The sequence below is a fragment of the Urocampus carinirostris genome, chromosome 6 (genome assembly GCF_059441175.1).
Source record: "Urocampus carinirostris isolate Australia breed hairy pipefish chromosome 6, RoL_Ucar_1.0, whole genome shotgun sequence".
Taxonomy (NCBI): domain Eukaryota; kingdom Metazoa; phylum Chordata; class Actinopteri; order Syngnathiformes; family Syngnathidae; genus Urocampus; species Urocampus carinirostris.
The window spans coordinates 425,417-497,505 of record NC_142354.1 but is presented as its reverse complement, the minus strand read 5'-3'; the positions used below and the strand labels follow the sequence as shown (position 1 = coordinate 497,505).

General features: G+C 42.6%; 2 protein-coding genes, 1 non-coding gene and 8 pseudogenes across 3 annotated transcripts; 1 reads left to right on the top strand and 10 right to left on the bottom strand.

Moving 5' to 3' along the window:
* Positions 1-13,528: 13,528 nt before the first annotated feature.
* Positions 13,529-13,717, top strand: LOC148363485 (U2 spliceosomal RNA). The gene has a single exon (XR_015850793.1). It is a non-coding gene; the product is annotated as a U2 spliceosomal RNA (small nuclear RNA).
* Positions 13,718-42,939: 29,222 nt separating this feature from the next.
* On the bottom strand, positions 42,940-50,519 carry LOC148363484 (zinc finger CCHC domain-containing protein 3-like). Its single transcript, XM_088337312.1, has 3 exons — positions 49,881-50,519; positions 47,665-48,048; positions 42,940-42,956 (listed from the first exon to the last, which is right to left on the bottom strand). Exons 1-3 carry the CDS (start codon positions 50,440-50,442, stop codon positions 42,940-42,942), a joined length of 963 nt encoding a protein of 320 aa, XP_088193438.1. The 5' UTR covers positions 50,443-50,519.
* Positions 50,520-51,252: 733 nt separating this feature from the next.
* LOC148363483 (U2 spliceosomal RNA) lies at positions 51,253-51,470 on the bottom strand (annotated as a pseudogene).
* A 28-nt stretch (positions 51,471-51,498) lies between these two features.
* On the bottom strand, positions 51,499-51,617 carry LOC148363482 (U2 spliceosomal RNA; annotated as a pseudogene).
* Positions 51,618-52,528: 911 nt separating this feature from the next.
* On the bottom strand, positions 52,529-52,662 carry LOC148363481 (U2 spliceosomal RNA; annotated as a pseudogene).
* A 662-nt stretch (positions 52,663-53,324) lies between these two features.
* LOC148363480 (U2 spliceosomal RNA) lies at positions 53,325-53,487 on the bottom strand (annotated as a pseudogene).
* Positions 53,488-54,071: 584 nt separating this feature from the next.
* On the bottom strand, positions 54,072-54,827 carry LOC148363479 (uncharacterized). Its single transcript, XM_088337311.1, is given in 2 exon segments — positions 54,072-54,401; positions 54,403-54,827. Coding segments are annotated over 2 exon segments (648 nt in total). The 3' UTR covers positions 54,072-54,178.
* A 357-nt stretch (positions 54,828-55,184) lies between these two features.
* On the bottom strand, positions 55,185-55,344 carry LOC148363478 (U2 spliceosomal RNA; annotated as a pseudogene).
* A 1,779-nt stretch (positions 55,345-57,123) lies between these two features.
* LOC148363477 (U2 spliceosomal RNA) lies at positions 57,124-57,279 on the bottom strand (annotated as a pseudogene).
* A 299-nt stretch (positions 57,280-57,578) lies between these two features.
* Positions 57,579-57,696, bottom strand: LOC148363476 (U2 spliceosomal RNA; annotated as a pseudogene).
* Positions 57,697-63,885: 6,189 nt separating this feature from the next.
* Positions 63,886-64,005, bottom strand: LOC148363475 (U2 spliceosomal RNA; annotated as a pseudogene).
* Positions 64,006-72,089: the final 8,084 nt, after the last annotated feature.

The following is a 72,089-nucleotide window of genomic DNA, read 5'->3' as shown; positions in this document are numbered from 1 at the left end:
ACCCAGATGTTACGTTGAGGAGGTGTACTACAACAAATCCGGCTAACACCATACCGTTTGAGTTTGAGGGTGAAGCACACGAATGCGTTGCAGACACGATGAAGTACACCAGGTTAAGACCAGATTTGGAGTCTACTCCGCTGCTGAATGCAGACCTGACATATTTCGTTGATGGATCGTGCTTCCGAGATTACCTAGGTAATCATGCTGGATACGCAGTTGTCAGGCAAGAAGCTGAGCGGTATGTGACGCAGAAAGCGGAGAAATGTGAACAGCCCTGTTCGGCTCAGCCTGCAGAACTTAAGGCCTTGACGGAGGCGTGTAAGCTAGCAAGAGGAAGGACTGCCAACATTTACACCGACTCGGCGTATGCACATGGAGTTTGCCACCATTTTGGAACTGTTTGGAAACAAAGAGGGTTCAAAAAATCGGATGGGAGCCCAATTCAACATCATCAACAAATCACGGAACTCATGTCTGCAATGATGTTACCATCGGAATTAGCCATCATCAAGTGCCAGGCACACAGAAGAGGGGATGATGCAGTGATACGTGGGAACAATGCGGCGGATGAAGCAGCCAAAGGGGTGTCAAAGAGCAAAGTTGCTGTCCTCGCACCTATGGTTTCACTGGAACCGGTAGCAACGCCAGAAGATATAATACTGATTCAAGGCAACGCTAGCCTGAACGAAAAGACACTGTGGAGAGAGAGGGGTGCTACCTGTGATGATAAGGGACTTTGGAGATCACATGAGGGACTGATTATTGCTCCAGTGTCTCTGCTGTCTATGTTTATATCAGAAGCGCACAATATAGATCATTGTGCAAGGGGGGAGGTTGTAAAAAAGCTGCAGAGACAAGGTTACTGGTCTCCATATTTACAGGCCACGGTAGACGAAGTGCTCAACCAATGTGAGATATGTGCAGAAAACAACATAAAGAAATGCGTACGGGCACCGATCTGTGCCAGCCCCACAGGGGCCTTTTAAGCATTTAGTTATTGATTATGTAGATATGATAAAGACAGTTCGAGGAAAAAGATACATGCTCGTCGATTTAGTCGTTGGGTTGAAGCTGTGCCATCAAAGAATCTAGGCGCAGAAACCGTAATTCAGTTTTTGATCAGAGAAGTTATTCCGCGATTTGGCATACCGTCAGAAATAAGCTCAGATAACGGTGCGGCGTTTGTTCAAAAGGTCGTGAAGGGCATCCTACGAAAATTACACATTAAACAATGGTTGGGTGCCGTGTATCACCCGCAGAGTCAGGGCATGGTGGAACGAGTAAATGGGACCTTAAAATCGAAGATAAACAAGATCTGTGCAAGTATTAAGCTAAACTGGGTGGATGCGCTACCGTTAGCACTGATGAGTTATTGTATGCAGACTAATAGTATCACGCATTTGACACCACATGAAATGCTGACGGGCAGGCCGATGCCCGCGCCGCATTTGAGGGGTCCGTATAAGGGGCCGCCGCTTGAGCAACTACAAACTAAACTGAGAGACTATATAAGACAATTGACGGCTATCCAGAAGGCCATCTACCTGCAGGTGGAGAGACGAGAGTCCGAAGTCGAACGACCATTCGGAGAGACGGTGGTCCCAGGTGATCTCGTCTACATCAAGGTATTTCGACGACATTGGTATCAACCGAGGCGTGAGGGGCCGTACACCGTCATGAGGGCGACGCCGACCGCAGTCCAGGTCGAGGGCAGCTCAACCTGGTACCATCTGCACCACTGCACCAAGGCTCACGCGGCCACCATCGAGGGGACCAACGGAATTCAACAGGGCAGTAACAAGCAGAGCTCGGAAAAATGCAGCGACGGATGGAAGTCGCGGGCCTGGGAGTGCAGCCGGAGATCCGACTAGCGGCGCTCACAGACCTTGACGCATCAAAGAGACAGCAGCCCGGTTAAGTGTGACACTACTGTACAACATACCAAAACGGTTGAAAATTTGGGAAGCTCAATTCGCAATGGAGAACGAATTGTTAATACTAGTATCCCGAGCGTTATGGGAATGATACGACGAAAGAGAAACGTGCGACCAGTCGGGGTGCCGACCGACGGTCAGCTAGACTTGGGTGTGTTTAGGCCAGGGAGTTTTGACCCGACGGGAGAACGTGGGTGGGAAACCGCAAAGTACAACACGTGGTATAGATGGTTATGGTATACCGCGAGGGACATGACGGATGAGGAATGTATAGCGTGCTCGACGGCGCCGCCAGGCGTTTCGATTGTGATTCCAGAAAAACATACGATGGAGTCATGTGCAAGGGAGCAGCGGCGGATATGCAAAGACCCGAGGTTTGCTTCGCAAGTCTTTGTGGTTAAACCTCCTCCGCTGCCGATGTGTACTATAGAATGTAGGTTTACTTCTGGTCATAAGGGTGGACATTATTATCCGAGGCTGACATCGACTCCTGAGAAGATTAGGTATAGGATGTGAAGGGAATTTCAACGAACGACGGACCCGAAGAGCCCTCCGAAAGTGTATAGGACTGATCGAACCGCTGAGTATGAATGTTATGCGAGTGGTGCGTATAGTTATAGTGGATTAGTTGGGCGTTGGGTGGGGAACACGACAGTGAAGTGTAAGACAACTTGGGTTATATCCTGGATCCTTATTTTCCAGAGAGTACGGTGTGGTTTGAGAATCCGGGTGTGCGTGATCAGACGTGCGAAAACGTAACTACTGTATGTCGATTCCGGACGTACATTATTTTAGGGATCAATCAGTCGCGGTGGCAGACAGTTACTGGATGTGTGGGGGTGACGCTTTGAGGAGCGGGATCCCCCGAAATTGGATTGGATTGTGTACGCTTGTGAGGATAAAAATACCTGTCCATATAATGTATAAGGGGGTTCATGAGGTGCTAGGGACTCATAAGGTGACCAGGGTTAGGAGAGCGTTTGTTCCTGATGGACGAGTGTATCTAGATGCCATCGGACAACCGAGGGGGATTCCGGATGAATTTAAGGCTAGGGATGAAGTTAAGTCTGGATTGGAATCGATATTCATCTGGATAACTCCGAATAAGAACGCGGAATGGATTAATTACGTTTATTACAACCAACAACGTTTTATTAATTACACAAACAAGGCCTTTAGTGCGTTGGGGGAACAATTGCATGAGACATCTAGGATGGCCTGGCAGAATCGTCAGGCCCTCGATTTTCTCTTAGCCAGTAAGGGAGGCGTGTGTCATATGATAAAGGAAGAGTGCTGTACTTATATACCTTTGAATACAGCCGAGACGGGTAGCTTCACGAAGGCGATGTCAAAGATCCGGGAGTTGAGCAGTGAAGTCACGGTAAATACTGAGAAGTACAGTATCTCTTTTGATTGGTTCTCGTCTACATTTGGGTACTGGGGTGGTCTATTGGCAAAGGGGGGTGTTCTTGTAATAACCGTCGTGGTGGTTGTGTGTTTGTTGTGTTTCTGTATCATACCTATTCTGAAAAGGGGGGTGCTTAAGACTTTTGGGGAACAGATGACGGTGTTGGCTGGTGCTAAGGCGGCGGAAGCTCAATTAGCACAGTTGGTGATTGAATACCCAGGTTTATTTCTGAGTGAGGAGGGACAGGTGACTCGCTTGGATTCGGCACCTTGAGTTTGTCGCGCGACGTCGCTAGGTGTGAAAGATAGGGGAACATCTGCGTGAAGGGGCACGTAGGGTGATCTGGTTTATATGCGGTATCCGATAGTGCTTTCATTAGTCACGGAACACACTTTAGCGCTAGGTATAATAGCTACGCATGTTTTGGTTTCTGATTGTGGTTCTCTTGTTGGTATGTCACACTGCCGGAGAGTAAGCTGCTGACTGGGATGCATCGTCGCTTCCGGGTTTTTGGCTGCATGGAAACTGCGCGTGATGCCTGCTGGGATGATCGCTCGCTCCAACATCTGACTTCACGGCACCCGATGAAGAATGCGGCGAAGCATTGTCTTCAAAATGTTCGCTCGTATTGAACTGTATCGACGGCTATTACCAAAAATTGTTGTCGCTTATCGGTTAATTTATTCGTTTACCTTTATCATGTACCGATCAACCGTCGACGGTCTACGTGTGTAATCCAGTGTGTGCGGATAAGGGTGTTTGGAGCGTTGGGGGTTTTTTGTTATCGAAACATTAATAACTGGAGTTGGGATGGTCGCAGCAGGCTGACCGCCAGAATTTATTTTTATTTTTATTCCGATAATGCTGTCCGTGTAGCTATGCTTTAAGATGTTTTACCACTACCCTGTATTGGTTTTTCGGTTTTAATTTCCATTCAAAGTGGGAGTTGTGGAAAATAGACTTGCTTTTGTAGAATAGAGTTGCATACATTTAGAAATGTAGAAAGACTTGCTTACAGTAGTGAGGGAATGTTGACATCATTCGAGAAGATCCTTGGCAAGACAGTTGAGTTTCCCTAAAAGGGCATGGGACCTGCAAGGTCCCGCTGTGCAAGGTCCCTCTGAGCAAACTGAGGCGAACAACATGTCCTAATAAGGGTACGACAACATCTTCTTTTTTGAGGCGTCAGATCTCCTCCGCCTCTTGGGTTGTACTTAAATTGAAGCTATAAAAGCTTTGTTATGTCTGGAGTTCCCTGAGTTTCTTTTGGATGACGAAATAAAAGGCTCCCCCTCATGGCAAGCTCCGGTGTACTTAATTAAATCACGAAAGAAGACTTAAAAGATTATCGAACCTACATTTTCTCCTACACCGGGAAAATATAAAGCCGCATAGCTTACCTAAGTTCTCACGTTCAATAATGATACGCAATCATGGTCTTCTTACAACCGTGAGTGAAGTAAATCCAGGAGAGTAGAATATTTACAAATACAGACTAATGAAACATGTTTCTTTATTGCGTACTTTAGCAAGCTTGCTAAGCTTGCTACGCCATTGCTAAACTCGGCCAATTGCAGGGTTTGTTTTGGCCATCTAGCCAATCCGAGGCTCCAAATAACTTCAGCCAATAGCGATCGATTTAACGGATGATTGACACATCTTTTTCGGCCAATTGCAGGGTTTGTTTTGGCGCTCTAGCCAATCCGAGGCTCCGAATAACTTCAGCCAATAGTGATGGATTTAACGGATGATTGACACATCTTTTTCGGCCAATTGCAGGGTTTGTTTCGGCCCTCTAGCCTATCCGAGGCTCCAAATAACTTTAGCCAATAGTGATCGATTCAAATGATGATTGACACATTGGTTAGCCAATGAAACGCCGGTATATAAATCCCAGCATACACCATGCTTTCATTAGTTGCAAGACTTTGCGACTTAATATTGATTCATATATAAGGCGCACTGTATTATAAGGCGCATGGTCAGCTTTTGAAAAAAATTAAGACTTTTAGGTGCGCATTATAGTGCAGAAAATACAGTAGTACGTCCACTGAATGGCTGACTAGCGGGGTCAGTGGGTGGAACAATACTACTTCTGCTGAGGCTCGTATAGCCATTGCTGCCGCACAGACTGATTGGACACAGTGTGGCAAGGCTTGAGCCACTATGTCCAACCTCTTGGAGTAGTATGCTACTGGGCGGAGCTGTCCGCCATATTGTTGCAGCAATACAGATGTCATAAATCCATTTTTGCAGTCTACTGTTTGAGTAAAGGGTTTCTCATAATTTGGGAAACCAATGGCTGCTGATGAAGTTATTTTCTGTTTTGTTTGGTCGAAGGCTTCTTCGGCTTTCTCTGTCCATATTAGAGAGGCATTCAGTGGTAGTTGTTCTGTGTGGATTAAATCCAGAAGTGGTTGGGTGGTTTCTGCATATTCTATGATCCATTGTCTGCAGAAGTTCACCAGGCCCAAAAATGCCATCATTTGCCTTTTGGTACGTGGTTTTGGGACTTGGAGGACAGCCATTTTTCTGTCAGCTGTAAGTTTTCTCCCTTCAACTGGAACCAGATGTCCCAAGAAAACTACTTCTTTTTGAACCCACTGAAGTTTCTTCAATGATGCTTTGTTTCCAGTTCTTGCTAGGTGCTTGCATAGATTCCGAAGCATTTTCTTCTTTTGTGGGACTAGCTATCAAAATGTCATCAACATAGATTAAAATTTGAGTGGACTCTTTGTGTTGGTGTTGACTAATGCAATTATTAATCTCTTTTGAGAAAATGGTTGGACTTTCTGCATACCCTTAAGGTAGTCTCGTATAGGCGTACTTTTTGTTGTTGAATGTGAAACCAAACCAATGTCTGGCTGAGGGATGCAGTGGTATTGAGAAAAATGTGTTGCTAAGATCAATTACTGCGAATAATCCGTGTGCGTTTTTTAATTCATTCATGAGTGTGTGTGGGTCTGGAACACATGGAGCTCTTTGCTTTACTGCTGAATTAACTGCTCTGAGGTCGTGTACCATTCCCCATGATTCTGAATCTGCTTTCCTTACTGGAAAAATTGGTGTGTTGCAAATGGCAGTTGGTGCTTCGATTGGAGTGCCTGCCGTTATCATGTTTTGAATGACTGGTCGTATGCCTTCTTTTGCGTCAGGTTTCAAAGCATACTGTCTAATTTGTGGGTGATTACTTCCTTTTGGCGCAATGGTGACCTCAGTTGCTGTAGTCATCAGCCCTACATCAGTCTTTGAAGTTGACCACAATGTTTCTGGAATGTCTGGAAAGTCACTAGATTGATAGTAGCCTTCTAGAAATTCATCGCTTAGTCATCCGCTCAAATGGACTTGGGAGTGAAAATTGTGGTCCATCTGAGTGGCTTGTAGAAAACTGATCCTAAATCAAGAATGTCACATGCAAATGAACCGTCCTCTTGTGGTTGCCAAGGTTCATTTTTGGTGATGAGAATTTTCATTTTTGGTGATGAGAATTTGGAGAACTATTCTTCTTAGCTGGAACCAATTCATGTCACCTGGCTCTGCCAGTGATATGTGCAGTAATTCTCCTGGAAAGGCTTGCCTTTTCAGTGGCTTAATGTCTCTTGGAAGTGGAACGGTGGCAAATATCCATCCGGACTCGTTGCTCCAATAGACTTTGTTTGTAGTTTTTGGTTGTTCATTCCAACGTCTCAGGAAGTCTGGCTTTGGTGGCCTTCTGGCATATTTGATTGTGCAATGCAAAGTTTACATTGTTTGAGGTTTCCACAATGTGTTTTTGAAGAGTTGTAGTGGAAGTGATTTCAGGTCTGTAGTGATTGAAGCTGGACCTTTGACTATCGGATCGAGTCTGTAGAATGTCGTTGGGGCTCCACTTCCCTCTAAGACCATCATTTGAAATTTATCTTCTTTTTTGACCACCATGTGGTGTCCTTCAACAGTCAATGTCAGCCCAAGCGTTTTTATCAAGTCTCTTCCCAACAAGTTTTCTGGACATTCGGGAACATAGACAAAACTGATTTCTCCGTGTTGAGCCCCATCCTCATCTACAGCTGTTGTTAGTTTTGTGAAATATCTTTTTGCTGGTCTTCCTCCCGCTCCAATTACTAACACAGATGTTTTGGCCAGTGTTACTCTAACCACCGATGATTGGGCTCCAGAGTCCACAATAAAATTAACTAGTCTTTCTCTTGGTCCTATTTGTAATCGTCTTTTTGGTGGGTTAACTGATGAAATGTTTCCAAATAATACGCTGAAGTCCAGAATGGGAGTTAGTTGTGAACATTCAGGCTCATCAGAGTTCTCCTCACCTTCTCCCTTATCCATTTCTCTGTCGGTTAGTCAATCTGTGGATGAATAAGGGTTGTTGTCGTTACGGTAATCTCTTGGTTTGGGCTTCGAAACTCCCTTGCGAAATGTCCAGTTTTCCCACAATTGTAGCAAATGTCATCTCTTCCAGGAAGTCTTCCTCTTCCTCTTCCTCTATTTGGTCGGCCGTGTCCTCCGCCACGACCTCGTCCTCCCCCCTGGTAGTACATTGGGGCAGACGGGATCACTCCAGCAGTAGAGAGACTTTAAAAGAGTGATGTCATAGTGAGTGCAGCTTTCTGATCTTGTTTCTTTCTTTTTAGGTCTTCAGCGTGAATGGCGTGTGTCACAAGGTCACCCATTGTGGCTGTTCTCCAGGTAATCAGATGCTTTCTTATGTTATTGACGATGCTGCTTTCCACACCATGCAGGAAAGCTGACTTGAGCATTATCTGGAAGGGTGTGTCGGGTGCCTCAGCATCCAGGACTCCACTGCAATTTCTCATTTTCTCTGTTAGTCAAGTCAAGTCAAGTCACATTTATTTATATAGCCCTTAATCACAAAAATGTCTCAGAGGACTGCACAGGGTTACAATTACAAAATTACACAATTACCTGATCTTAAACCAGCATGCGGGCAAGGAACAACTCAAAAACCTCAGTGTGAGGAGAAAAGAGAAACCTTGAGAAAGGACCGCACATGTGGTAATCCCCCTTCCAGGATTGACCAGGGTGAATTACAATTAGAATTACTGTACACATAATAGTAAACACTAGGTAATATGTTGAAGATGTCCGGAAAGAGCATGACACCAACGACGCCCCCAGCCTGTAAACTAGTCCAGAAAGTCTATGACGGCCACGACGCTGCTTCCCATCTCTGCCAGCTGGTAAATGCAGGGGTTGACATGCTGCAGGTTAGACGCTGGTCCGCTGACTCAACTCAAATCATCCTTCTCCTTCGTATCAGCCAGGCAGGCGTCGGAAAAAGACAGGATATGAGGTGGGCATCAATCATACGCTTTGGAATAGAAGTGTGTCTTAAGCCTTGGTTACTTCCGTTGAGGTTGCAGATCTTATCTCCAGAGGCAGGGCATTCCATAACACCGGGGCCCGGATGGAGAACGCTCTCGAGCCTGCAGACTTCTTGGCTCTCGGAGTCACAAGTAGACCGGCATTTTCCGAGCGCAGACTCCGTGCAGGAACATAGGGGGAAATCAAATCGGAGAGATAAGAGGGTGCAAGCCCATGCAAACATTTATATGTTAATAAGAGAACCTTAAAGTCACATCTTAAGTGGACTGGGAGCCAGTGCAAGTTGGCCAATATGGGAGTATTATGCTCAAACTTTTTGGTCTTAGTCAAAAGTTTAGCTGCCGCATTCTGAACCAGCTGCAAACTTTTAATGCTAGACATCGGGAGACCAGAAAGCAATACATTACAGTAATCAAGCCGAGAAGTAATAAACGCATGAATTAAAACCTCTGCATCTGATTGGGACAGCATCGAACTAATCTTCACAATATTACGGAGGTGGTAGAAAGCTATTCTAGTAATATTTTTCACGTGTAACTGAAACGATAGATTAGGATCAAATATAACACCTAGATTTTTGACCGAGTCACTATGGGTAATATTACATTTGTCTACGTTCAGGGTAGTGTTTGAAAACAACTGACGACAGTGAGCTGGACCAATAATCAACATTTCAGTTTTTCTGGGTTAAGGCGTAAAAAATTAAGTGACATCCATCTTTGAATCTCAGTAAGGCAAGCCTCCAGATTTCTACAACTTAAATGTCCATTTTTTTCCAGTGGCACATACAGTTGAGTGTCATCTGCATAGCAATGGAAACTAATATTACTGTATACTTGCGGATAATGTCACCAAGCGGGATCATATAAATACTAAAAAGAAGGGGGCCAAGTACAGAGCCTTGAGGAACACCACAGGGGACATCAGATTGTTTAGAGGTCAGATTGCCATAGTTAACACATTGCATTCTGTCTGACAGGTAGGACCTAAACCACGAGAGTACAGTTCCTGAGATACCAATGCGTTCTAGACGAGCCAATAATACGTTGTGGTCGACGGTATCAAAAGCAGCGCTGAGATCCAGCAGCAGTAACATTGATGAGGCACCGGAATCTATTGCTAAAAGGAGATCATTGGTTACTTTACCCAGGGCTGTCTCAGTAGAGTGATTTGCCCCAAATGCTGACTGGACAGTTTCAAAGAGGTTATTTTCTGGCATGAAGTCATCTAGCTGCTGTGCAACGAGAGTGATGACGAGGAAGATAAAGAAACAGATCCCTACTCTCCTGTGGGAGGTCGCACTAGAGGCAAGATTCTTTCAATGAAGGATGGAACTGCAAGTGCATCCACCTCAGGACAGCGAGTTGCGAGGATTAACATAACCACCACAAAACCTGCCAGCCTGTACCCCCTGCTACCAGAACCATCTGCACCAGCAACTCCCCTGTATCCAATGATAGCTGTTTGCAAACCCAGCATTTGGAGCCCAGGGCCAAGAAAGAGAAATTCACGTTTACCGTCCCTGGACCCAAGCTGAAATGAAAGAAGCCTGTGCTTCCATCCCTCCCCTAGAGCAAAATGTGGGAAGATGGACCGAAGCAGTAAGAGAGCTTGTCAACAGTTATAGATTGAATGGCCCAGAGATAATGACAGTCTCAGACATCTTCTGGGATACAGAGTAGGACGAATTGTAGGGAATTTCAACCCCCTCGACGCAAACCAAGTTGTACGTCCATATGGAGATGATCTGATTGCTGATTTCGTCCATGTCACGAACAGAGCAAGAGAAGCATTTACCAAACTACCCGATTTTAGCGCTGTCACCCAATGTCGCCAGGACCCAGGAGAGTCAGTTAGACAGTATGTTGAAAGACTAACTAATGATTTGTCCTTTGATAATCTAACACAGATGGTATTTCAAAAAGGTGGCTAACGCTAGAAAATAAACACCAGGCATTTGATTTTATTGCAACGGCTGTCGGAGAGGGGTTGCTTCTGTCTACACGGTCGCAGCTCGTCTGCCACTTTCCCGTTTGAGTTGCATTTTATTGATAGGACAAAGAAAGGAAAAGAAGCACCCCTTTTGGGCGGTATTTGAAACAAAGAAACATGATACCACCTAGTTGGATGCACACAGAGTCACGCACGCGCTTAACATAGTATGTGTGTGTATGTGTAAATGATGACTTGTTTAGAAAAGAAAAACAGGTTAATTTAATCATGTTAAATGTCTTGATTTCATCAAGTTAATTTGTAACATAGGTGGCTGAGAAATGCACAAATAACTAAATGTAATTTACCTTACAGATAACTAATTCGAACAATTTGGTAAACGGTACGTTTTAATAGTTTCATTCCTAACAACGCCTTATTAAATGCGTCACTCCCATTACAGACACACTTTTGAAGAACAAGCTGCCTTTGTTCAAATGTCCACCTGTGAAGATACAATCGAAGCACAAGGTCCAACTTGCTGCTTTGAGGAGTGATTGTAGCCTTTTTAAGGTATTTTTGTATCGTGTCAAACAAGAGAAGGTGATCTTCATCAGTTCTTCAGCCATGAGAACCAAACAGCACCACCATCTTTATCTCAAGAAGGAATGTTAAGAAGGGAACAAAGTCAGATTTGCTTCACTGTCTTACGTCAATGTATTCTGGTTTGTCAGAAACCACTGTTGGCTATGTATAAGCTGTGTTTATTGATGGTACAGTAAGACCTCAGTTATCGCGGTTAATGGGGACCAAAACCAACCGCGATACGTGAAAATCCGCGAAATAGCGGCGCACCTTCAAAAAGAAAAAAAAAAATTACGCTAGCTGCGTTCTCCATCGACGCACGAGCCGAGTGATCCACCGCCAAAAGTCGTACCGCTGGGCGATTTTACGTTAGCCCGGGACAATCGGAGCCAAATTCACGACAGGGTTTTTACTTGCGCACACCGCGGGTGCCGTTCGGTCGCTCCAGAACGGCACCCCTAAACCCTAACGCGCGGCGCGGGTGCTTTCGGGCGCGATACGCACACAGTTACGGGGGTCCCGTGCACGTCCGCCGCCTTTTCACCGCCACACGCGGACGGCCGCCTGTCGTCGCGCCGCGCTACTGGGGTCGTCGGACGAGCGGTCTTCCCCCAGTTACGCCGCCTTTCTCGCGCCGCGCCGTGACGTCTCGTGTGACGTCTCGTGTGACGACTCGTGTGACGTCTCGTGTGACGTCTCGTGTGACGTCTCGTGTGACGTCTCGCGTCGCGCCGTGTGACGCCGCGTCCGCCGAACTTGCTCCGTCGCGCGGCCCGGGAGTGACCTCGGCTCATGTTGAAACCAGGTACTACTAAAACCTTCCAGGTTAATGCTGATAATGTTTTCGTGCCGACACTTACATGTTTCTTCATGTGGCAGATGCAGCCAACAAGGGAGCCAAAAAGGTGATCGTGCAAACTGTTTACTCTGATGTGGTCATCTTGGGAATTAATGTCTTTCAGAAAGTTAGTCGTGAAGAAATGTTGGTTGCCTTTGGAGCCGGTTGCAATTTCTCTGATATAGCCATTCACAAAGTGGCTGCTGCTTTGGGTCCCACCACTTGTTCAACACTTCTGGCATTTCATTCTTTCACTGGTGGTAACACAACATCTTCATTCTGTGGTAGTGGTAAAAAGACTGCCTGGGATACATGGCGTGTATACCCAGAGGTCACAGAGGCTTTCCATGAAATGTTGCAGATGCCACAAGAGTTGAGTGACCACTCTTCATCTGCACTAGAACGATTTGTCGTGCTTATCTATGACTTTGCTGCCCTTGCTCGTAGGTTTCACTCATAACCAGACTTCTTTGATTTTGACTGCTGTTTATTTAGGCAATGGCCTCAACCACTACCCTTAAAAGGTTCCTGTAAAACTGGAACAAAAGTGCAAAAACGTGCCGTTAGCTTGCCAAAAAGAATAGAATAGAATATCCTTTATTGTGATTCTTTGTAACCATGCTCACAGAAAGAAATGTCGATACACCTGACCCGTACAGTTAAACTGTAGCGAGCTAAACAAGGGCGCAGCCATTTTAGTCATTAGGTGACCAAACCCCCCAGGAGGAGTTCAAGAATCTTTGGGTCACGTAAATGTGTACAATATCCTACATGGACAAAAAAGAGTATAGCCAGACAGTCATCACAATCATACTTAGGGGCCGGTCACACAGACATTTGCGGCTGAATCACGGCCAGAAATTTCTGACTTTGAGGCGGACGCTATAGGACGCATTGAGATCGCCATTCAGACGAGTTATGGCAGTGCATAACACGAGGTCGGAAATTCGCGCGCGGGTGGCAGCGCGAAAAAATTTTGCGCTGTGTTTAACGAGGCTGGACCGCGGCCGTAAACTTCTGGCCGTGAAGCAGATGTCATTGGGCGCTGTTGGACGTTTTGAGACCGCCATATAGACGAGATAGAGCAGTGCTTTACTCGCGGTCGGAAATTTTCACGTGGTTGGCCGCGTTCAAAACTTTTGAGCTGCTCAAAAGTTTGAGCACGTGTTAAACCGCGTGCCGCACACGTGGTCAACACGAGGTAATGACGCGGAAATGACGCGGAACGACGTGCTCTGGCCGCGGCCAGGGCGTAGTTACACATGGGTAGGACGGGAAATTTCAGCGGGTAATCGTGGGCGGAGCATGGTAATAGCATGTTCTGCGCCTGTATCGCGGTGTTATTACGTGAAATTAGCGTGTTACGCGTGTGACAGTCAAACGCCTTTCTCCGCGTATATACAGCGCGATTTGCCGAGCACACCATTGTGCTCCTGACGTCAAGGGGGTGAACATGGATCACCGTCAGCGTAGTTTCTCTTCATTTCGAATAAATCTTTCGGTGCTTTAACAATGGTCGTAGCAAGGCTTTGATGCTAGGTCCTTAGCTTGGCCCTGTCCAACCCACGGCCTTTGCCATGATCTTTGATTTTTGCAATCCGGAGATGGAATAAGAGCTTGCTCTGTCCACTCCACGCATCGGCCCGGTATTGCAGTAGCTCCGGGAACGGTGCATTCGCAATGATCACAGCAAGGCTTTAGGGCTAGGACATTAGCTTGGCCTTTTGGCTGAGAGTAAGTGTCCCGGCTCCTAGGCTTTGTAGCGTATTATGAACTGACCGATAACGGATAATGGATAATGAATAACGAAGATAGAACAATAACCCTTAAAAACCTCTAAAAACCCCCCTGTCCACTCCACGCATCGGCCCGGTATTGCAGTACCTCCGGGAACGGTGCATTCGCAATGATCGCAGCAAGGCTTTAGGGCTAGGACCTTAGCTTGGCCTTTTGGCTGAGAGTAAGTGTCCCGGCTCCTAGGCTTTGTAGCGTATTATGAACTGACCGATAACGGATAATGGATAATGAATAACGAAGATAGAACAATAACCCTTAAAAACCCCAAAACCCCCCTGACGGCTGTTGTATTTGAACTGTGAACTTCGTGTTCAGATTGAGATGGAATAAGAGCTTGCTCTGTCCACTCCACGCATCAGCCCGGTATTGCAGTACCTCCGGGAACTGTGCATTCGCAATGATCGCAGCAAGGCTTTAGGGCTAGGACCTTAGCTTGGCCTTTTGGCTGAGAGTAAATGTCCCGGCTCCTAGGCTTTGTAGCGTATTATGAACTGACCGATAACGGATAATGGATAATGAATAACGAAGATAGAACAATAACCCTTAAAAAACCCTTTGTTGCGTAGGAGTCGGATTTGGGCACAACACCGGCTCGGGAGCTTTTATACCCGTGGTCCACACGAGAAAATGACGCAGAAATGACGCGATGAGGAAGCGGAACAGTCGCCGGCGTCTTTTTTCCGGCCATACCACAGACGAACGGCGGGTTGTCAAATTTTGCGCATTTTCCATCCCGGGCAACCATGGGCAAAAAAAACCCGCAAAATTTTAGCCGTGATTCAGCCGCAAATGTCTGTGTGACCGGCCCCTTACAGACAGTTTGTCCAACGCAACAACAAATTTGAGGAATTTTCACAGAGCATCACACCGTGCTTCTGTAGTGCTTCAGTGTCTGTCTCTCTGCTGCTTTCACTTTCTCTTCCCAAAAAAATTATCATGTTGGACTTTAGTGGGCGCTTAAAACCACTCTATATTTTTTACCACAAGGCAGAACACTCGCCTGGTACAATACAGCTGTGCCACAATACAATCAGTAGTAACATGAAAATAAAATGTGCATTACACCATGTTAATAATCTCATAAGAGTAGCACCATATCAACAATGGGTCTCAAAAATACTTTCACATTTCCATCTGTAACAGTTTTCACTTCTGCCTTACAAAATTTTCCATATTTGTTCAGAATTGTTTTGACAATTCTTCCAATAGACCAATCTTTTCTCTGAGCAAAAACATCTTTCAACAAAACAATGTCACCCACATTTAAATTTGGTTTTACATCAGTTAATTTATTTCTTGGTTGCAGTGTTGCAAGATATTCACTTTTCCATTGCTACCAAAAAGAGTCCACAAGGCATTGAACCTGTTTCCACTGCTTGGTGGCTCGTCTGAATCTGTAAACCCTGACACTTATAGCTGCTCAAAGTCTTTAAAGGAGTTTTTCCACTCGCGTCTTTCAACCTTTTGTACGTGGAGTCGTTCAACCCAATCCATTTGCTTAGTTGTTTTCAGCAAAAAGGCTTTACTTTGTGGTGGTAGGTAACAATTTTCCTTGTTTGAGTCGAGGGTTGACGCCCTCTGCATGGTCGCTATCCAGCATGTTTTGAATGAATTCTGTGTACTGTCTTTTCATTTCAAGGTTTTGATCGAGTGTTCTTTTAAGTGTTTGAAAACTCTTGAGTACTTGTTCTTCGTTACTTGGAAGTTTTAGTCTAGATTTGCAAAATGGCAATGGTGCTACCCAACTGTTACAAAACACATGGAACACTTCTTTCTCCATGATGTCAATGAAGGCTCTATCTTCTACTGACAGAGCTGGTTAGTCGTCATCTTCTGTTTTTTCAAAAAGTGAGTGTCCCAATTTATCAGGGTATTTGTTTTCCTTTCCAATTTTGGATGTAGCTATGGTGATTGATTGACAGTTGAAATCACTTGACTGTTTGAGTTCAAAATAATCATTACATGGGCTCATGTAAGATGCACAATCATTCTGCAGTACCTGGGTTTTAGGACCTTTACTGTATCTTTTTCAAAGATGTTTCTGCGACAAATACCTACACCAAGTTTAATCTTTGGGCGTACAGTTTTCTGTGAGGTCCATTAATTACTAATCTTAATTTGTGTACCTGTATGAGATCTCTCCCTTACAGCAAGATGATAGGTATATGGTCTTCCGCTGGGGGAATTTTGTTTTCAATCTTTGGCAAGAGTGGGTACTGCATAGCCACTTGTGGACATGGGATTTCTCTCCTATCATCTGGAATCAAGTCACATTCCATGAAGTTTGGGACTGGGAGTTTTACACTGCCATTCACTGACTCAATCATAAAGTTTGCTGCGGTCCTGCCAATTATTATTTGAAACTCCTGAGCATGTTCTGAGCTTGTAAGAGTCTGAGTGTGCTTTGACGTTAAAATGCTCAAAAACTGTGACTTATTAAAGAACGGTTACTTTGTTCATCAAGCACTGCATACCATTTTTTGCCTGTCCTTTTTTGCCTCTTGGGTATACTAACACGGCTAATTTTTACGCATGAATGCAGGCTGCTTACATCTCCACATATTTCGGTGCATTTTGAGAAAACTGCTACCGCTTCAATAGGTTGATTCTCCTCGCCATCATCTTTGTCCGCTTCAAAACTTTCACCTGGAACTGGAACTGGATCTGGGTGTGACACTGACAAATGTCTGTCACTGCCACATACAGTACACTTTATTTTCACTGTGCAGTCTTTTGCAAAATGTTTTGTTTATCCACAACACTTGTTTGAAGCTTGTGTTGGCAGATGGTGTAATTGGGAAGCTGGGATTGTTCCTTAGTCTTGCTTGTTGTCTCACGAACGCTGAAAATACACCGAAAAGGGGAAATGAGACTTTATGTTTTTCCTGGTACTTAGAACCGGTTGTTACCAATTTTTTCTTGCAGTCCAGATGGAAGTTTTGCCACAATTGCATTTACTCCACGGGCTGTGTCCAGATATGCAAGGCCTGCAAAATATCCTCCATTTTTGGCACATTCTATTTCCTCAATTATTTCACTTCCCTCTTTGTGTTGTCTTTGTTGCTGAGATTTGGGACAACTTAATTTTTTTCAATAATGCATTTTCGATATTTTAAGGAAAGATTGTTCAAGTCTTTGCCGCACAAGTTCCAGACCTGCGACTGGATTAAAAATGTGTGCTGAATGTATCTTTTTGGCTTGTCTCTAAATCTTCTCCAAGCCATTTTATCAATAATTTTATCTCTTCCTGAGGAGTGGTATTTACAGTGAAGAAAATAAGTATTTGAACACCCTGCTATTCTGCTATTTCTCCCACTTAGAAATCATGGAGGGGTCTGAAATTTTCATCATAGGTCCACGTCCACTGTGAGAGAGATAAACTAAAAAGAAAAATCCAGAAATCACAATGCATGTTTTTTTTTTAACGATTAATTTGTGTGATAGAGCTGCAAATAAGTATTTGAACACCCGTGTATCACCAGAAAGACCTGTTAGTCCCCCCCATTAGAAGTCCACATGCACTCCATCTATCATCTTGAATCAGATGCACCTGTTTGAGGTCATTAGCTGCGTCTGCAATCTTTACAAAATGGAAGAAGCTAAACATGACGTCAATCTTAATTGGAGTGGAGCCCCATGCAAGATATCGATTCTTGGGGTCTCTAAGATTCTAAGAAAGGTGAGGAATCACCCTGGAACTACAGGACAGGAGTTGGTTAATGACCTGAAAAGAGCTGGGACCACCGTTTCCAAAGTTACTGTAGGTAATACACTAAGACGTCATGATCTGAAATCATGCATGGTGCGAAAGGTTCCCCTGCTTAAACCAGCCGTTTTAAGTTTGTATATGGCCATTTGGATGATACAGAGGAGTCATGGGAGAAGGTTTTGTGGTTGGATAAGAGTACAATCCTAAAAACACCATTCCTACAGTGAAGTGTGGGGGTGGTAGCATCATGCTTTGTGGGTGTTTTTTTGCCCATGGGACAGGACGAGTGCACTGCATTAAAGAGAGGATGACTGAGGCCGTGTATTGTGAGATTTTGGGTAACAACCTCCCACCCTCAGTTAGAGCATTGAAGATGGGTCGTGGCTGGGTCTTCCAACATGACAACAACCCGAAGCACACAGCCAGGTAAACGAAGGAGTGGCTCCGTAAAAAGCATATCAAGGTTCTAGCAAGGCCCAGCCAGTCTCCAGACCTGAACCTAACCGAAATTCTTTGGAGGGAGATCAAACTCTGTGTTTCTCAGCGACAGCCCAGAAACCTGACTGATCTAGAGAAGATCTGTGTTGAGGAGTGGGCCAAGATCCATCCTGCAGTGTGTGCAAACCTGGTGAAAGACTACAGGAAACGTTTGAACTCTCTAATAGCAAACAAAGACTACTGTACCAACTATTAACACAAACAAATTGTTAAAAAAATCATGTATTGTGATTTCTGGATTTTCCCTTTTAGTTTATCTCACACAGAGTGGATATGCACCTATGATAAAAATTTCAGACCCCTCCATGATTTCTAAGTGTGAGAAATAGCAATATAGCAGGGTGTTCAAATACTTAATTTCTTCACTGTGTATCTGCTAGGGCAGGGGTGGCGATCCCGGTCCTCAAGAGCCGCATGTCCTGCATATTTTTGGAATTTCTCTGCTCATTACAGGTGAGTCCAATCACCTGGGTCATTATCAATTTCCCACACCGCTTATTAACAAATTTGCATCACCTGAGTTGGGTAAGAGAAACCTCCAAAACATGCAGGACATGCAGCTCTTGAGGACTGGGTTGGCCACCCCTGGGCTAGGGTATTTTGGAATGATGCCTTCCATGCCCAATAATTTTCTGGCCGATCATCATATTAGCAAAGTCCTGTACTTAGTACTTCCCTGCAAGCCAACTATCTAGCTATGTCATGTAGACCATGGACACTCCTTCCTGGTGTGTAAAGAACACTGTATGGATTCAAATTTGAGGGAATTGATGTCACATCATTACTTCATTGTTGTTCTCTTTTGACCTTTGTTTTATCCATGCTATGTGTGCTTCTGTTTTCATTATCTGATTGCATAGGGTTTTCACATGCTTCTTGTGCATCTTCGTGGCAGCTGTGTGGGTCAACTGGCGTTGTGAACTCTTCATGTTCAATTACTGCATGTTTTTCAACATATTCTGTAATACGTTGCATATGATCAGCTGGTGGGCCCACTAACGATTGGCTTATAACATTTTTTGAGAAGTCTTCCTCCTCCTCATAAAACCTAGATTCTGCTTCAGCAATTGCAATTTCCTTTTAGTAAATGTAATGTGAGTTCCAACCAGACTTTTGTTTCATAATGGCCCCTTCTTTTTCTACGGCCTTCCCTTTGTATATTGGACCTGTTTACTTACTTACAAATGACTTTAATACTTCTTTGGTTAATTTTCTTAACTCTGTGGCACCTCTACGACATTAATTTTGACAAAAGAAGCTTACACCTCAGTTTACCGAAGATACCAGGTCACTCAAACAAGGTTGCAGGAAACTTGAACAAAAACGGTGCACTACAAAGCTTGCGGTTTTCCGACTGACCTGGTGTGACAGCTCGCTGAAATATAAAGTAGCTCTTGCCTCAAATTAAGCATAGTTTTCTCTAAGATTATTGCTGTACATAAATATAATCCAAAATTTCTGTTCAACACAATGGCAGCACTAACAAGACAGCAACTTGACCCGAATGGTTAGACTTTAAGGTCTTTTTTAATAAAAAGATTCAACTCATCCGGAATGAAATTTTAAATGAACATTCTGCAACCTTGTCCTACCTTAAAGATGTGTCAGCAGCTGTGCAGAAATGTTTTCCAGTTGTAGTGATTTGTCCCTTGATAGTCTCAGTAGGACCAAACGAACTACTTGCCTGCTTGACACGTTTCCGGCTTTACTGGAGAAAGATCTGTTTGGAATCTTAAGACCTTCAGTTTTAAGTATTATTAATATATTGCTATCCTCGGGTATTGTTCCGGTAGCCTTCAAGTCTTCTGACATTAAACCCATGCGTAAGCAACCTAACCTTGACCCAGAAAGCCCATGTAATTATAGGCCAGAATCAAATGTACCATTTTTTCGAAAATTACTTGAGATGGTTGTTGTACAGTAGCTAAACAACTTAATGTCTGAAAATAATCCTTTTGAATCTGTCCAGTCAGCATTCAGACAAAATCACTCTACTGAACCAGCGCTGGCTAAGGTAACCAATGATCTGCTCTTAGCAATAGATTCCGGTCTACTTGTGACTCCAAGGGCCAAGAAGAAGTCTGCAGGCTAGGGGGTGTTTGCCATCCGGGCCCCAGTGCTGTGGAAAGCTATGCCTCTGGAGATAAGATCTGCAACCTCAGAGGAGGTTTTTAAATCTAGACTTAAAACCCACTTCTTACGTTTTAAAAACAGTAAAGGTATAAGTAAATTTTAGCATACTTTCCAACATAAGAGCAATCTTTCTTGCACGGTCGTGCTAAATGCAAACTTACAAAGTTAGGAGGAGAAGCCTCATTTAACAATACAAACTAATTTGGTTGTAACCAGGTCACACGAAGGCCAATAAGGTAAAGATTGTGATCACTAAGAAGATCATTGACAAGTAAAGCTTTGGAGGAAAGTGATCTAATATACAGAAGACCAAGCTTCAGCACTGTGGACTGAGCTCAACCCTTTACGAAGATTTTGAACCTTAGTTGTAACCTTAGTGGTAACTTCCGCAAGATTTTGCTGTCAGTCACGGATCTTGTGTCTTGAATGGCGGCAGGTAGGCCTGGATTCCATATTACAGGAATATTGTAGACTAGTGGAATAACAGAATGAATAACTGTAGAAAATAGTATACATACATCCATCAATGGATGGACGACCTGAATGATTATATCGGTTTAGCTAGCCCTGTCCTGATGTCTCGGTTTGCATGTCAGCTCCCTCAAGTTAGCCTCAATGTCGGGTGCTCTGGCCCCAGAAATACACATAACGGTTGCTGGGTTGCTAGGCTTTATATTACAGGTGATAGAGTCACCTATAAATAGGGTGTAGGAGCCAGTACACCGGGGTGAAGTGGGACTAGCTAGGGTGAAGAACTTGTATTGCTTTTAAATTGGCTCACCGTGGTTAGCAAGCCGTTTGGGGCTAATACTAACCGGACTACCAGGTTCGCCACAACCCACGCTAGCAGTGGTGTCAGCGTCACCTAACATTTTCCTTTTAAACTGCTCTTGCTCTCTGACATGTCGCTCTAGAAGGGCTACCTGCCTACGGTAGCGGGAGCAACCTTTACAACAACCCATACTTACTTGTGAGCAGTCGGAAGCCGAGCAGCGCCTTCGAAGGGAAGGGGTTACTAATTGGGCTTGGCACTTACCTTACATCAATCGTCGAACATACCTACCTGAAACTTGTATCTGTTTAAGATAAAAAATGTCAGTCCGCAATTCTGATAAAGCAGGAATCTGAATTAATCTCGTAGTTGCATTACATTCTAAAAAAAATTGGGAATTTTTTTGAAAACTGTGAAGTATTGGAAAATTAGGACTTTGGGTGGAAAAATTAACACGCGTAAACACCGTAGGAATAGGCTAAAATTATTTTAGCTTTAAATTTGGATAGAGTGAACTGTATGTCAAATTTGGACAATACGAGAAAATAATATAAAATAATAAGAAAGCAATTTATGTTCACATAAGAAAGAAATCTTAGTTGTGTGAATCTCTTTTCCTCCACAATAATAATAATAAAGAAAACAATCTCAATAGTGAGGATTTTCACTTTCAAATTTATAAAGTCGTCAAATCATGTAAAGGACTTTTACACTAACAATATCAAGAAGATATAAAGAGAGCAACAAAAATAGTGTGAAAGTCTTCGGCCTCTATGTGATCAAGATAATTCTTTTTCTTTTTAGAGAAGTGGCTCCGCTAAATAAAAAGATTCAGAGCTATCTCGGATATTACGTCTATTATTTTATTTCGTATATTACCAAAAAAATCCTTGTTCTGTGAAATTATGAAAACACCCGCAGAATAAGACACATTTTAGCAGGGAAGATTCGGGGCTGGTGTGTAGTCATCTGCACTTGAATATTTTCCATTGCAAATGAGATTTCCATTGTCAAGTCGTGCTAATGAAACAGCAATAGCCCCAATTTGAAACAAATGGAACCTATTTCCTACCCACTGCTTTTTCTCATCAGTTGGATTATCTAGAGATATCTACTTTCTCTAGGCTGTAAATAGATACTCTCTAAATCATTAGGACTCATTCATTGCCATGTGCCATTCTTCAGCTCATGTTTTTGTGACCTGGAGGTCAAGCTGTTGAGGGTTCCCTGTCCTGCAGCACTTCCACCAAATATTAACAGGGTAGTTATGTTGTCAAAGGCCTAGATTTAAAACACTGCCTTGTATAGACCATAGTCAACCATGTGGAGCAGGACCAAATGCACTGATCGCCACCAGATGGCAGAAAAAGAAGGCAGAGGACAGCTAGGCCAATATGGAATGAGTTGTTTGTAAAGTCAAGTTTATTTGTATGGACCTTCACCACTAAAGTCTCATTGGGCTGCAAAACTCCACAAATAAAGTAATGACAACATCCCCTGGTCTCAAACGGGAGGTGGGTAAAGAAGCCAAAAATTTACCTCAACTACTGTGACCTCCGAATAATATGACTCAAATACTGAGGTGGGCAGTAACAAGTTACATTTACTCAGCTATATTTTACTTGAGTAAGTTTTGGGACATTTTGCATTCCTATGAGTATTTTCAAATTACTTTATTTTTTACTTTTACTTCAACAGATGTGTAAAGGAGAAACTGTACTCTTACTCCGCTAGGTTAGGCTACATTGAAGTGGTTATTTTAGCCCCCTCCGTGTGAGTACGTGGCTGTCTCTTCTAAGGTGCATTTATTTTTTACCCAACGACCTTGTTAGCAGTGTTAGGAATGTTTTTTCTTTCTTTTTTTAATGTCTTGTAGGCAAAGTGTATATTGCAGTACCCTCACTTTTATACATATATATTATATATCTATCTATCTCTCTACCTTGGTCATATCCCTCAAGAGGGGTGACCGACAGCATGACACACACATACAATAACAAAGAAAATAAAAGGGAAATAAATAGCAAAAAAACCACACACAAAAATTTTCGGACCATGGCCAACCCAATTGCCCAAACACCCAAACAAGTTAGGCATCCCGGCACCCAAGTTGGTCGTGTTTTCGTCCCTCCAGATGAAATGGGACACCAGAAAGTGGCCATGTCACTCGGGTCAGGGTGACACAACACACTCTTTTGTTCAACAGCAGGGCCCGACAGCTTTCACTGGTTTACCCCTGCCGCATCATACGGGTGCCCAGCCCATCCTCAAGAACGCGTTCACAATCCCACTATCCTCTCACAACACCTCTCCACTCCTTTCTATCACCAACAAGAGCTCTAGCTTCCATTATATTTAGACCTCTTTCCTGCAGTGCACTTATAACACCATCCATCCACGTCAATCGCGGCCTTCCTCTTGGTCTCCTTCCATTGACTTCTGCTCTGTAGATCCTTTTCAACATTCGCTCCTCATCCATCCCAACCTATTATATAGGTACTTTTAACTAAGACAAGAAAGTTTGATCACATTTCCCCGATTTTAGCTAAGCTGCATTGGCTCCCTGTTAGCTCAAGATGTGATTTTGAGGTTCTGTTGGTATGATACAAAATCATGCATGGACTTGCTCCCTCACATCTTTCTGATTTAATTTTCCCCTATGTTTCGGTCTGGAGCCTTCGCTCTAAAAATGCTGGTCTACTAGTGATCCCATGAGCCAAGAAGAGAACCGCAGGTTTGAGAGCGTTCTCCATTCTGGCCCCATTGTTGTGGAATGCTCTTCCCCCTGAGATTCGATCTACAATCTCAGTGGAACTGTTTAAATCTAGGCTTAAAACGCACTTCTATTCTATAGCTTAAGAATGACCCATATTTCCTGTTGATGATATCTGTGTCTTAATTTTTATTACAACATCCATTGCAGCCTTGTCATCCTGGAAGATGGATTACCTCATGTACGGTCCCTTCTCAAAGTTTCTTCAATTTCCTCATGTTGAGGTTTTAGAGTTTTTCCTTCCCTTTATGTATCACTTAGATCAGGGGATGGTGTAATAATAGTCTGTTTTTTTGCAATAATCTGTGGTCTCTGCAAGCCTTTGAGACTCTTTGTGATTAAGGGCTATACAAATAAACATGACTTACACTTATTAATAGTAGATTGTGATAATGCCCTGTCAATGTGAGTTGACAGCCACCATTTCCCACCATTTTAATGGGCAGTTCATGCTAGAAAGCCCTCCAATATGGCAGATTTGAAATACTTTTGCAGAGAAGAGTGGGTTGAAATTCTCCCACAGAATTATGAAAGACTTATTACCACTTACAGTATATTAAACGTTTAATTTCGGTCATCACTGCCAAATGTGGCCCACCTATTAGGTTTAGGGGGCAATTCCTTTTTCAGATGGGGCCCGATAGGTTTGATTTTTTTGTGTGCCTTAACAAATGGAATTAACATGTAAAAACTCCAAATTATATTTCTTTGGGTTGTCTCTGTGTGATATTGAAATTAGTTTGATGATCTGAAATATTGTGACTTATAAATATGCAAAATACACAGATTTTAGGAACCAGGCAAATAGTTTTTCACGGCATTGTGTGTGATCTTGAAGACAAAGCTACAGAAGTAAAGCGTTCTGGATTTCCTTAATAATGCAAATAATCAAACATTTGATTGAATATTATTACCGGTACATCAAGTTTATTTGGTTTTTCTGGTTCTTGTTGTTGTTGTTGTTTTTTGATGTGAAAATATTTTACTACCGCTGCACTTCTCTTTTATTTAATACATTTGAGAAGTAAAAAATATTTTCTTGAATTGGGTTACTGCTTTTAATTAGCGTGGGATGTTGGCTTCTATAATCAAACCAATTGAGAAGTTTAAAACAAACTAAATCACAATATACTATGAAAACAATCACAACAATATAGATCATAAGGAATTGCTACTTAGTGGGTGAAGTTATATCAATCAAATACATTTCAATATGTACAGATAGGCACAAGCAATTCAAGATTTATTAACATTATCCGTAAGGGTCTGTGTTAATACCGTTATTGTCTTTGTTGTATATAAAGGATTTGTGTAATGGATTATATTTGCTGACAACACCACAATCATATGCTCTGGTAAGAACTTACAAAAACTATAAGCCGAAATGGCAGTAGAAATAACCAACTCAAGGAAGGGATTTATAGAAACAAAATATCACTAAAGTCCCAATGTGTAATACTTGACAAATAGATGGCACTGTTGTTTAATGCGAACAAAAACCAGTACCACGGCGACCAACAAGACGATAAATAAACATGGTGAGACCATAGGTATGGATTCCACAATGTAAAAGAAATACACTTTTTTTTTTTACATAAAATTAACATTGATATGATAGTAATGTATGTTTGCACACTATTCAAATCAATGGTTTGTTTGATTTACTGAATGAAAGTTTATTGTACTAAATATTACATACTGTCCCTTCAAATTTGTCAAAGACAAAAGTTATGCTATCTTGGGAAATTAAATAAGGACACTAAAATCCAAAAGTAATACGTGATGTTAAAATGTAAAGCGTTTGCTTATAAATTACTCTGAGTGATTTTTAGCCATAATATTAGCTAGATTATGTAAGGGCTATACAAATAAAAATGACTTGACTTGACTTGACTAGTGAATGTGGGATGCAAATAAATCATTATAACAAACAATTTATTGACCAATTTAATCAAAGAGCTGAGTTTATTCATTTCAAAACTTGTTTCAAGCAGTAGTCGTCAGAAAATTTAGAACAGGGATAACTGGCTTGTTGAGTCCATGCCACGTCACGTTTTGATCCTTTGATAGTAGTTCCTCTTATCATTGTGATGCTGAATTCACCAAGCTTCGGATTGTTCACTTACTAATCGGGAACGTGAGCCGGGTTTAGACAGTCATGAGACAGGTTAGTTTAACCCAGTGCTTCTTAATTGCTTTCTGCCACGGCCCCCCTCAGAAGAAGAAATACCCCCCTTACCCACAACACACACACAAGGCTAATACAGGACCAGCCCTCTTTGGTAAAAATTTTCTATAAAATCTTTACAAATACACTGCTGTCCACTGCAAAACACAGTATCCTAATTAATGTATAAGAAATTTAAAAATAATGAAATATGTACTTTTAACAAACTAGAGTTAGCCTCCACTCTGCTGTTTGCAGTGCACTGCGTGGAGGATGCATGTAAACAAAAGACTCTGCCAATAAGAGCGCCACTACTCCCTTGTGTGGTGGAGGTGCAATTGCACTTGAAAAGTTAAAAAAACGAAAGTTGCCCGAGGTCAAATGCGCTTGCTCCCCCCTTGACAAAGTACTTTGAGAAGAAGTGTAGCGGCCAAATTTTGAACACAATATTTTATCATTGAGTTTTACATTTTAAAATTACTGGTACTGTATATCCCTTCACATTATTTTCACGCCTAACTGCAAGAGGGTGCTCTAGTACTGTGTTGATAATTCAAACCATGCTCTTTTGTGGTGGACAATTTGCAATTTCATCTTGGAGGAACGCTTACCGATAAAATTGACACAGAGGATAAATGTTTCATTAGATTTTGTGATTTTGAGTTAGGATGATGTGAATCTTTTTATGCTTGAGTTATTTAAATAAGTCTCATATGAGCGTTTCTAAGATATGCACGTATGTATTACATTACAAAATGCGACTATACTCCGATTGCAACTCATACATGTTTTTCCTTCTTAGTTATGGATTTTTTGGGCTGGTGCAACTTATACTCTGGAGAGACTTCGGAAAATACTGTCATTTCTATTTCAAGAGTTACAATTACATATACAAATATGTGGTTGTCGGTGCTGATTATCTCAATCCCCTGTTCAAAGTTCTTTGTGTGGATACAAATATAGGCAAGTCGTCTATTCATTATTAACCGTGGTAAACAAACCATTCAGTGACACCTGGTAGGGTTAATGCTTGGAACCTGTGTGCAATTACCTCCCCCTCACTGGTCTCACGCCAAAGCTTGTAATTATAAAGGAAATGGAAATTATCTGAAAGGTTTCAGAAAGGTGATCTCAAGTATGCTGGTATACAAAAACCTTGTAATAGAACAATGATGTTTGGGGGGGTTGGGTTACTCTTCTAGAGATACAGGTTGATTGGTGTTTTCCCTGTGGAGCAAGTCGGATGAGGGGCAAGGGTCAGACCTACACCAAATTAGTACTGTCTGTTATTTGAGAAGAAAATAGGAGGGAGCCAGAAGCAAATGATTTCCCCAGTGCTGCAAGTCTTTTTGGAGCCCTCTGTTGAAATTACCAGGAGGCCACACTGCAATTAGTGGTTTGTTTCTTTAAACTCAAATATGGCAATAATTCTTAACTTTTAACTCATTTCACCAGGAAGGCCTATTGACCAGCCAAACTAAGGTAATTGTAAGTGTGACCGTTGCAAAATTTAATCCAAAACCTGAGTAGACAAAAGTTGCACCTAAATAAAAGTATTGTTACTTCAGAGTGATACGACTCAAGTAGAAGTAAAAAGTAGTCATCCAACTACTTGAGTAAAAGTTAAAAAGTACTTGGTGAAAAAACTACTCAAGTACGGAGAAACTGTTGCAACGTCTTTTTTGATTATTTTTACATAACCATTCAATCAGATCATCAAATCATTAACGTCCATCCAATCAACCATAAATTACATTCAATTCAGATTCAGATTCAGATCTACTTTATTGTCATTCTAGTACACGTGTATACAGAACGAAATGTCGATACATCTGACCCACACAGTTTCCTTGAATGTACAGATATAAATAAAATGTTGTATTGAGTTGTAGTATTGAGTGCTAATAATATACTAAATAATTATGGCTATGTATAGTATTTTACAGTAGCGCAAATAGTGCAAGGGGAGTAGCCAACCAGATGTGCAAAATGGGCAGTCAGGTAAACAAGTCAGGTAAACAGAACAATAACACTGTAACAATAACGCTGTAAGTACAATAGTGCAGAGAAACAGATGTGCAAGGAGTGGCTAGCTATAAAGAACTGCCAGTAGTGCAAAAAGTCAAACAGAACCCACAGATGTACAGATTAGCAGCAGTTTAGATTTACTATGTGTTTGAGTGACCATTTAACAGTCTAATGGCCAGGGGGACAAGACTATTGTGGAACCTGGTGGTCCTGCACCGCACACTGCAGTACCTCTTCCCAGAGGCTAGCAGAGTGAACAGTCCATGATGGGGGTGAGAGGGGTCCCTGATAATGTTCTTAGCTTGGGATAGGCAGCGCTTCTGGCCAATGTCCTGAATGGAGGGAAGAGAAGTCCCGATGATTTTTTCTGCTGTCCTCGTCACCCTCCTCACACTACCCCAGTCGGTAGCGCTGCAGCCTCCACACCACACAGAGATACAGCTGGTCAGGATACTCTCTATGGTGCCCCTGTAGAATGTAATGAGGGAGGGTGGGGGCAGGCGGGCTCTCCTCATCCTCCGCAGGAAGTACAGGCGCTGCTGTGCCCTCTTAACCAGTGATGCAGTGTTCACGGACCAGGTGAGTTTGTTTGTGATGTGCACCCCTAGGAACTTGATACTGCTGACAACCTCCACAGCCTTGTTGTTGATGAAAAGTGGGGCATGGTTGGGCTGTTTTTTTCTGAAGTCGTCAATGATCTCTTTGAATTGAAAACTAGATTAAAATAATCAAGGTAAATTAAGGTAATTTTATAAACAATAGATTAATAATAGTATAGATCAAATAAATAAATAAAGCACAGGTAGCACATTTAAAGTCCAAGTACTTTTTTAAAACATGCTCTGCAGGCAGAACAATAAGATAGCCCAGGGGTCGGAAATCCCAAATGTTGAAAGAGCCGCCATATTGGACCCCCCAAAAAATAAACAACAAATTTGTCAGGAGCCGCAAACAAAATTAAAAGTCTTATCATGAACGCAACACATGCTATATGTATCTACATTACTCTCAAAATGACTAAGTTGGATTCAGCTCATGTGGATAATGATTCACCACGTGACTATTCTGTTGTAGTATACTGGCTCAAGTTTAACTTTACAATATTAATGAATTACAGAATGTTTAATTGGTTTGATACAATAAAGAAATGCAGTTAAGCAATATTATATATATATATATATATATATATATATATATAAATATATATATATATATGTATTCAGTGTCTGAAACTCATGACAAAAGGTTACAGGACACCAGGGCAGACAACTCTGAAAAGTTGCCTGCCCCGCCATAAAGTTGCCTGCCCCATTTTTCACAACTTGAAACACAAAAAGACGACTAATCACAAAAAAAAAACATTGTTGCAAAGTATTAAGGATTGATAATCGGAATATAAACAGAACAACACATTCACTGCGTGGATATGACAGCGCTGTTTTCCATCTGCCATCAGTAGGTACCTGTATTTACTCGTTTTCATTCATGCAATGTTTCTGTTGCGTCGTCTGCTACAAGCCACGTGAACTCCTCTTCTACAATGCTTTTAATGTTAGCTTCTTTTGAATCTTTCTTCTGGGGCTGAGATTTTGGCTTGATTCCCAACCACTTCTCCATTTTTCTTGTGTTCTCTTTGCGTCTGCTTTGGAAAATGATATGCAAATGCACACCCTTATAACGCTCGGGAGAGTCCGGAAGCACAAAGTTATTCGATACAGGCTTCTGATTGGCTGCCGAGTATGCAAATGGGCAAACGAACCTAAATTCCGAAATTACCAAACTGAACAAAAATTTCAAAAATGGAATAAAGCAATCATTTGATTTGAGAAAAAAAAACAAAAAATAAACGAAACATTTATTTTTTCCTCAAAAAAGTTGTAGGCCACCCGGGCGGAGACTTTTTGTAAGTTGCACGCCCCAGACGTTTTTTCAGACACTGTATATATCCATCCATCCATCCATTGTCTTCCGCTTATCCGAGGTCGGGTCGCGGGGGCAGCAGCCTTAAAAGGGAAGCCCAGACGTCCCGATCCCCAGCCACCTCCTCCAGCTTATCCGACGGGACCCCGAGGCTTTTCCAAGCCAGCTGAGAGACATAGTCTCCCCAACGTGTCCTGGGTCGCTCCCGGGGCCTCCTGCCGGTGGGACATGCCCGGAACACCTCCCGAGGGAGGTGTCCAGGAGGCATCCTTATCAGATGCCCGAGCCACTTCAACTGGCTCCTCTCAATGCGGAGGAGCAGTGGCTCTACACAGAGTCCCTCCCGGATGACTGAGCTTCTCACCTTATCTCTAAGGGAGAACCCAGCCACCCTGCGGAGGAAACTAATTTCGGCCACTTGTATCTGGGTTTTATATATATATATATATATATATATATATATATATATATATATATATATATATATATATATATATATATATATATATATATATATATATATATATATACACATATATACTCGGACATACACATACACACATGAATCTACCAAGATATAAAGTAGTGTCCCCATCAGTCAGAGGCTCATTTAGCTGTGTGTGTAACTGTCAGAAGGTCAGCACCTGGTTTACACCTCTTTTTTTTCTCTTCTAAGTCAACTGCATGCTGTGTTTCCTATTAAGTAGTGTGTTTAAATGGGAGCCCTTGACCTGCACCTCCATTCAAATTACACTAACGACACACCACCTCTCTACCCAGTTTAATGTTTTCCTCCAAAGTTCATTGGGAGTCAGAGGACGCCTGTTTTATGTCAATTTGCTTAGATGAAACCGACCAACTGAGCATCAACGATACGGCAAAGAGTTCACTCCAAGGCGACAGAACACAAAATCAATCTACCTGATGATTATAAATTACTTTATCAGAATAGTCGGGTTAAAAAAAGTGGCCCAGGAGCCGTTCCTGGAGACCGAACCCATCCATCCATTATCTGCACCGCTTATCCTATGTAGGGTCGCGGGGGGACTGGAGCCCATCCCAGCTATCTTCGGGCAGTGGGAAGGGGACACCCTGAGCTGGTTGCCAGCCAATCGCAGGTCACACAGGGACAGACAACCCATTCGCTCATTCAGTCCCAGGGACAATTTGGACCGGCCAATTAACCTGACAAGCACGTTTTTAGAATGTGGGAGGAAACCGGAGTGCCCGGAGGAAACCCACGCAAGCACGGGGAGAACATGCAAACTCCACACAGGAACTATGCCGCACACGCGCTTACCACTGCGCTGCCCTGCTGCCCTGGAAACCAAACTAATTTTTTAAAATTTATATATATATATATCCATGCAGACAACCAGACATGGGGACTTGAGACTTAGTGACTTGGACTCGAGTCGACTCGAGTCGCTGTTTTTATGACTTGTGACTTGACTTGGACTTGGCAATCTAAGACTCGGGACTTGACTTGACTTGAGCCACGATGACTTGAATGACTTGCGTGTTCATATATATATATATATTTCATTATTTAAATAATGTTGACAATTACAGTACGGGATGCGGGCTGAGAAACGCTCTCATGTCACGCCCACTCTGCCCATGCGCCACACACCTCCACGGCAACCACCTGAAGTCAGCATGTCTGCTCCGAGGGTAGTAACTTTTGGCTTCAAAAACTTCTGTGAAGAAGGTAAACGGCGAACAGCGCAGTGCAAATTTTGCAACGGGAAAATTTCGGACAGCCAGACCACCACCTCAAATTTCATCCGACATTTGAAGAGCCATTCTGCCCAGTAAGTGTTTGTCAGTGTTAATATCTGTTTGTCAATGTGTTAATATCTGGTGAGTTGGATGTTGGCTAATGTCTGTGAATATTGTCATTCACCCAGGTCATTTTATCCATACAGTTTAGTTGTAGGCAACTGGACTTCTAATTTGAGCTTGAGGAACTTCCATGAGGAACATCTACAGCTCAATCTCTAAAAAGTCCAGTTGCTTACTCTTTGGTTGTTAGCTAAGAGTGAGCGGCAGGGCGATTTAGCCGCTGCACAGGGGGGTTTCAGTTTATCATTGTGACATTCTTATGCAGAGACGAGAGGTTATCGTAACCTGCGTCAATGATGCTTCATTCATTTGCTTTTATAAACATTGCAGTATGTTTGAGTAAAACGAATGCATTTGTGCTCATAGTGCCTCGTCTATCCTACAACGGGTAACGCAAAAGACAAGCCAGGCATATTGAGCTAGGAGCTACGGATAAACGGGCTGTCTAATTGAGAAAATAGGGTAGGCTAAGCGGTGAAGTTGAGAAGGACACGTGCACTGTACATGATCAAAAATCAGGGATGTGATTTGACCAAAGTGAAATTATCTGAAAATTAGGCGGGGGTCTGGGGGCCGCGGGCACCCAGCTAGGTCCAGGGCAGTGCCCTGGTGGGGGGAGAAGTGGGGCGAAGCCCCCCGGAGGTCATGGGTTTTCCGTGTTTTTAAGTACTTTCAATGCACTCAGATGACAAAGAAATAGACAAAACAACAGCATACATTTTCAATGTATTTTGAACTATCCCATATAAAATTACAGTTTAAGTCAACTCAAAATCAGTCACATTAAAAAACATTGGACTGCCTTTGCTATTAAAAACTATCACTGAGAATATCATCATATCTAACTCATGTGATTACTAAGTTAACACATAAATCATGTTGAAGAGTTCAAATTTCATGAACAAATAATTGTATCATGACCAAATGAAAAGTAACTCATATTAGAACATACCATAAATGTCTTTGTTATAGAAGAAGATGTTATCTATAAATGAAAGTACTGTAGTGGGTTGTACATAATTCACCCACGGAACCATTGTTTAGTTAGCGAGTTCCTAGGGGGACTCTTAATTCGGCCGGTTCTAGCCACTCTCGTGTTTGTTTTGTTATCGCCAGTTTAAATGTCATTAAAGCAGCTTTCGTTGGCACCTTTGTTTGACACTCCGCTTACGACTCCCGTCTCTGCTCGCTACATTGGATCACGTCGGGGTCACCAACATTTGTAGATAATTCCTTCTCTAACCAGTCCGATCGAAACTTGTTTTTTTACGATCTTAGCAATTTCTTTAACTCGCGGAGCATCTTTGCGTTCGATCTCGGACATCTTTCTTTAAACACTCGGCAAAAACGTGTGAGAAATGAACAATGGCATACTCCTACGCCTTTATAAGGAGCGCGTTTATTGGTCAACACGGAGACTTCAACCAATCGCAAGTACGTTTCATTTCAGTTACGGAAACACTAAAATGGAACGCTGTCGAGACGAAATCGTTTTTTTTACCATTTAAAAGAATCGGAAATTTTAAAATTTTATTTTTGGAGCGAAAGCGGAATTCCGCGAATTAGCGGAAAAATCACATCCCTGAAAAATGTGTCTTTGCCTTAATGTTATAGTCTCAATCTGCATATAATTTGGAAGTGTTGGCAAAAGGGCACCTTCCACGATTGGGGAGAGTGTGGGGTTGGCGGCAGCTGCAGGGGGATCCGCTCTTTTTCACAGGCATGCTGATCGTACATAGTCAAGTCAAAGTCAGTTTTATTTGCCAGTTCCTTCAAATGTACTTGACATAAAACGGAATCGAAATTACGTTCCACACTGTCCTATGCGTAGACATTGACAACAATAAAGTGCAATAAAAGTGCAACAATAAAGCCTGGCTATCGCGACTATTAATAAACTGTGATAAACGTGTGATAAACTCATCACACGAGTTTAGTCTGGCCAACCATCCGAGAGGCTGCGTTGATCAAATGCCTCTGTGTACTACTGGACTATGCTACAACCAATCAGACTACAACGTCATCACGCTAAAACCGCCTCAATCGTGCAGGCTAGATCAAAAGTTATGCCAGTAGTCTCCAAATCAAATAGTGACAATAATGTTAATCCAATCTTATAATTAAGACCACTAAGTCGACAATTATGGAAGTTTTTTTTGTAGTTTTTTTTTAGTAACTTTTTAGTATAAAAATAAATATTAGCTCATTATTTTCTTTAAAAATTTTGATTTCATGGTTGGAAATGTTAAATAAATTGTTTTATTTATTAACTATCACATGGTTAAGATATACCAGCTTTATGAGCATAAAAAAGTAAAAAAATGTGGTAAAAGCTTCAGTTACAGTTGATTTGATATTAAGTAATATCATCCAGAAGATAGATAAAAAAAAATACAGAAAGTTTCAAACAACTGTTTTTTTAACCATATGTCATGATTTCATGTCTGCCCAACCATACAGGACATCTCATTCTTGTTTTTGCATCTGCTTCACAGATATGCAGAGTATGAAAGGACAAGAAACGCCTGCACTGATACTACACAGCCTGCAATATCACAGTTCATCCAGTCTCGTCCTCTGGAAGCATATTCAGCAAATCATCCCAAACAGAAGTCCATAACCAATGCTATTGTTACAGATCTTGTGATTGGATGTAGCATGCCCCTTTCAATGACGGAAAATAAACATTTCAGGCACTTCATGTCTGTGGTCGACTCCAAATACCAGCCTATCTGCCGCAGAACAATAACTTCAACAATAGAATCACTTGTTGCAGACATGCAAGAAAAGATCAAAGTGATTCTTGCTGGTGTAGACCATGTGTCGGTTACCATAGACATTTGGTCAGATAGGAGGATGCGCGGCTTTTTGGGAGTCACTGGCCATGTCTTAACAACCTCAGAAGGAGTCATGCTGAAGTCATACCTGCTGGCATGCAGCAGATTCAAGGGATCTCACACAGGAGAGCGCATTGCTGAAGCCTTTGATTCCCTGTGTGAGGATTATGGCATTCGGAAAAAACTCGACTTCATAATCTGTGATAATGCTGCGAATATGAAGCGAGCATTTTCAGTCTGTTTTCCGAAGGATCAAGATGACGAAGTAACCGATGATGACAATCTGGATGATGAAGAATTGTGGGAAGACCTCTCCAGAGGTGACTGGGAGACTGTGGACCGCACAATCAACAGAGGAAGCCCTAAACGTCAGCAATGCTTTGCGCATACTCTGCAGTTAGCTGTTGGTGATGGTCTCAAGGATGCACGGATCATGAACAGTTCCTTTGCAAAATGCTCCAAGCTTAGCTCTCTCTTGCATACATCCAGCACCTTTAAAGATGCGTTTGAGGAGAAGTTTGATCAGCGAGGGATACCCGCTGCTGTAAACACACGGTGGAATTCAACTTTCCGACAAGTCAAGGCAGTGCTCTCATTCAGTCACCAGGACTTGTGCAGTGTTGTTCAGAACACGGGACACAGTGAGCTGGTCTTCTCAATTAGGGAGTGGAACTTGATGAAGGAACTTTGTGATGTGCTACAGCCATTTGCAGAGGCCACTGATCTTACTCAGGGAGAGAAGATTGTGACGATTAGCTCTGTCCTCCCCTGTGTATTGTCTCTTAACCACCACTTGGAAAGACTCAAGCCGCAAGTGCGCTTCCTGGGAAGCATGATCCATAGCCTGCAATTCTCTTTGAAGAAACGGTTCCGGGGAATCTTCGTTAATGTGAAGATGTTGTCAGCTGCATCAGGGGAAGAGCTGCCATTTGCAGACCCAGTCTACATCAGGTCAGCTGTCCTGGACCCGGCTTTCTCCATGATGTGGCTTCAGCATGATGTGCTTGTCACCGATGATGTCAAGAATAACATTGTTGACATGGTAAAAGGTCAGTGGATTTTTTTTTTTTAACGTGATGTACACTTAGGCGTGTCACCATTATCAAATTATGGAAATGTAATTCAAAACAGTTATATGAGTATTATAATCCATTTTAGAGATGATTTTGCAAGCGTATCAAACTGTGGATGTTCAATTTTGAATAATGCTCATGAGATCTTACGCTTGCCCTTTTTTTTCTTTGTTTTAATTAGATCTGATTCTACGTGAGGTGCAACCTCACACAACATCCCAGAGTCCTGAATTCCTAGAGGAGGAAAGCGAAAGCCAGCAAGAAGACAGCACTGGCCTATTCTCAGGCTACAAAAAACGCCGCAAGCAGGACCCAACCACCAACCCAGAGACACAACTAAATAACTATTTTTCTCTTTGTTGTGGGCAGCCTTGTCTGTCCTTCTGGGACGCAAACAGGGCTGTCCTCCCTGCCCTTTTTCCTGTTGCAATGAAAGCTTTGTCAGTGCCAGCCTCAAGTTCCCCAGTGGAAAGAGTCTTCAGCCATGGTGGAATCATTATGAGACCCCATCGAGCTCGGCTTGCAGATAAGACCCTGTCTAATCTTCTATTTTGCAAATGCAATACCTTGTAAAAAGGGAATGACTGATGGATATACAGTGACTGAGTGAGTGAGTTAATTTGTGTCATTGTGAGTGAGTGAGTGAGTGAGTGAGTGAGTGAGTGAGTGAGTGAGTGAGTGAGTGAGTGAGTGAGTGAGTGAGTGAGTGAGTGAGAGTGTGTGAGTGTGTGTGAGTGTGTGAGTGAGAGAGAGAGGAGAAATGTAACAAAGTTTAATAATAATAAGCTATTTGTTTTAGCTGTTATTTGTTTCCTCATAAAAAGGGATTGACTTATGGATATACTGTTTGAGTGAGTGACAGAAAGCGTGTGAGAGAGAAATCTGCAAAGAAAAGAGCAAGAGAAATGTGACAGTTTAATCCTCTGTAAGTTAGTATTTGTTTTAGCTGTTATTGTTACTTTGTAAAAGTAAAAAAAAAGTAAAAGTTTGGGTTTCGATCTACAGATCACTTTTTCTGTCAATAAATACCAAATACTGACGATATCACTGTTTGTTTGAGTCTATGATGTATTTTACTGAACATGAGTATTTAGGATACAAATATTTTATTACAGGTTAGGCACATTAGCCAAGGATGATTACTTGATTTCTTATATATTGCCTTTCACTTTATTAAGATCAGATTCTGAAGCTAAAATTACAACAGTACGCCAAAGGTGACTTGACTTGGACTTGACTTGACCTATTACAGGACTTGACTTGACTTGACTTGACACAGCCTGTGACTTGACTTGACTTGACTTGCCCAAGAAAAAAATACTTGGGACTTACTTGAGACTTGCACATGTGTGACTTGGTCCCATGTCTGCAGACAACTAAGTGAAAGTGTTAGGTTCTTTTTTACATATGTTTTTGGTTAGATTAGTTTATTAAATTTGTTTTAAAACACTCACAATTGTAGCAAAGTGATATATAAAGTGCCTGATTTAAGCACTTCGTATTTAGTTTGGTAGTATTGCTATAGTTGTATATTTAAAGTATTTTTGTAGTATTTCTGCAGTATTTGTGCAGGCTTGGGGAGTAACGGAATACATGGAACGGCAAAAATGATGTTGGCAAGCTGTTTGGATTTATTTTCATTTTGTTTCTGTCGCATTTTATGTTAGTTTTGCCAGAGATCAAAGAGATCAAAGCAAGGAGAGAAAGCTTACCACGTGTTGTGAGTCATAATTTTATTCATATTTAGTTGATTTTGTCGTTTATTAGCACATTTGGAATTGGAGTAATCCAAAAGTAATTGAAAGTAATCAAGTTAAAATAACCCTACCCAACCCTGTATATATATACAGTGGAACCTCGGTTCTCGACCATAATCCGTTCCAGAACCCTGTTCGAAAACAGATTTGTTCAATCACCGAAATCGTTTTTCCCATTAAAAGTAATGTAAAATAGTTTTAATCCGTTCCAACACCCTGAATGTTTACCATGAACGTAAACATGAAGCTAACCCAGGCTAATCGTACGTTCGCGTTAGCGTAATCTTCCGTACGAAAGATTACGCTAACATGAATGTGTAAAAATTAAAAAAATCTGGTCGTTTACACATCATTTAGCACCCGGGTCTCCACAAAAAGTGGTGAGCGGTTAAAGGATAAAGAAAAGAATTATGAATAGGATTTCTTACCTTTGTGGTGGTCTGCAGAAGCCATGCTCTATTCCCTCGAAAGAAGGGAAACTCGCACACCTTCTTCATATTTTGCTATTATTTCTTTCTTAAATGCAATAGTTGTACGAACTACTCTTTTTTTTCACCTGTAGCAACTTTGCTGCTTGCACCAACCTTCTTCGGAGGCTTAATAAGGGGCTAGAACACTCCGTTCACCGATATTAAAAGCGAAAGCGAAAAGAAGCAAGTGCGCACGTAATAACAGTTGGTCACGAGGGGTGGGGGCAATCTACACCCGTACGCCGCTCAGCATTGCACCCTAGCGTTCGAACTCCGATTTTTGGAACGAAAAGCGAAGCAATAATTTCTCTAAATTTTTGGTCGAGAACCAATTTGTTCAAACTGAGAGGCGTTCGAGAACCGAGGTTCCACTGTGTATATATATATATATATATATATATATATATATATATATATATGTCATTTTATTTTGAACATGTTGATTTAGCGGGGAGGATAAAAAAGTCTGATGGACACCATGTGGCCCACAGGCCGTAGTTTGCCTACCTCTGTTCTAGACTACTCTACTATATTAATTGGACTAAATCAACAATAGTCCTGATTACCAAAATCTCAAGGAAACCTGCAAGACACACTCAACTTGTCTCCTCAGAGAAATGGAAAATATTCAGGTGTAAAAATCTTTGTTTGTCGCTTTTTATTTAGACACAGCAAAATATAACCCATCGATTATTGATTAACAAAAGGAAACATTAACGAAATTGCACAAAGAACAGCTGTACAATACAATTATACACTACATGCGCTCAAAGTGAGTAATCTCCCTATATCGCTTTTGGGAAGGAAAGCCACTGTTGTAAAAAGTTATGAAAGTTCCCTGAAAATAAAGTAATCAATTTCAATTATTCCACTCTAACCAACATCTGGTTTTGAGTGATATTGTCGGTAAGTTGAGAGAAAAAGTTCAACTCTCCAAGCACAGCCCAACAAATACATTTAATACATCTTACAGTAAAAAATACCTAAACTAGTACAACATGAGAAATTATGTTAAAGGTAACATGCTAAATGCGGTAAAATAAAGACGCTCCCCTACTTACGAACTTTCGGGTTACGAAAAAGGGTAGATACAAACATTTTTTTGGATGTCCACATTACTGTAAGTTAGATTTTGTATTACCTTTTTCCGAGTACAGGACAGTGTGCTTCATTCCGTCGCTACCGGCGTGTGGCGCTGTAAGAGCTCACACAGAAATCTGGGTTCCTTTTCCTAGTTCGCGTGTAAACATACTATACTGTATCTCCACCAGTACTTTGACATTCTTATTGTTTAATATCTCGTGTATCAATTCAATAATGTTGATGTAAAGTGTAAAGAAGAGGCGAGCCGATTCTTTTGAAGTGAAAGTGGAATGAGAAAGCTTAATGCGGTTGAGAAAATGGTTGGACCGCTTTTTTTTTGGGCTATTTTCTACCACAGAGGAGGAAGTCACCTAACTCTTAAAGCTCATCTTCCAAAAGTAAGTTAAACTTAACTTTATTTTTCTTTATAGAGCATATTGTTTTATTAAATGTTTATTTTTTTCAGTACAAAACCATACAGGTTAATTTTACAAGCCTTAAACATACTTATAGAAACCTAAACATACATTCCATACAAAATATAGCGCTGAAGCAAATTCAATTTACGAACGATCGTCCGGAAGGTATCTCATTTGTAAGTAGGGCAGCATCTGTAGCACAGAGATTTTGCATGAAATCTATATTTATTTAATTCGAGATACTGTATGTTAAAGATTGAGTGTCTCATCATTTCTTTTATTTAAGAGTTCTGTTGATTCACTTAGAAGTGTAAGTGTCGTGGACTCCAGTGCTTCATCACTGTACTGTTGCTGCTGGACCACAATTCCTCCTTTTGCACAATGGATCATATATCTTACTAGATCGGCTGGGAAAAGGAATTGGTCTCTCAGGAACTGTTCTTTCATGGTTCAATGTTCCAGCTCGGAGCCTTCGCTTGTAAAATGCTGGTCTACTAGTGATCCCAAGAGCCAAGAAGAGATCCACAAGTTCGAGAGCGTTCTCCATTTTGGCCCCAGTGCTGTGGAATGAATGCTCTTTCCCCTGAGATTCGATCTGCAACCTCAGTGGAACTGATTTGGCTTAAAACACACTTATATTCTATATCTTATGAATTACCTATATTTTATGTGTATTGCAAAATCCATTGCAGCCTGGTCACACTGGTAGGGGGATTACCACATGTGGTGTCCCTTTCAAGGTTTCCTTATTTTCCTCATGCAGAGGTTTGGAGTTTTGTCTTGCCGTCATGTAGGTTTTAGGCCAGTGGATGGTGTAATAATAGTCTGCAGTCTGTACAGCCCTTTGAGATTTCTTGTCATTAAGGGCTACACAAACAAACATGAATTGCCTTGACTTGACTTTGTGAGCTGTGACGTCATACGAAGAACACCAGCACCATAGCAAGCCAGTCACCATATTGGTTTACGTGATAATTAGTCAAAGTGTTTTGAGCAGTTTTTTACATTTTCAACTACAGGTATAGCGTGAGCAACCTGATTTTGGGTAACCTACCTGATTGCCTGTAAAATATGGAGTTGTTATTCAACGTTTTTCTAGCCTGGGAGTTTGGAATGTCTTTCGGAGAAAAAGAGTCAACAAAACCAAAAGTGTCAGCTTTTTCCTGCATTTTTCGAATGTAGTGTAACCTACCTGACTGTCTGTGAAGGATGGTGGTCAAGTGTAACAACGAATCGATAAAATTAATCAAAATCGATGATTAATAAAGTTGGCAAAGAATTAGTTCATTGATTCGATGTGTAGCGCAATTTATGCGCCACTCAGCACCTCATGGAGCCAGTGACGTCAAGCATGTTGGCAAGCATGACAGACTGAGCTGGAGTGCGAACTAAAGCGCTATTTTCAAAGGCTATGGTAAATTCAACTCATGAAACATGACGGACATGGAGAAAACGGTTCGACCAAAGTCTGTAAAAGTGTGGGAGTACTCCACACTTCGCAAAACAAATAATTGCGTTACTTGCAAGCTTTTGCGAAAGTGATTTGGCACGGGAGCACCATGGCAGCAATCAAAACCAAAACATGATGTAACCGACAAGGATAAAAGGAGCCCAGTAGAAGGGTAAGTCACGTAACCTTCGTTTCTGGTAGTTAGCTGATGTTAGCGTTCTCTTTGTAGCTGATTAATGACTGCGTGCGTATGTGTAAGAGATACTTTTTATTTCAGTAAAATCATCTTAAGTAGTGTTTAATTGTGCTTTATATAAAAACACTCAACTTTTAGGCATCAAGTTTTATTTATGTGCCGAAACATAATGTTAGTCTCTGGTCGCTCGCTTGATGTGCCAGCGTTTGCTCTTGTTAGTGGCTCTGTGTGTGTGTGTGTGTGTGTGTGTGTGTGTGTGTGTGTGTGTGTGTGTGTGTGTGTGTGTGTGTGTGTTTGCGCGTGCGCGCGTGTGGGTGTGTGTGTGTGTGAGAGCGAGATATTTTTTTAATCCAATTAAATGAAAGAATGAAGTTTATTTGAGTACAGCACAAAAAACAGTACCAACCATTAATTCACAAAAGGGAACAACAAATACTTTGCACCAAACACATGGAACAAAAAATCAGCTGAACAATGCAATATCATGATAAACATGCACCCAAAAGGAGTAGACATAAGCAGTGTTGAATTGTGCGGAAAAAAAAGCTCAACTTGCACACAATGGTGTTAATAAATTTGAAATTAAGCATCAAGTTTTATTTTTCTGGCAAAGTCTGAGTGATTGTTGTGTCCTTGTAAATTGTGCAATAATAATACTCATACTAGTTTTTGTCTGAACAGTAAACAGCAAACAATGACAAGCTTCATCATGAGAAAGAGACACCATGCACGCCACAGCAAGCAGCTGTCATCACTGAGATCCTTACTGACATGCTCACATTGCAATGCAAAGTTCTCAAAGAAGGAAGTGAGTGCGTTACTGAGCAAAGGCGATAGTGATCACTTTTTGCTTGTTATGTTTAAAACCACGTACTGAGTTTTCACATTTGCGTTATTTTCTTGTCATCTCCTTTAACAACAAAAATACCTATTTTTGCACTTTTTAAAACACTGTCTTATATGTTTGCAGGAGTATGCCAATGATTTATATGTGTTTTTGTTTATTGTTAAGTTATTTCACAAACACCTGTAATGTAAATGTTGATGCGTGTCACTGCTTTCAGATTTGCAATTGTTTCTTGTTCCAATAGCTCATGTCCCTTCAACAATAAGGATGCCTTTTTCCCCTTCTAGAAAAAAAGTACATATTTGCAGGTTTATAGCATATATTTGTATGTATTTTTTGTTATTTGACAAACACTGATTATTTTATTGTAGAATATTCAATTTTGTGCACAAAGGACTGCACAGGTTACAATTACACCATCCCCCGATCTTAAACCAACATGCGGGCAAGGAAAAACTCAAAACCTCAAGCCAGCTAAATAAGCAACCTTGAGAAGGGGCCTCACAAGTGGTAATCCACCTTCTGTCAGGTTCTGGACGGTTGCCATGGCGCCCAGCTGGCACCGCCCCTTGACACCAGCTGACTCGCATTTTCTGATTACTCCTGTGGGTACTTAAACGTTCTCTTTTGAACTGCGCTTGCCAGAAAATTGTTGGAAACTTGTTTATGCTTGGTTATACTTGTTGTGCTTGTTGGACTTTGTTGCACTTCGGTGTAACATTCTGAGAGATTCCTGCAAGTTCTGTTTAATTCTGAAAATGCCTAGTTTGTAGTTTTGCCTGTGTTCGACCCATTTTGTTTTTTGGTCTGGTCCGTTTGTGTTTTGGACAACTTTTCTTTCTCAATTAAAGTGTGAGGACGTCTACGCAAATAAATTCCTACTTCCTGCCTCCCGATCCGATCCGTGACACCTTCCAGGATGACCAGGGTGCAATAGATTTAGCATTGGGTAACAGTACACAAAATGGGGCCTCTTTGATCATCACATTTAAATAATTTGCAAATACATCATGTCAATCTTTTTGTCAACAGAGTTTCATTTCCGAACCAATGTGTCAATCATCATTTGAATCGGTCACTATTGGCTAAAGTTATTAGGAGGTAAAGGAGGCGGGTCCTTTTTAGCATTTACAGGCCCACATAGGCTAAAGAGCGGCAAAACAAAGCCTGCGATGGGCCGAAAAAGATGTGAATCACAAGTAAGGTTGTTCTACGGCCTGGAGAAAATAGTTTGTAATAGTCTGTATTTGTAACAGGAATTATGGGGGTAAAAGGACAGCTAGCTACAAGCAACGTCATCCATGCAGATTTTTTGGTTTGAACAAATTTATTGACACTAATAACAGTAAACAATCATGACAATCTCAACAGCAATTAAGCACATTCACAATATTATATTTCAATATGACATTTAACAGCAAACACAATGTGAGGTTTGAACAACAGTTCTCGAAAATCTTAATAGCAATCAAGCATATTCACAATTTCATTATATAACATCTTTGTTAGTGTTGATAGATCCGTCTAGGCCAAAGTCGATTGTTTTTGTTCTGAACAAATCCACCGACACCAACAGCAGCAAAACAAATACGACAATCTCAGCCATCAAGCATATTCACAATTTTGTTATATCTGACAATATGACGTGACGATATGACGTTTTAACATTCTTTCCTGAAATTTTGAACATCAATTAAACAATTTCAGAGTTATTATCTTTTAACAGTAGTTAACCAACGTGTAAAGGGTAATACTATTGTGCAAGGGCATAGCTCTGCCATCCCACCCTCCCAAGCAGCATCCTTCCAGTCCTCTGTGTGGGTCCTTTCCCTTCTTACTTCTACTTTCCACTACACAGGCCGTTGCTGCCGGGACCCCCACAGTGTAGCTCCAGTTCCCCCCTCCGGGTGGGTGCAGACGATTCTTCTTTATGGTTGCGTCCTAGACCCGCCGCTCCTAGGCCCGCCGCTCGCAGATTGTATGGTATCTGCAGCCATTTGGAGCACAGCCACGGCGTCCTTGATGGCGCGAGAGTGAGCCAGTCCCTGGCAAAGTCGTTCCGAGACCTACTCGACCGACTCACCCTGTAAAGCACGTACTGTGCATCAGGGACCTCCCCTGCTGGCAAGTCCGGGTAACTTTCCTAGTTGGTCGGCCATTGTCCACAAGTCCTCTGCAGCGTTGCACTCACAAAAAAGGTGCCTCACCGATTCCTGGGCGCCACAGCCAGGTCGAGGGCACGTCGAAGTCGCTGACATCCCTCGGTGGTGCATTACGGCTCTGACTGGGAGAACTTCATGAGCCACCATCCATGACAAGTCTCGTAGTCTGTTTGGGAGGGCAGGATGATTCACGTTGCTCCAAACCGTTGTAGGTTCGCCAAACGCAAGCCCCCGCACAGGGCTTACTGTTGCTCGCCCTTGCACAATAGCAATAAGGGCCCTGTGGTTTTGTAAAGTGTGACATTCTTGTGTTTCCAAATCAAACTTCTTTAAAAAATCCCGAATAAAGAGATGTGTTGGTGGCAAGTTAAATGAAACTGGAATCAAACGATTGTTTGGTACAAGCTTTAGCTTCCGCAAATATGAGCCGATCCAAAACCGGGTCATCGCTTGACTTTTCGGGTTGTTGGGTGGGCCCACAGCGCCTTGGAAGTGGAGAGAGACATATTTGCTTCCCAGGAAAAGCTGGAGGTCAGGCACTCCTTTCCCCCCTTTTTCCTTTTTCTTTTTCATTGTATCTCTTTTTATCCTTTCCCACTTTGAGCCCCAGACAAAGCGAAAGATGGCTCGGTCCAGTTGTAACAGCACGTTTCTTTTGGGCATAAAAACTAAACTGATTGACAAAAGCATTGGGAGGATGATCGCTTTGATGGTTAGGACCTTCCCCCTCTATTGTCAGTTTTCTTAGTGACCAAAAAACAAGTCTTTGCTTAACTTTCCTTGTCACGTCATCCCAGTTGGTCACGCCTCCTCCATCCGCATTGAATTTTATCCCTAGGATTTTCTGGTCTGTCTTTAACACCGTCAGCGGGAGTCCTGCCTTTTCTGTCTCTTTCCACATTCCATAAAACTTCACTTGTGATTTTTCTCTATTTAGCCTTGACCCAGACGCCCTCCCAAACAGGTCAGTCAAGTCAAGGGCTCTTCCAACAGATGCGCGGTCAGTACATAAAATATTAAAATCATCCATGTACAAAACACACTTGGTAATTTGTCCCCCACTTCCTGGGATATTGATCCCTTCGACAAATCTATCTTTTCTTAACATTTGTGCCAAAGGTTCAATGCAAAGAACATAGAGAAGGGGAGACATAGGGCAACCTTGACGTACACCGCAGTTGATCTCGATTGCTTCCGATAAATTCCCGTTAATCAGGAATTTGCTGTAGATGTCTCGGTATAGCAGTCCCACCCACTTGATGTATTTTTGGGGAAAACCACATTTTTGCAATACCCTGAACAGGTATTGGTGCGAGACTCGATCAAAGGCTTTTTCAAAGTCTAGGTTTAGGACCGCTAGTCGCATGTTTCTGTCTCTCGCATAACAAATGGTGTCACGGATCAGCATGAGACTGTCGCTGATCTTCCTTCCCACGATGGCACAGGTTTGGTCTGGATCAACCAAGTCTCCCAAGACTACAGACATTCGTGTTGCTAGAAGCTTGCTGAAAATTTTACAGTCCACGTTTAAAAGCGTTATGGGTCGCCAGTTTTTTAAGTCAATTTTGTCTCCTTTTTTGTGCAATAGAGTAACTATACCTATTCTGAAACTGTCTGGCATATTGTCTCGACTGGAAAATTCGTTGAAAACAGTAATCAGATCTGGTGCTAAAATATCCCAAAAAGTCCGGTAAAATTCGAGGTTGAGTCCGTCCTCCCCGGGTGATTTGCCTTTTTTCATAGTCTTTATGCAATCATTCAGTTGGTCTTGGGTAAAGTCCGATGTTAAAAAGGGGTCTTGACGCACTGATCTTGAAATACGATCTAATACATGCCCCGATTCATTCTCGTGTGTTTCTTTCTTTTCAAATAATTTTTTGTAGTAGTCTTCGACTAATTTGGTTATTTCACTACTTTCCTTTGTTATTTGCCCGTTTTCGTTTTGAAGTTTAAAAAGCCCCTCATTTTTGCTCATAATTTTTAAAAAAAAATAGCGTGTACTTTTTTTCCCCTTCTTCTATTTCTCTTTCTCTGCTTCTTATTATGATGGATTATTTAATGGTTATTGTTCTATTTTCTTTATTACTTATCCAATATCCGTTTCTTTTTGGTTTGAACAAATCCACCGACACTAACAGCAGCAAAACAAACACGACAATCTCAACAGCCATCAAGCATATTCACAATTTTTTTATATCTGACAATATGACGTGATATTATGATTTTTTTTGGTTTGAACAAATTTATTGACACTAATAACAGAAAACAATCATGACAATCTCAACAGCAATTAAGCACATTCACAATATTATATTCCAATATGACGTTTTTAACAGCAAACACAATGTGAGGTTTGAACAACCCTTCTCGAAAATCTTATTAGCAATCAAGCATATTCACAATTTCATTATATAACATATTTGTTAGTGTCAATAGATCCGTCCAGGCCAAAGTCGATTGTCCTCGGTCTGAACAAATCCACCGACACCAACAGCAGCAAAACAAACACGACAATCTCAACAGCCATCAAGCATATTCACAATTTTTTTATATCTGACAATATGACGTGACGATATGACGTTTTAACATTTTTTCCTGACATTTTCAACATCAATTAAACAATTTCAGAGTTATTTTCTTTTAACAGTAGTTAAGTAGCGTGTAAAAGGCAATACTATTGTGCAAGGGCATAGCTCTGACATCCCACCCTCCCAAGCAGCATTCTTCCTGTCCTCTGTGTGGGTCCTCTCCCTTCTGTGTGGGTCCTCTCCCTTCTGGGTTCCACAACCCAGGCCGTTGCTGCCGGGACTCCCACAGTGTAGCTCCAGTTCCCCCCTCCGGGTGGGTGCAGACGAGTCTTCTTTATGGCTTCGTCCTAGGCCCGCCGCTCGCAGATTGTATAGCATCTGCAGCCATTTGGAGCACAGCCACGGGGGGGATCTGCCTGCACCTCCATACCAGCAGGTTTCTGGAGGTCCAGATGGCGTCCTTGATGGCGGCGAGAGTGAGCCAGTCCCTGGCAAAATCGTTCCGAGACTTCCTCGACCGACTCACCCCGTAAAGCACGTACTGTGCATCAGGGACCTCCCCTGCTGGCAAGTCCGGGAACTTTCCTAGTTGGTCGGCCATTGTCCACAAGTCCTCGGCAGCGCTGCACTCACAAAAAAGGTGCCTCACCGACTCCTGGGCGCCACAGCCAGGTCGAGGGCACGTCGAAGTCGCTGACATCCCTCGGTGGTGCATTACGGCTCTGACTGGGAGAACTTCATGAGCCACCATCCATGACAAGTCTCGTAGTCTGTTTGGGAGGGCAGGATGATTCACGTTGCTCCAAACCGTTGTAGGTTCGCCAAACGCAAGCCCCCGCACAGGGCTTACTGTTGCTCGCCCTTGCACAATAGCAATAAGGGCCCTGTGGTTTTGTAAAGTGTGACATTCTTGTGTTTCCAAATCAAACTTCTTTAAAAAATCCAGAATAAAGAGATGTGTTGGTGGCAAGTTAAATGAAACTGGAATCAAACGATTGTTTGGTACAAGCTTTAGCTTCCGCAAATATGAGCCCATCCAAAACCGGGTCATTGCTTGACTTTTCGGGTTGTTGCTGTTTCCTTTGTTATTTGCCCGTTTTCGTTTTGAAGTTTAAAAAGCCCCTCATTTTTGCTCATAATTTTTAAAAAAAAATAGCGTGTACATTTTTCCCCTTCTTCTATTTCTCTTTCTCTGCTTCTTATTATGATGCCTTTGCTCTTTATTTCCGCCAAAGCGTTTAGTTCTTGTTTGGTCTCTTTGATTTCATCATTAAAGTCCATCCCCTTTTCTGTTAGGATGAAATAGCGTTGGAGTCTTCTTTGTAGTCCCGACATGCGTTTCATCTCTTTAAGTTTCTTGTTTTTCCCTGCATTTTTAAAAAAGGTCTGTGTTCGTTTCTTTGTCATTTCCCACCATTGTGCTCGTGAATCATACGAGTCTTGAAGGGTCTGCCAGTCTTTGTACAGCTCCCTGTATTGTGCGGCTAGAGCCTCATCCTCCAGCAGGGAGCAGTTTAACTTCCACAAACCCTTCCCAACAGTCATACCTGAAGGAAATGAGAAAGAGCAGACAGTAGCAAGTGATCCGAAAAAAAAACTGGAATTAATCTTGCATCACTCTGTGCTAAACCCCTTGTAAATATGTAGTCTATTCGAGAGGCTCTGGCATTGTCACTACTGAACCAGGTGAAGCCCTCCTCTCCTGGATGTATGGATTTGAAACAGTCCACCAGTTTAAATGTCCGGCACATGTCTTGTAATAAAGTTGATGTTTTATCTACTTTAAACTCCTCATCGGTCCTCTTTCTATCCTTCCTACTTAAGATGCAATTAAAATCTCCTCCCACGATTAGTGGTTGATGGCCTAGCATATGCGACTGTATGTCCTCTAAAAGTTCGTACCTGAGTTGTCTGTCGGCATGGCCGTATATGTTAAAATCATGAGGTTAAAATCATTCCCTATATAAGAAAGTCTTGCTAAGATTGCGCGTCCGTCTCTCATCACAGTACTCCCCTTTATGATGAGTTGAGGGTTGTTTATTAAAATGGCTACCCCATCGTTACGGTTTTCATTCGAGCCACTCCATAATGACGGATATGGCCAAATCTCTTCCTACTGTTTATAATTTTTTAGAAAGGGGATGCAGCATTCCTGTAGTAAAAACACATCTGTTCTGATAGTTTTTAAGAACGATAAAACACTGTGAGCCTTAACCTTTGATCTCACACTTCTCACATTGATAGTAGAGAATGTAATGTTCATAATTGTTGTTAAAGTATTTAAACTAGTTAGACAAAACCGGGGAATCTGAGTCCATTCTTTGGTGATCATCGAGATCATCGAGAGTGTCACCTGTGTCAGACACATCACTTAAGAGTAGTACCTCATTTTGAGACTCACCGGGGAAAACTCTGGGACCCACTGACTCTCTGTCTGTGGTTCCAGGTCTTCCCCTTTTTTCTGGGTTAGGGGGTGAGCCAGAGGACCTATCAAGGGGTCTCTTACTTCCCTGCCCACAAAGGGTCAGATTTTTTCCCTCTCCGACTTCCTCCGTCTCAACTTCATACAGTTCCCTTGTGGGCTTATTCACCGGCAATCGGCTTTCTTCTAAATCTCTTATCTTTGTTTCTGTTTTTTTCACCACTCCCAATTTTGTCTTACTTTTACCCCTCTTTCCAGTGCCCGTATGGCTTTTTGGAGAGTCATTCGCCTTTTCGATTTGTTTGTCTTCTCCAAATCCCGGCAATGGCGTAGCAAACAAATTTGCTAATTTGGACTCTCTTCCAGGCCCTTCCTGATTAATATGTGTTTTCGGAGTGGCATTTGCTTTTTCTATTCGTTTGTCATGTCCAAATTCAGGTATTTTATGAGAAATCGAATTAGAATTTCCAGGTTCTTCCTGTTTCAATTTTGATTCTCTGGTCTCTCCTCTGGTCTCTCCTCCAGGGGTTTTGGTAGGTACATCTGTTTTTTCAATTTGTTTGTCTTGTCCAATTTCTTTGTGCATTTCTTGATCAAATTCAATGGGTATTTCCATAACTTCATTCATTTCTTGTTCATTTTCATTTTGGATTTCCATGACTTTATTAATTTCATTGTCTTTGTTATCTTTATTCATTTCATTGTCTTTGTGACATTTATTCATTTCATTATCTATGTTGTCTGACATCATTTCATTGTCTTTGTTGTCTTTGTTAACTGCCTTCCTAGCTTTCAATTTGTTAGCAAACGAATTCGGGCAGTTTCTAAAGAGGTGATTCGTTTCTCCACAGAGATTGCATTTTCTGCTATTGATACATTCCTCAAAGGAATGTCCAATTGTTCTGCACTTTCCACAAAAAATTCGATCACATACCTCAGCCAGATGCCCATGCTCACCACATTTGCGACAGAGTTTCGGTTGCCCTTGATAGTGGATAAAGCCACGGTTTTCCCCCAGGAATATAGTCGACGGGAGTTGTTTCAGTCCCTGAAAGCTCTGAGGATCTTGCCGTAGTTGGACGGGTACCCTCCAGGCACCAGTCCAATAGCCTTTCTCACACCTCACCTTCATAGCCTGGCCTTTTACTGAGCAGTATCTACTCAACCAATAACAGACGTCATCAGCACTGATTATTTCACTAAACATTCTAACAATGACAATCTTGTTAGCATTATCAGTCAGCTTCTCCACTGTAAATCCAGAAAACTGGGACCTCACTCCCTCAAAGCGATTCCAAAACTCTTGATAAAGAGCTGCCGTTTCAAAACTCACATCAAAGCCTTTGCCAGAAGTCATTTTTATGACAGCATGTACCTCCTCCTTTTTAAACTTCAGAATCTTTTCAACAAACTTGTTAATAAAATCCATCCTTGACATTCCCTCCGAAATTGCCACAACATCTTTGAGCAAGAATCTCACGCAGTTACGTCTCCGCCCGCCGGTATAATGCCCGGCCATGGCAGGACTCGGCTGCTTTACTTCTAACTATGTTAAAATGGTTAGAATTGTAAAATTAATAATTAACAATACTCTTAAAACCGACGCCAATGACAGTATAAACGCATAGAACGAGCAGTGCTAACCTGATGCGTCCACCATCATAACCTCACGACACAGTTTTTTTCGCAAAATTCTCAGACTAGAGTTCTTAAAAACTATCAGAACAGATGTGTTTTTACTACAGGAATGCTGCATCCCCTTTCTAAAAAATTATAAACAGTGGGAAGAGATTTGGCCATATCCGTCATTATGGAGTGGCTCGAATGAAAACCGTAACGATGGGGTAGCCATTAGCAAATTCATGATTAACGGGAATTTATCGGAAGCAATCGAGATCAACTGCGGTGTACGTCAAGGTTGCCCTATGTCTCCCCTTCTCTATGTTCTTTGCATTGAACCTTTGGCACAAATGTTAAGAAAAGATAGATTTGTCGAAGGCATCAATATCCCAGGAAGTGGGGGACAAATTACATTTCATTTAACTTGCCACCAACACATCTCTTTATTCGGGATTTTTTGAAGTAGTTTGATTTGGAAACACAAGAATGTCACACTTTACAAAACCACAGGGCCCTTATTGCTATTGTGCAAGAGCGAGCCAATGGGGTTTTGGGGTTTTTAAGGGTTATTGTTCAATCTTTGTTATTCATTATCCATTATCCGTTATCGGTCAGTTCATTATACGCTACAAAGCCTAGGAGCCGGGACACTTACTCTCAGCCAAAAGGCTAAGCTAAGGTCCTAGCCCTAAAGCCTTGTTGCGATCATTGCGAATGCACCGTTCCCGGAGGTACTGCAATACCGGGCCGATGCGCGGAGTGGGCAGAGCAAGCTCTTATTCCATCTCCAATGGGGTTTGGGGTTTTTAAGGGTTATTGTTCCATCTTCTTATTCATTATCCATTATCCGTTATCGGTCAGTTCATAATACGCTACAAAGCCAAGGAACCGGGACTCTTACTCTCAGCCAAAAGGCCAAGCTAAGGTCCTAGCCCTAAAGCCTTGCTGCGATCATTGCGAATGCACCGTTCCCGGAGGTACTGCAATACCGGGCCGATGCGTGGAGTGGACAGAGCAAGCTCTTATTCCATCTCCAGATTGCAAAAATCTGTGCTCACTACAAGGCCAAGCTAAGGTCCTAGCATACAGTTCACTGATCCAGAACCACAGTCCTAGCATACAGTTCACTGATCAAAGGCCAAGCTAAGGTCCTAGCATCAGTACACAGACCTGGAATCACAGTCGGCATCCTTCAAGTACGGTATGTTTCCAATTTTTTTGTTTTTTTTTTGTTTGAACAAATTTATTGACACTAATAACAGAAAAAAAATCATGACAATCTCAACAGCAATTAAGCACATTCACAATATTATATTCCAATATGACGTTTTTAACAGCAAACACAAAGTGAGGTTTGAACAAACCTTCTCGAAAATCTTATTAGCAATCAAGCATATTCACAATTTCATTATATAACATCTTTGTTAGTGTCAATAGATCCGTCCAGGCCAAAGTCGATTGTCCTCGGTCTGAACAAATCCACCGACACCAACAGCAGCAAAACAAACACGACAATCTCAACAGCCATCAAGCATATTCACAATTTTTTTTTTTATCTGACAATATGACGTGACGATATGACGTTTCAACATTTTTTCCTGACATTTTCAACATCAATTAAACAAAGTTATTTTCTTTTAACAGTAGTTAACCAGCGTGTAAAAGTCAATACTATTGTGCAAGAGCATAGCTCTGCCATCCAACCCTCCCAAGCAGCATTCTTCCAGTCCTCTGTGTGGGTCCTCTCCCCTCTGGGTTCCACAACCCAGGCCGCTGCTGCCGGGACTCCCACAGTGTAGCTCCGGCTCCCCCCTCCGGGTGGGTGCAGAATGGGGTTTTAGGGTTTTTAAGGGTTATTGTTCTATCTTCGTTATTCATTATCCATTATCCGTCAGTTCATAATGCGCTACAAAGCCTAGGAGCCGGGACACTTACTCTCAGCCAAAAGGACAAGCTAAGGTCCTATAAAGCCTTGATGCGATCATTGCGAATGCACCGTTCCCGGAGGTACTGCAATACCGGGCCGATGCGAGGAGTGGACAGAGCAAGCTCTTATTCCATCTCCGAAATGCAAAAACCAAAGATCATGGCAAGAGGTGCGGCCAAAAGGCAAAGCTAGCCCTAAAGCCTGGCCAAGCTAAGGAACTAGCACCAAAGCCTATTCCGGGGGTTTTGGGGTTTTTAAGGGTTATTGATCTATCTTCGTTATTCATTATCCATTATCCGTTATCGGTCAGTTCATAATACGCTACAAAGCCTAGGAGCCGGGACACTTATTCTCAGCCAAAAGGCCAAGCTAAGGTCCTAGCCCTAAAGCCTTGCTGCGATCATTGCGAATGCACCGTTCCCGGAGGTACTGCAATACCGGGCCGATGCGGGGGGGTTTTGGGGTTTTTAAGGGTTATTGATCTATCTTCGTTATTCATTATCCGTTATCGGTCAGTTCATTATACGCTACAAAGCCTAGGAGCCGGGACACTTACTCTCAGCCAAAAGGCTAAGCTAAGGTCCTAGCCCTAAAGCCTTGTTGCGATCATTGCGAATGTCAAGGCCAAGCTAAGGACTTGGCATCAAAGCCCTTAAAAGGCCAAGCTAAGGACCTAGCATCAAAGCCGGGGGTTTTTGGGGTTTTTAAGGGTTATTGATCTATATTCGTTATTCATTATCCATTATCCGTTATCGGTCAGTTCATTATATGCTACAAAGCCTAGGAGCCGGGACACTTACTCTCAGCCAAAAGGCTAAGCTAAGGTCCTAGCCCTAAAGCCTTGTTGCGATCATTGCGAATGCACCGTTCCCGGAGGTACTGCAATACCGGGCCGATGCGTGGAGTGGACAGAGCAAGCTCTTATTCCATCTCCGGAATGCAAAAATCAAAAGGCCAAGCTAAGGACCTAGTGAGTCGCCTTGCTAGAATTGTACTCAGTTCAACAACCACAGCCATCACATGCCAACATACTTAGTTTCTCATTATTTTTTTTTGGTTTGAACAAATTTATTGACACTAATAACAGAAAAAACAATCATGACAATCTCAACAGCAATTAAGCACATTCACAATATCATATTTCAATATGACTTTTTTTAGCAGCAAGCACAATGTCACAATGTGAGGTTTGAACAACCCTTCTCGAAAATCTTAATAGCAATCAAGCATATTCACAATTTCATTATATAACATCTTTGTTAGTGTCAATAGATCCGTCCAGGCCAAAGTCGATTATTTTTGGTCTGTGGTCTGAACAAATTTATTGACACTAAGAACAGAAAACAATCATGACAATCTCAACAGCAATTAAGCACATTCACAATATTATATTCCAATATTACGTTTTTAACAGCAAACACAAAGTGAGGTTTGAACAAACCTTCTCGAAAATCTTATTAGCAATCAAGCATATTCACAATTTCATTATATAACATCTTTGTTAGTGTCAATAGATCCGTCCAGGCCAAAGTCGATTGTCCTCGGTCTGAACAAATCCACCGACACCAACAGCAGCAAAACAAACACGACAATCTCAACAGCCATCAAGCATATTCACATTTTTTTTATATCTGACAATATGACGTGACGATATGACGTTTTAACATTTTTTCCTGACATTTTCAACATCAATTAAACAATTTCAGAGTTATTTTCTTTTAACAGTAGTTAACCAGCGTGTAAAAGGCAATACTATTGTGCAAGGGCATAGCTCTGCCATCCCACCCTCCCAAGCAGCATTCTTCCAGTCCTCTGTGTGGGTCCTCTCCCTTCTTCGTGGGTCCTCTCCCTTCTGGGTTCCACAACCCAGGCCGTTGCTGCCGGGACTCCCACAGTGTAGCTCCGGCTCCCCCCTCCGGGTGGGTGCAGACGAGTCTTCTTTATGGCTGCGTCCTAGGCCCGCCGCTCGCAGATTGTATGGTATCTGCAGCCATTTGGAGCACAGCCACGGGGGGGATCTGCCTGCACCTCCATACCAGCAGGTTTCTGGAGGTCCAGATGGCGTCCTTGATGGCGGCGAGAGTGAGCCAGTCCCTGGCAAAGTCGTTCCGAGGCCTCCTCGACCGACTCACCCCGTAAAGCACGTACTGTGCATCAGGGACCTCCCCTGCTGGCAAGTCCGGGAACTTTCCTAGTTGGTCGGCCATTGTCCACAAGACCTGGGCAGCGCTGCACTCACAAAAAAGGTGCCTCACCGACTCCTGGGCACCACAGCCAGGTCGAGGGCACGTCGAAGTCGCTGACATTCCTCGGTGGTGCATTACGGCTCTGACTGGGAGAACTTCATGAGCCACCATCCATGACAAGTCTCGTAGTCTGTTTGGGAGGGAGGGAGGAGGGGGGGGGCTTATTAAGGGTTATTGTTCTATCTTCGCTATTCATTATAGATTATCCGTTATCGGTCAGTTCATAATACGCTACAAAGCCTAGGAGCCGGGACACTTACTCTCAGCCAAAAGGCCAAGCTAAGGTCCTAGCCCTAATGCCTTGGGGGGGGGGGAGTTTTAAGGGTTATTGATCTATCTTCGTTATTCATTATCCATTATCCGTTATCGGTCAGTTCATAATACGCTACAAAGCCTAGGAGCCGGGACACTTACTCTCAGCCAAAAGGCCAAGCTAAGGTCCTAGCCCTAAAGCATTGCTGCGATCATTGCGAATGCACCGTTCCCGGAAGTACTGCAATACCGGGCTGATGCGAGGAGTGGACAGAGCAAGCTCTTATTCCATCTCCGGATTGCAAAAATCTAAGGCCAAATTAAGGTCCTAGCATCATAAGCCGTAAACTCTCGGCCCAAAGGCCAAGCTAAGGACCTAGCATCAGTACACAAATTAGTGCACAGACCTGGAATCACAGTCGGCATCCTTCAAGTACGGTATGTTTCCAATTTTTTTTTTATTTTTTTTTGAACAAATTTATTGACACTAATAACAGAAAACAATCATGACAATCTCAACAGCAATTAAGCACATTCACAATATTATATTCCAATATGACGTTTTTAACAGCAAACACAAAGTGAGGTTTGAACAACCCTTCTCGAAAATCTTATTAGCAATCAAGCATATTCACAATTTCATTATATAACATCTTTGTTAGTGTCAATAGATCCGTCCAGGCCAAAGTCGATTGTCCTCGGTCTGAACAAATCCACTGACACCAACAGCAGCAAAACACAGCCATCAAGCATATTCACAATTTTTATATTTTGACAATATGACGTGACGATATGACGTTTTAACATTTTTTCCTGACATTTTCAACATCAATTAAACAATTTCAGAGTTATTTTCTTTTAACAGTAGTTAACCAGCGTGTAAAAAGCAATACTATTGTGCAAGGGCATAGCTCTGCCATCCCACCCTCCCAAGCAGCATTCTTCCAGTCCTCTGTGTGGGTCCTTTCCCTTCTGCGTGGGTCCTCTCCCTTCTGGGTTCCACAACCCAGGCCGTTGCTGCCGGGACTCCCACAGTGTAGCTCCGGCTCCCCCCTCCGGGTGGGTGCAGACGAGTCTTCTTTATGGCTGCGTCCTAGGCCCGCCGCTCGCAGATTGTATGGTATCTGCAGCCATTTGGAGCACAGCCACGGGGGGGATCTGCCTGCACCTCCATACCAGCAGGTTTCTGGAGGTCCAGATGGCATCCTTGATGGCGGCGAGAGTGAGCCAGTCCCTGGCAAAGTCGTTCCGAGGCCTCCTCGACCGACTCACCCCGTAAAGCATGTACTGTGCATCAGGGTCCTCTCCTGCTGGCAAGTCCGGGAACTTTCCTAGTTGTTTGGCCATTGTCCACTAGACCTACGGGGGTTTTTAAGGGTTATTGTTCTATCCTCGTTATTCATTATCCATTATCCATTATCGGTCAGTTCATAATACGCTACAAAGCCTAGGAGCCGGGACACTTACTCTCAGCCAAAAGGCCAAGCTAAGGTCCTAGCCCTAAAGCCTTGCTGCGATCATTGGTCGCCAACACTTCTTGATCATCACATGGGGTTTTTAAGGGTTATTGATCTATCTTCGTTATTCATTATCCATTATCCGTTATCAGTCAGTTCATTATATGCTACAAAGCCTGGGAGCCGGGACACTTACTCTCAGTCAAAAGGCTAAGCTAAGGTCCTAGCCCTAAAGCCTTGTTGCGATCATTGCGAATGCACCGTTCCCGGAGGTACTGCAATACCGGGCCGATGCATGGAGTGGACAGAGCAAGCTCTTAAGGCCAAGTTAAGGTCCTAGCAATCAGTTTTTGTTTGAACAAATTTATTGACACCAGAGTACTACAAAGAGATCAAAGGGTTCAGACCCAGCAGAAAAAGCTAATGTTGTGACTCATCCATTTGCAGAAACTGTAATAATAAAAACCTCATCATCCAGTCCAGCGTGAATGTGGATCTTTGGTGGGACACGTACACCGCGGACAAACAAAAATATGATGAGGGGGTTTTAAAGGGTTATTGATCTATCTTCGTTATTCATTATCCATTATCCGTTATCGGTCAGTTCATAATACGCTACAAAGCCTAGGAGCCGGGACACTTACTCTCAGCCAAAAGGCCAAGCTAAGATCCTAGCCCTAAAGCCTTGCTGCGGTCATTGCGAATGCACTGTTCCCGGAGGTACTGCAATACCGGGCCGATGCGTGGAGTGGACAGAACAAGCTCTTATTCCATCTCCAGAGTGCAAAAATCAAAAATCATGGCAAAGGGCCACTCGGCCAAGAAGGACCTAGCATCAAAGCCTTGCTAGCAAGAACTAACAGTCCATAATTGCACCGTTCTTAGAGGTACTGCAATTCCGGACCGATATATGGGGTTTTTAAGGGTTATTGATCTATCTTCGTTATTCATTATCTATTATCGGTCAGTTCATAATACGCTACAAAGCCTAGGGGGGGGGGTTTTAAGGGTTATTGATCTATCTTCGTTATTCATTATCCATTATCCGTTATCGGTCAGTTCATAATACGCTACAAAGCCTAGGAGCCGGGACACTTACTCTCAGCCAAAAGGCCAAGCTAAGGTCCTAGTCCTAAAGCCATGCTGCGATCATTGCGAATGCACCGTTCCCGGAGGTACTGCAATACCAGGCCGATGCGTGGAGTGGACAGAGCAAGCTCATATTCCATCTCCGAAATACAAAAATCAAAGGATGCTTTTGGCCAAGCTAAAGTACTCGGTCCAACGACATGGATAGTACACAATTCTTGAACCACAGTTGGCATCGTTCCCGGAGGTACTACTATACCGGGATTTTTTTGGTTTGAACAAATTTATTGACACTAAAAACAGAAAACAATCATGACAATCTCAACAGCAATTAAGCACATTCACAATATTATATTCCAATATTACGTTTTTAACAGCAAACACAAAGTGAGGTTTGAACAAACCTTCTCGAAAATCAAACATATTCACAATTTCATTATATAACATCTTTGTTAGTGTCAATAGATCCGTCCAGGCCAAAGTCGATTGTCCTCGGTCTGAACAAATCCACCGACACCAACAGCAGCAAAAACACAGCCATCAAGCATATTCACATTTTTTTTATATTTGACAATATGACGTGACGATATGACGTTTTAACATTTTTTCCTGACATTTTCAACATCAATTAAACAATTTCAGAGTTACAGTAGTTAACCAGCGTGTAAAAGGCAATACTATTGTGCAAGGGCATAGCTCTGCCATCCCACCCTCCCAAGCAGCATTCTTCCAGTCCTCTGTGTGGGTCCTTTCCATTCTGCGTGGGTCCTCTCCCTTCTGGGTTCCACAACCCAGGCCGTTGCTGCCGGGACTCCCACAGTGTAGCTCCGGCTCCCCCCTCCGGGTGGGTACAGACGAGTCTTCTTTATGGCTGCGTCCTAGGCCCGCCGCTCGCAGATTGTATGGTATCTGCAGCCATTTGGAGCACAGCCACGGGGGGGATCTGCCTGCACCTCCATACCAGCAGGTTTCTGGAGGTCCAGATGGCGTCCTTGATGGCGGCGAGAGTGAGCCAGTCCCTGGCAAAGTCGTTCCGATCCCTCCTCGACCGACTCACCCCGCAAAGCACGCACTGTGCATCAGTGACCCCTCCTGCCGGCAAGTCCGGGAACCCTCCTAGTTGTTCAGCCATTGTCCACAAGACCTTGGCAGCGCTGCACTCACAAAAAAGGTGCCTCACCGACTCCTGGGCGCCACAGCCAGGTCGAGGGCACGTCGAAGTCGCCGACATTCCTCGGCGGTGCACCACAGCCCCGACTGGGAGAACCTCACGAGCCACCATCCATGACAAGTCCCGCAGTCTGCCTGGGAGGGCAGGACGATTGACGCCGCTCCAAACCGCTGTGGATTCGCCAAACGCAAGCCCCCGCACAGGGCTTACTGTAGCTCGCTCTTGCACAATAGCAATAAGGGCCCTGTGGTTTTGCAAAGTGCGACACTCCTGTGTTTCCAAATCAAACTTCTTCAAAAAATCCCGGATAAAGAGATGTGTTGGTGGCAAGTTAAACGAAACTGGAATCAAACGATTGTCTGGTACAAGCTTTAGCTTCCGCAAATATGAGCCCATCCAAAAACGGGTCATTGCTTGACTTTTCGGGTTGTTGGGTGGGCCCACAGCGTTTTGGAAGTGGAGAGAGACATATTTGCTTCCCAGGAAAAGCTGGAGGTCAGGCACTCCTTTCCCCCCTTTTTCCTTTTTCTTTTTCATTGTATCTCTTTTTATCCTTTCCCACTTTGAGCCCCAGACAAAGCGAAAGATGGCTCGGTCCATTTGTAACAGCACGTTTCTTTTAGGCATAAAAATTAAACTGATTGACAAAAGCATTGGGAGGATGATCGCTTTGATGATTAGGACCTTCCCCTCTATTGTCAGTTTTCTTAGTGACCAAAAAACAAGTTTTTGCTTAACTTTCCTTGTCACGTCATCCCAGTTGGTCTCGCCTCCTCCATCCGCATTGAACTTTATCCCTAGGATTTTCTGGTCTGTCTTTAACACCGTCAGCGGGAGTCCTGCCTTTTCTGTCTCTTTCCACATTCCATAAAACTTCACTTGTGATTTTTCTCTATTTAGCCTTGACCCAGACGCCCTCCCAAACAGGTCAGTCAAGTCAAGGGCTCTTTCAACAGATGCGCGGTCAGTACACAAAATATTAAAATCATCCATGTACAAAACACACTTGGTAATTTGTCCCCCACTTCCTGGGATATTGATGCCTTCGACAAATCTATCTTTTCTTAACATTTGTGCCAAAGGTTCAATGCAAAGAACATAGAGAAGGGGAGACATAGGGCAACCTTGACGTACACCGCAGTTGATCTCGATTGCTTCCGATAAATTCCCGTTAATCATGAATTTGCTGTAGATGTCTCGGTATAGCAGTCCTACCCAATTGATGTATTTTTGGGGAAAACCACATTTTTGCAATACCCTGAAGAGGTATTGGTGCGAGACTCGATCAAAGGCTTTTTCAAAGTCTAGGTTTAGGACCGCTAGTCGCATGTTTCTGTCTCTTGCATAACAAATGGTGTCACGGATCAGCATGAGACTGTCGCTGATCTTCCTTCCCACAATGGCACAGGTTTGGTCTGGATCAACCAAGTCTCCCAAGACAACAGACATTCGTGTTGCTAGAAGCTTGCTGAAAATTTTACAGTCCACGTTTAAAAGCGTTATGGGTCGCCAGTTTTTTAAGTCAATTTTGTCTCCTTTTTTGTGCAATAGAGTAACTATCCCGATTCTGAAACTGTCTGGCATATGGTCTCGACTGGAAAATTCGTTAAAAACAGTTAACAGATCTGGTGCTAAAATATCCCAAAAAGTCCGGTAAAATTCGAGGTTGAGTCCGTCCTCCCCGGGTGATTTGCCTTTTTTCATAGTCTTTATGCAATCATTCAGTTGGTCTTGGGTAAAGTCCGATGTTAAAAAGGGGTCTTGACGCACTGATCTTGAAATATGATCTAATACATGCCCCATTTCATTCTCATATGTTTCTTTCTTTTCAAATAATTTTTTGTAGTAGTCTTCGACCAATCTGGTTATTTCACTACATTCCTTTGTTATTTGCCCGTTTTCGTTTTGAAGTTTAAAAATCCCCTCATTTTTGCCCATAATTTTTTTAAAAAAGTAGCGTGTACATTTTTCCCCTTCTTCTATTTCTCTTTCTCTGCTTCTTATTATGATGCCTTTGCTCTTTATTTCCGCCAAAGCGTTTAGTTCTTGTTTGATCTCTTTGATTTCATCATTAAAGTCCATCCCCTTTTCTGTTAGGATGAAATAGCGTTGGAGTCTTCTTTGTAGTCCCGACATGCGTTTCATCTCTTTGAGTTTCTTGTTTTTCCCTGCATTTTTAAAAAAGGTCTGTGTTCGTTTCTTTGTCATTTCCCACCATTGTGCTCGTGAATCATACGAGTCTTGAAGGGTCTGCCAGTCTTTGTACAGCTCCCTGTATTGTGCGGCTAGAGCCTCATCCTCCAGCAGGGAGCAGTTTAACTTCCACAAACCCTTCCCAACAGTCATACCTGAAGGAAATGAGAAAGAGCAGGACAGTAGCAAGTGATCCGAAAAAAAAACTGGAATTAATCTTGCATCACTCTGTGCTAAACCCCTCGTAAATATGTAGTCTATTCGAGAGGCTCTGGCATTGTCACTACTGAACCAGGTGAAGCCCTCCTCTCCTGGATGTATGGATTTGAAACAGTCCACCAGTTTAAATGTCCGGCACATGTCTTGTAATAAAGTTGATGTTTTATCTACTTTAAACTCCTCATCATTCCTCTTTCTATCCTTCCTACTTAGGATGCAATTAAAATCTCCTCCCACGATTAGTGGTTGATGGCCTAGCATATGCGACTGGATGTCCTCTAAAAGTTCGTACCTGAGTTGTCTGTCGGCATGGCCGTATATGTTAATGAGGTTAAAATCATTCCCTATATAAGAAAGTCTTGCTAAGATTGCGCGTCCGTCTCTTATCACAGTACTCCCCTTTATGATGAGTTGAGGGTTGTTTATTAAAATGGCTACCCCATCGTTACGGTTTTCATTCGAGCCACTCCATAATGACGGATATGGCCAAATCTCTTCCCACTGTTTATAATTTTTTAGAAAGGGGATGCAGCATTCCTGTAGTAAAAACACATCCGTTCTGATAGTTTTTAAGAACGATAAAACACTGTGAGCCTTAACCTTTGATCTCACACTTCTCACATTGATAGTAGAGAATGTAATGTTCATAATTGTTGTTAAAGTATTTAAACTAGTTAGACAAAACCGGGGGATCTGAGTCCATTCTTTGGTGATCATCGAGATCATCGAGAGTGTCACCTGTGTCAGACACATCACTTAAGAGTAGTACCTCATTTTGAGACTCACCGGGGAAAACTCTGGGACCCTCTGACTCTCTGTCTGTGGTTCCAGGTCTTCCCCTTTTTTCTGGGTTAGGGGGTGAGCCAGAGGACCTATCAAAGGGTCTCTTACTTCCTTGCCCACTAAGGGTCAGATTTTTTCCCTCCCCGACTTCCTCCGTCTCAACTTCATACAGTTCCCTTGTGGGCTTATTCACCGGCAATCGGCTTTCTTCTAAATCTCTTATCTTTGTTTCTGGTTTTTTCACCACTCCCAATTTTGTCTTACTTTTACTCCTCTTTCCAGTGCCCGTATGGGTTTTTGGAGAGTCATTCGCCTTTTCGATTTGTTTGACTTCTCCAAATCCCGGCAATGGCGTAGCAAACAAATTTGCTAATTTGAACTCTCTTCCAGGCCCTTCCTGATTAATATGTGTTTTCGGAGTGGCAGTTGCTTTTTCTATTCGTTTGTCATGTCCAAATTCAGGTATTTTATGAGAAATCGAATCAGAATTTCCAGGTTCTTCCTGTTTCAATTTTGATTCTCTGGTCTCTGCTCCAGGGGGTTTGGTAGGTACATCTGTTTTTTCAATTTGTTTGTCTTGTCCAATTTCTTTGTGCATTTCTTGATCAATTTCATTGGGTATTTCCATAACTTTATTCATTTCCTGTTCATCTTCATTGGGTATTTCTATAACTTCATTAATTTCTTGTTCATTTTCATTTTGTATTTCCATGACTTTATTAATTTCATTGTCTTTGTTATCTTTATTCACTTCATTGTCTTTGTGACATTTAATCATTTCATTATCTATGTTGTCTGACATCATTTCATTGTCTTTGTTGTCTTTGTTAACTGCCTTCCTAGCTTTCAATTTGTTAGCAAACGAATTCGGGCAGTTTCTAAAGAGGTGATTCGTTTCTCCACAGAGATTGCATTTTCTGCTATTGCTACATTCCTCAAAGGAATGTCCAATTGTTCTGCACTTTCCACAAAAAATTCGATCACATACCTCAGCCAGATGCCCATGCTCACCACATTTGCGACAGAGTTTCGGTTGCCCTTGATAGTGGATAAAGCCACGGTTTTCCCCCAGGAATATAGTCGACGGAATTTGTTTCATTCCCTGAAAGCCCTGAGGATCTTGCCGTAGTTGGACTGGTACCCTCCAGGCACCATTCCAATAGCCTTTCTCACACCTCACCTTCATAGCCTGGCATTTTACTGAGCAGTATCTACTCAACCAATAACAGACGTCATCAGCACTGATCATTTCACTAAACATTCTAACAACGACAATCTTGTTAGTATTATCAGTCAGCTTCTCCACTGTAAATCCTGAAAACTGGGACCTCACTCCCTCAAAGCGATTCCAAAACTCTTGATAAAGAGCTGCCGTTTCAAAACTCACATCAAAGCCTTTGCCAGAAGTCATTTTTATGACAGCATGTACCTCCTCCTTTTTAAACTTCAGAATCTTTTCAACAAACTTGTTAATAAAATCCGTCCTTGACATTCCTTCCGAAATTGCCACAACATCTTTGAGCAAGAATCTCACGCAGTTACGTCTCCGCCCGCCGGTATAATGCCCGGCCATGGCAGGACTCGGCTGCTTTACTTCTAACTATGTTAAAATGGTTAGAATTGTAAAATTAATAATTAACAATACTCTTAAAACCGACGCCAATGACAGTATAAACGCATAGAACGAGCAGTGCTAACCTGATGCGTCCACCATCAACCGCAAACCGGGGGGGGGGGGTTTTAAGGGTTATTGATCTATCTTCGTTATTCATTATCCATTATCCGTTATCGGTCAGTTCATAATACGCTACAAAGCCTAGGAGCCGGGACACTTACTCTCAGCCAAAAGGGGTTTTTAAGGGTTATTGTTCTATCTTCGTTATTCATTATCCATTATCCGTTATCGGTCAGTTCATAATACGCTACAAAGCCTAGGAGCCGGGACACTTACTCTCAGCCAAAAGGCCAAGCTAAGGTCCTAGCCCTAAAGCCTTGCTGCGATCATTGCGAATGCACCGTTCCCGGAGGTACTGCAATACCGGGCCGATGCGTGGAGTGGACAGAGCAAGCTCTTATTCCATCTCTGGATTGCAAAAATCAAAGATCATGGCAAAGGCCAAGCTAAGGACTGACATAGCATCAAAGCCACAGTCCAAAAACAACAAGGCCAAGCTAAGGACCTAGCATCAAAGTCTTGCTAAGGGGGCTCACAAGAAACCACCTAATACGCCATTATAGTCTAGTTACACATGGCCAACCTTACAAATATCGGTATACTCCAGGGGGTTTAGGGGTTTTAAGGGTTATTTAGCTTGTTCATAAATCATTATCCATTATCCGTTATCGGTCAGTTCATAATACGCTACAAAGGTCCGGGACACTTACTCTCAGCCAAAAGGCCATGATCACATGGAAAACGATACCGGTTCTTATTATTTGATGCAGACCTGCAAAGTCCAGGTACCAGTTCAAAGTAATCCAAGGAAAAAAAGTGTATATTTCCAAATGTAAGGGTGGGAAAAATATCTATGCACCTTTGTCTGCGGTGTCCACAAACACTCACCTTTACTGGTTGCTAATTCCCATAGTCCCCCGTGTCTGTTACGCCCCTTCTTTTTAATTGGTCAGTGCAAGACCAATCAGAACATGTGTCCAAAATAAATACAAATAAATACATGACAAAAATATACAGTTGCAAATACATATTATACATGGTTACACATATTTACGAAGAAAGACGGTACACCGAGAACGTTTTCAAAGCTTTAATAATAACTTTCATCCCAAACCGTGCCTGTGAAAGGTACCACCACGCTACTCATAACACGCTTGCAGGGCTCAGAGCGTAGATGTCAAAACAAAGCTGTGTACTACACTTGGTTGGATCGACGTGCCCTCGACCTGGCTGTGGCGCCCAGGAGTCGGTGAGGCACCTTTTTTGTGAGTGCAGCGCTGCCAAGGTCTTGTGGACAATGGCCGAACAACTAGGAAAGTTCCCGGACTTGCCAGCATGAGAGGTCCCTGATGCACAGTACGTGCTTTACGGGGTGAGTCGGTCGAGGAGGCATCGGAACGACTTTGCCAGGGACTGGCTCACTCTCGCCGCCATCAAGGACGCCATCTGGACCTCCAGAAACCTGCTGGTATGGAGGTGCAGGCAGATCCCCCCCGTGGCTGTGCTCCAAATGGCTGCAGATACCATACAATCTGCGAGCGGCGGGCCTAGGACGCAGCCATAAAGAAGACTCGTCTGTACCCACCCGGAGGGGGGAGCCGGAGCTACACTGTGGGAGTCCCGGCAGCAACGGCCTGGGTTGTGGAACCCAGAAGGGAGAGGAACCACGCAGAATGGAAAGGACCCACACAGAGGACTGGAAGAATGCTGCTTGGGAGGGTGGGATGGCAGAGCTATGCCCTTGCACAATAGTATTGCCTTTTACACGCTGGTTTACTACTGTTAAAAGAAAATAACTCTGAAATTGTTTAATTGATGTTGAAAATGTCAGGAAAAAATGTTAAAACGTCATATCGTCACGTCATATTGTCAAATATAAAAAAAATGTGAATATGCTTGATGGATGTGTTTTGCTGCTGTTGGTGTCGGTGGATTTGTTCAGACCGAGGACAATCGACTTTGGCCTGGACGGATCTATTGACACTAACAAAGATGTTATATAATAAAATTGTGAATATGTTTGATTTTCGAGAAGGTTTGTTCAAACCTCACTTTGTGTTTGCTGTTAAAAACGTAATATTGGAATATAATATTGTGAATGTGCTTAATTGCTGTTGAGATTGTCATGATTGTTTTCTGTTCTTAGTGTCAATAAATTTGTTCAAACCTTAAGGTTTGCCTCGCAAATTTTGCAGGTTCTAGCTGCGGTTGATGGTGGACGCATCAGGTTAGCACTGCTCGTTCTATGCGTTTATACTGTCATTGGCGTCGGTTTTAAGAGTATTGTTAATTATTAATTTTACAATTCTAACCATTTTAACATAGTTAGAAGTAAAGCAGCCGAGTCCTGCCATGGCCGGGCATTATACCGGCGGGCGGAGACGTAACTGCGTGAGATTCTTGCTCAAAGATGTTGTGGCAATTTCGGAGGGAATGTCAAGGACGGATTTTATTAACAAGTTTGTTGAAAAGATTCTGAAGTTTAAAAAGGAGGAGGTACATGCTGTCATAAAAATGACTTCTGGCAAAGGCTTTGATGTGAGTTTTGAAACGGCAGCTCTTTATCAAGAGTTTTGGAATCGCTTTGAGGGAGTGAGGTCCCAGTTTTCAGGATTTACAGTGGAGAAGCTGACTGATAATACTAACAAGATTGTCGTTGTTAGAATGTTTAGTGAAATGATCAGTGCTGATGACGTCTGTTATTGGTTGAGTAGATACTGCTCAGTAAAAGGCCAGGCTATGAAGGTGAGGTGTGAGAAAGGCTATTGGAATGGTGCCTGGAGGGTACCAGTCCAACTACGGCAAGATCCTCAGGGCTTTCAGGGAATGAAACAAATTCCGTCGACTATATTCCTGGGGGAAAACCAAAGTGCAGAACAATTGGACATTCCTTTGAGGAATGTAGCAATAGCAGAAAATGCAATCTCTGTGGAGAAACGAATCACCTCTTTAGAAACTGCCCGAATTCGTTTGCTAACAAATTGAAAGCTAGGAAGGCAGTTAACAAAGACAACAAAGACAATGAAATGATGTCAGACAACATAGATAATGAAATGAATAAATGTCACAAAGACAATGAAGTGAATAAAGATAACAAAGACAATGAAATTAATAAAGTCATGGAAATACAAAATGAAAATGAACAAGAAATTAATGAAGTTATAGAAATACCCAATGAAGATGAACAGGAAATGAATAAAGTTATGGAAATACCCAATGAAATTGATCAAGAAATGCACAAAGAAATTGGACAAGACAAACAAATTGAAAAAACAGATGTACCTACCAAAACCCCTGGAGCAGAGACCAGAGAATCAAAATTGAAACAGGAAGAACCTGGAAATTCTGATTCGATTTCTCATAAAATACCTGAATTTGGACATGACAAACGAATAGAAAAAGCAACTGCCACTCCGAAAACACATACTAATCAGGAAGGGCCTGGAAGAGAGTTCAAATTAGCAAATTTGTTTGCTACGCCATTGCCGGGATTTGGAGAAGTCAAACAAATCGAAAAGGCGAATGACTCTCCAAAAACCCATACGGGCACTGGAAAGAGGAGTAAAAGTAAGACAAAATTGGGAGTGGTGAAAAAACCAGAAACAAAGATAAGAGATTTCGAAGAAAGCCGATTGCCGGTGAATAAGCCCACAAGGGAACTGTATGAAGTTGAGACGGAGGAAGTCGGGGAGGGAAAAAATCTGACCCTTAGTGGGCAAGGAAGTAAGAGACCCTTTGATAGGTCCTCTGGCTCACCCCCTAACCCAGAAAAAAGGGGAAGACCTGGAACCACAGACAGAGAGTCAGAGGGTCCCAGAGTTTTCCCCGGTGAGTCTCAAAATGAGGTACTACTCTTAAGTGATGTGTCTGACACAGGTGACACTCTCGATGATCTCGATGATCACCAAAGAATGGACTCAGATCCCCCGGTTTTGTCTAACTAGTTTAAATACTTTAACAACAATTATGAACATTACATTCTCTACTATCAATGTGAGAAGTGTGAGATCAAAGGTTAAGGCTCACAGTGTTTTATCGTTCTTAAAAACTATCAGAACGGATGTGTTTTTACTACAGGAATGCTGCATCCCCTTTCTAAAAAATTATAAACAGTGGGAAGAGATTTGGCCATATCCGTCATTATGGAGTGGCTCGAATGAAAACCGTAACGATGGGGTAGCCATTTTAATAAACAACCCTCAACTCATCATAAAGGGGAGTACTGTGATGAGAGACGGACGCGCAATCTTAGCAAGACTTTCTTATATAGGGAATGATTTTAACCTCATTAACATATACGGCCATGCCGACAGACAACTCAGGTACGAACTTTTAGAGGACATCCAGTCGCATATGCTAGGCCATCAACCACTAATCGTGGGAGGAGATTTTAATTGCATCCTAAGTAGGAAGGATAGAAAGAGGAATGATGAGGAGTTTAAAGTAGATAAAACATCAACTTTATTACAAGACATGTGCCGGACATTTAAACTGGTGGACTGTTTCAAATCCATACATCCAGGAGAGGAGGGCTTCACCTGGTTCAGTAGTGACAATGCCAGAGCCTCTCGAATAGACTACATATTTACGAGGGGTTTAGCACAGAGTGATGCAAGATTAATTCCAGTTTTTTTTTCGGATCACTTGCTACTGTCCTGCTCTTTCTCATTTCCTTCAGGTATGACTGTTGGGAAGGGTTTGTGGAAGTTAAACTGCTCCCTGCTGGAGGATGAGGCTCTAGCCGCACAATACAGGGAGCTGTACAAAGACTGGCAGACCCTTCAAGACTCGTATGATTCACGAGCACAATGGTGGGAAATGACAAAGAAACGAACACAGACCTTTTTTAAAAATGCAGGGAAAAACAAGAAACTCAAAGAGATGAAACGCATGTCGGGACTACAAAGAAGACTCCAACGCTATTTCATCCTAACAGAAAAGGGGATGGACTTTAATGATGAAATCAAAGAGATCAAACAAGAACTAAACGCTTTGGCGGAAATAAAGAGCAAAGGCATCATAATAAGAAGCAGAGAAAGAGAAATAGAAGAAGGGGAAAAATGTACACGCTACTTTTTAAAAAAAATTATGGGCAAAAATGAGGGGATTTTTAAACTTCAAAACGAAAACGGGCAAATAACAAAGGAAAGTAGTGAAATAACCAGATTGGTCGAAGACTACTACAAAAAATTATTTGAAAAGAAAGAAACATATGAGAATGAAATGGGGCATGTATTAGATCATATTTCAAGATCAGTGCGTCAAGACCCCTTTTTAACATCGGACTTTACCCAAGACCAACTGAATGATTGCATAAAGACTATGAAAAAAGGCAAATCACCCGGGGAGGACGGACTCAACCTCGAATTTTACCGGACTTTTTGGGATATTTTAGCACCAGATCTGTTAACTGTTTTTAACGAATTTTCCAGTCGAGACCATATGCCAGACAGTTTCAGAATCGGGATAGTTACTCTATTGCACAAAAAAGGAGACAAAATTGACTTAAAAAACTGGCGACCCATAACGCTTTTAAACGTGGACTGTAAAATTTTCAGCAAGCTTCTAGCAACACGAATGTCTGTTGTCTTGGGAGACTTGGTTGATTCAGACCAAACCTGTGCCATTGTGGGAAGGAAGATCAGCGACAGTCTCATGCTGATCCGTGACACCATTTGTTATGCAAGAGACAGAAACATGCGACTAGCGGTCCTAAACCTAGACTTTGAAAAAGCCTTTGATCGAGTCTCGCACCAATACCTCTTCAGGGTATTGCAAAAATGTGTTTTTCCCCAAAAATACATCAATTGGGTAGGACTGCTATACCGAGACATCTACAGCAAATTCATGATTAACGGGAATTTATCGGAAGCAATCGAGATCAACTGCGGTGTACGTCAAGGTTGCCCTATGTCTCCCCTTCTCTATGTTCTTTGCATTGAACCTTTGGCACAAATGTTAAGAAAAGATAGATTTGTCGAAGGCATCAATATCCCAGGAAGTGGGGGACAAATTACCAAGTGTGTTTTGTACATGGATGATTTTAATATTTTGTGTACTGACCGCGCATCTGTTGAAAGAGCCCTTGACTTGACTGACCTGTTTGGGAGGGCGTCTGGGTCAAGGCTAAATAGAGAAAAATCACAAGTGAAGTTTTATGGAATGTGGAAAGAGACAGAAAAGGCAGGACTCCCGCTGACGGTGTTAAAGACAGACCAGAAAATCCTAGGGATAAAGTTCAATGCGGATGGAGGAGGCGAGACCAACTGGGATGACGTGACAAGGAAAGTTAAGCAAAAACTTGTTTTTTGGTCACTAAGAAAACTGACAATAGAGGGGAAGGTCCTAATCATCAAAGCGATCATCCTCCCAATGCTTTTGTCAATCAGTTTAATTTTTATGCCTAAAAGAAACGTGCTGTTACAAATGGACCGAGCCATCTTTCGCTTTGTCTGGGGCTCAAAGTGGGAAAGGATAAAAAGAGATACAATGAAAAAGAAAAAGGAAAAAGGGGGGAAAGGAGTGCCTGACCTCCAGCTTTTCCTGGGAAGCAAATATGTCTCTCTCCACTTCCAAAACGCTGTGGGCCCACCCAACAACCCGAAAAGTCAAGCAATGACCCGTTTTTGGATGGGCTCATATTTGCGGAAGCTAAAGCTTGTACCAGACAATCGTTTGATTCCAGTTTCGTTTAACTTGCCACCAACACATCTCTTTATCCGGGATTTTTTGAAGAAGTTTGATTTGGAAACACAAGAATGTCACACTTTACAAAACCACAGGGCCCTTATTGCTATTGTGCAAGAGCGAGCTACAGTAAGCCCTGTGCGGGGGCTTGCGTTTGGCGAATCCACAACGGTTTGGAGCAACGTCAATCATCCTGCCCTCCCAAACAGACTACGAGACTTGTCATGGATGGTGGCTCATGAAGTTCTCCCAGTCAGAGCTGTAATGCACCACCGAGGAATGTCAGCGACTTCGACGTGCCCTCGACCTGGCTGTGGCGCCCAGGAGTCGGTGAGGCACCTTTTTTGTGAGTGCAGCGCTGCCAAGGTCTTGTGGACAATGGCCGAACAACTAGGAAAGTTCCCGGACTTGCCAGCAGGAGAGGTCCCTGATGCACAGTACGTGCTTTACGGGGTGAGTCGGTCGAGGAGGCATCGGAACGACTTTGCCAGGGACTGGCTCACTCTCGCCGCCATCAAGGACGCCATCTGGACCTCCAGAAACCTGCTGGTATGGAGGTGCAGGCAGATCCCCCCCCGTGGCTGTGCTCCAAATGGCTGCAGATACCATACAATCTGCGAGCGGCGGGCCTAGGACGCAGCCATAAAGAAGACTCGTCTGTACCCACCCGGAGGGGGGAGCCGGAGCTACACTGTGGGAGTCCCGGCAGCAACGGCCTGGGTTGTGGAACCCAGAAGGGAGAGGACCCACGCAGAATGGAAAGGACCCACACAGAGGACTGGAAGAATGCTGCTTGGGAGGGTGGGATGGCAGAGCTATGCCCTTGCACAATAGTATTGCCTTTTACACGCTGGTTTACTACTGTTAAAAGAAAATAACTCTGAAATTGTTTAATTGATGTTGAAAATGTCAGGAAAAAATGTTAAAACGTCATATCGTCACGTCATATTGTCAAATATAAAAAAAATGTGAATATGCTTGATGGATGTGTTTTGCTGCTGTTGGTGTCGGTGGATTTGTTCAGACCGAGGACAATCGACTTTGGCCTGGACGGATCTATTGACACTAACAAAGATGTTATATAATGAAATTGTGAATATGTTTGATTTTCGAGAAGGTTTGTTCAAACCTCACTTTGTGTTTGCTGTTAAAAACGTAATATTGGAATATAATATTGTGAATGTGCTTAATTGCTGTTGAGATTGTCATGATTGTTTTCTGTTCTTAGTGTCAATAAATTTGTTCAAACCAAAAAAAAAAACTGTGGTCCTGAATTTGTATAATCTATGAAGTTACTCCACGCATCGGCCCGGTATTGCAGTACCTCCGGGAACGGTGCATTCGCAATGATCGCAGCAAGGCTTTAGGGCTAGGACCTTAGCTTGGCCTTTTGGCTGAGAGTAAGTGTCCCAGCTCCTAGGCTTTGTAGCGTATTATGAACTGATCGATAACGGATAATGGATAATGAATAACGAAGATAGAACAATAACCCTTAAACCCCCCCCCCCCACCACCACCACTTTGGTGCATTCCCGCTCCCATCAATACGGATTTTTGTCTTTGTTCAACTCCTCAAATTTTATTAAAATGTAACGTACTCCTTAAACATAGTGGTCTAGCTGCGGTTGATGGTGGACGCATCAGGTTAGCACTGCTCGTTCTATGCGTTTATACTGTCATTGGCGTCGGTTTTAAGAGTATTGTTAATTATTAATTTTACAATTCTAACCATTTTAACATAGTTAGAAGTAAAGCAGCCGAGTCCTGCCATGGCCGGGCATTATACCGGCGGGCGGAGACGTAACTGCGTGAGATTCTTGCTCAAAGATGTTGTGGCAATTTCGGAG

Excerpts from the sequence above, each read along its gene's own strand:
- LOC148363484 (XM_088337312.1), bottom strand. The coding sequence starts at position 50,442 with ATGGCCGGGCATTATACCGGCGGGCGGAGACGTAACTGCGTGAGATTC. Across the intron at positions 48,049-49,880 it reads GAAACTCTGTCGCAAATGTG|GTATGACTGTTGGGAAGGGT; the intron begins GTGAGCATGGGC and ends CATTTCCTTCAG.